General features: G+C 40.3%; 1 protein-coding gene across 8 annotated transcripts; it reads right to left on the bottom strand.

The window, feature by feature from the left end:
• Window positions 1-19144: 19144 nt before the first annotated feature.
• On the bottom strand, window positions 19145-38900 carry C9orf72 (C9orf72-SMCR8 complex subunit). Of its 8 annotated transcripts, XR_012621551.1 has the most exons (12): window positions 38035-38588; window positions 36869-37368; window positions 33588-33647; window positions 32569-32664; window positions 31859-31923; window positions 29722-29794; window positions 25961-26077; window positions 25003-25238; window positions 24684-24748; window positions 24438-24495; window positions 23829-23938; window positions 23682-23746 (listed from the first exon to the last, which is right to left on the bottom strand). XR_012621551.1 is itself a non-coding variant. In XM_074811934.1 (11 exons), exons 2-11 carry the CDS (start codon window positions 37310-37312, stop codon window positions 23560-23562), a joined length of 1446 nt encoding a protein of 481 aa, XP_074668035.1. In that variant the 5' UTR covers window positions 37313-37368; window positions 38614-38900; the 3' UTR covers window positions 19145-23559. The 8 variants fall into 8 exon arrangements, 6 of the variants coding, with proteins under 6 accessions (XP_074668035.1, XP_074668034.1, XP_074668037.1 ...); XM_074811934.1 differs by lacking the exons at window positions 24684-24748; window positions 38035-38588 and adding an exon at window positions 38614-38900 and having other exon boundaries at window positions 19145-23746; XM_074811933.1 differs by lacking the exon at window positions 24684-24748 and having other exon boundaries at window positions 19145-23746; window positions 38035-38586.
• Window positions 38901-60948: the final 22048 nt, after the last annotated feature.

Genomic DNA, 60948 nt, shown 5'->3' with positions numbered 1-60948 from the left:
TTGTTATATATACACTCAAGGATAGACAGTGTCTTTGAGGACAGCATTCTCTTCTCTATGATGCATAATCATTAAAGCATGTCAAGAACCTGCCAGCTTTGCCTAAGAAGAATTTATTTTTGGTAACAAACTAGAGCCCAGAAAGGACAAACTATGGACGTGATTCTTCTCCTGATCTTGAATCCATGACGCCTCTCTTCTTCTCTGACCATCACAAATTGCTCAAGGTGTTAGTGTACCCCAGCAAGAGTGAGATTTGAAAGGGACAAAGGGCTTAAAAGCACGTCAAGGACAGCTGACTTTCCGAACAAGACAATGCCTGCACCTCCCTTCTCTGTAGTCATGTTGTACACTGGATCATGACCATGTTCACCAGCACACTCGGTGGAAGTTGCTCCTTTGCTACTGGGAGAGAAGCCAGAGAGCAGAACTGTGAACCCCATCAGCCAATTCACTTCAGCAGAATTTAAGCAGGAATCGATTCAGTCATGTATGCCCTATTATTCTAAGCACATACAGCAAGGATGATGAAGTCAAGGGTCCTTCCTCTTCCTACCACACAAAATACACAGCTCAAGGAAAAAAAAAAAAAAAAACCACACACAACAAAACAGGTCTTCAGATTAATTATTGTTAGTATGAGTGAACTGAAATGCAGTTTAATTCAGCATCAAATGGTTGAGGACTGCTGAATATCTTCCACTGTTGGGACTCCAGAATGGAGAAGGACACAGATAGGGCAGATCACAGTGGTACGAACAATTTAAACTAGCAGGAACAACCTGTTGGGGTGTTACTCTGTTTGGTGCTAGATGTGCTCAGATGCTCTGAAAGAACCAAGATCTTGCAAGTGGAGCTTACATGGGTTATTTTCCTATGTCTCTTTTCTGTCTGTTTTTTGGTTTGGGTTTTTGTGCCTGGTATGACTAAATGCATGCTGCCTCCTCGGTAGATAACAAAGTTTGTGTACGTCTGTGTGACTACCCTGACACAAGTTTGCATAGGAGTTGCTGGAACATACCATCTTTGAGATCTGTATCCCTTAATCAGTTTTACAAAACTGGCTAGCAAAATCAAAATAGATCTGGGGACAGCGGGAAGAATAGAAACATGTATGTAACCAAGATGCTATCATAAACTCTATTTTCTTGGGAAAGCAGGATAAAATTAGAGCCTGCCTCATCCTCTTTCCTTCTTTCAAGTGGCTAGCTTATGGTTTTGATTTGAGTCTACAAGAAATTGTTGTGGCTTTGTTAAACCCAAATTAATTTAAACTTGGAGATAATTTTTACTCCACTCTGCATTGAAATTACTGATTTAGTTTTATGTCAAGACCCTGAATCAGCTTAAACCAAGCCAAAGGAGGCTGTTGCTAAATACTGGCTGGCTGAATCAGCTGGGGCATTTAAGAAGTTATTGTCCGCAGCAGCTTATTGCCTTCCATTTGTTGATGATTAACACCCCTGTTGTGGTTTAAACCGGACCAGCAGCCAAACACCAGCAGATGCTTGCTCACCCTCCCCCACCCTGGGGATGGGGAAGAGATGGAGGGGTAAAGGTAGGGAGACTCATACGTTCAGATAAAAACAATTCAATAACTGAAATAAAAAAAAAATGATAATATTATTACAATATAAAATACAAATGAGTAATGTACAATGTAGTTGCTCACCACCTGCTGACCAATGCCCAGCCCGTTCCCGACTAGCGATCCCAGAGAAGATCCCGAAACTGCAATCCCAGAAGCTAGAGAGATCGAGCTTCCTGGCCAACCCTCCTCTATACGCTGAGCATGATGTTACACGATATGGAATATTTCATTGGCCAATTTGGGTCCAGTGCACTGGCCGTGCTCCCCCCCCCAGCTTATTGTACACCTGCACATGGGCAGGACGTGGGGAGTTGAAAAGTCCTTGATTTCTTAGCAATTCCACGGAAAACATCAGTGTATTATCAATATTCTTCTCATACCAAATCCCATGCTAAATCCAAAACACAGCACTATTCTAGCTGTTAAGAAGAAAAATTCACTCTATCCCAGCTGAAACCAGGACAACCTACAAAGCAGTCTACTTTAGTAAGGAATAAAGCATCTTCCTTTAGCTCAGCCACTGTCAATAGCAGTTCAGACCAGCTGATTTTGCACTGAAGTAGGTTATAGTAGGCTCTCATGTCAGGGGCTGTAGGCATGTGAAGCTTCAAAACAGTATGACTAAAAAAACCTTGGAGCTATAAATTAAACAACTCAATCTGGTTTTGAAGTATGTATGTCTTTGTGTTTACCAGCACCCAATTCTGCGTCTACTAGGACTGGCCTTACTGCTGACTATAAGTTACAGACCTTTACTGAAACAACAGGACTATGCTGTGCTACACCCTCTGAGCATATAGCCAGTGACAAGTAACTAAGCTGCTATCAGAGGTATTGTGTTTGAAACTTCTCTTTCAAGTTAAAGAAAACCCACTTTTTTTAAAGTAATTTTTTCCAGCTATTAAAACTAATACTCAGGGTACAAAGGGTGCCTTGTGATGTAAGGAAGGAGGAGAGATCACAGCAAAATACCATAATAGAATATGCCTACCTTTTTACCATTTTTGTCTCAGTGACTTGTATGTATTTATGCAGCAGAATATCTTGAAAGAAGAGAATAATATGTACTCTTCATATCTGTAGAGGAGATCTTCCTCTATTGTCACCATTAAGAGTGCCTCTTTTTTAATCACCGGCATGACTTTGCTCCCCTGTGCCATCTATAGAAAAATTATATAGCAAAAAAAAATTGTAAACAAACAAAAAAAATCAACACATACAGAGAATCAATCAATGGAATTCTGAATAGGTTAAAGCCACAATGCATGCAAAATTAAATATACTTTCTTACAGGATTATATCTCCCTGTACTTCTTTCAGTTGGTAGCCCATAGGGTACTTCATGTCAATATCCATCATGACTGGCTCATGATTTTAACAGCTCTTCATTGTTCACAGTATAACTGTGCTCTACACAGTACCATTAAATTCTGACTTAACCCCAAATTACTGCACAGTAAAGGCCTGCTGCCATAAAGGCAAATTTAACTCAGTAATCTTTCACACCATAGTATCCACTTGGAATTCCTATGTATGGCACAGATCTAGCATAGTTTCTTCTCAAATAATTCTGGCACCATAAAGTGTATTCACCAACCTAGTCAAGACCACAACAGGCAGTAGGTTGGCCTGCAATGGCTTAGACTGCAAACAGCTATGGCTGCACTGCTGCAGTGTCTGTGCCCGTGCGGAAGGCAAGCTGATGCTAGTGCTGCCAAGGGAGAGTCTGAAATGCAGTGAGGCCAAAACTGCTCTCTCAGGAGCAGGGACCACCACTATATAGCTTGCACCTGCAGCTGCAAACAAATGCGTCTCTTCCACACATTCATCCCTAGCTTTATTTCTACTCCCTAGCCACCTGCTTTACATGGCCAGAACAGCTCAGACCCAAAAATGTGGTATCCATCCCCTCCCATGTGGGACAGATAGACAGTTTACCCTCCCCACCATACACATGTGCACCTGTGATTACAAATAGAAAGAGACTGTTTCTTTACCGTAAAAAACAAGATGTAGAATTTATTTTCTTTTTTTTTTTTTTTAATATGGCAATACATCTAATTTGCTTCCAGATCTTCTAAATATTCTTAATAGAAAATCTAAATATGCTGTTCCAAAGTCCTTAGACTCACGTGTGACTGGTTTCTTTTAAATATGGTGAACATACATTGAAGTTGTTGGCATTAAGCAGAAATACTGCAGCAGTAAATCTTCTCTCTGTTATATGTAGGAACTGTGCTACCAGAACTGATTTTTCACTTATTTCAAGGCATCACATCCTGGAAATCTCCCACTGATATACCTGATAAAAGAACATAGTTTGGCAGAGGAGATTTCAAAGTGTCCTTGTTATCATGAGTGGCCACAGAATCAGCTTTTTCATATATGCACTTATTTTCAATATTTGTATTTTTTTCTAACTTAAGAAGGCTTTCTACAATTTGGAGGTGTTCCAGCATATGCAGTATGGTGGCAAGCAGCAGCAGTGAATATAGTGATATAAAAAGCATTGTAAGTCTAGCTTTGCTATTCAGAGCATCCACAACCAGCTCCTGCATAATGGCTACTACTTGCAACAAGAGTTCTCCATTCCCAGACCTTCCAAGAGGAAGGACACAGGAAGGACAGGTACAAGAACTCTGAATAAAGCCATTGGACAGCTCCACAACAGCTTCATTAGGGCTGGAATCTTTTTTTGTTGATGTTGGCCAGAGATTATGATGATCCTGTCAAAAGCCTACTTTCTGGTTCAGTGATTCAGAAAGACAGCTGTTCCCTCTCTGATTGTCCTGATAATTAGAGTTGCCCATAGAACAATTCATCTCCAGCAGCTGAACAGCATCAGCAAGAACATTTGGTGGCCTCATTGTGGTGCCAGAGGCCTGAGCAAGTTGTGGTGCATATGTGCCATTGGTTGCCTGCCTCTACTCCAGCTCTGTCTTAACTGCCTCAAGAGCATGCTGTCTGGGCTGAAAATTTGGTGAGGGGGGAAAAGAAAATAACCTATATTTAACTGAGGTCTGACGCCAGCGATAGCCTGTGTGTAGGGTACTCAGATACAGTTATTGCTGTAAAAACCCATGGCACTGTCTTGCAGGTGTCCTGTTTTGTTTGGAGAGCCGCTGAACTGCAGCAGACTAAATTTGCTAATGGCTTCAGGACTGAAAGTGAAATACTACTGAGATCAAGAGATCTGCATGAATCATCTTGTTTGCCTCTGCTACCTGCCTGTTTCTGCTCACCTGTGGGGTATTCTCACAGGTTTCTGTGGCTGACAACTGATGGGGAGAGGCAGGGACTTGTGTATTTCTACAGTAACGCAATCTCTTTGGTGTTCACTAAGCAGTGAGAGTGATGCTAAAATTAATGAGGAAACACAGTACCCAGAAGGACAAGGCATCAAGTGACCACATTATTAGCCATGCTTTTGCATTAAGAAAAGTCTTCTAGAGTTCTCCAGTGCAAAATGTAACCCCTCTGCTGGCATTAGGTAATGCCTTACGGATTTTACCTTTAAGTACATGGAAAGAAGTTTTGCCCAATCTTAGGAGCATAAACCAAGAAAATCTTCCACTCTGAGCAATGAAGAGATTATGCATTTATATGAAGGTCACCAAGAGTGGAACTCAGTGTCCTTTGTTCCTTTGAGATTATTGTTTGCCATTCCTACCTAGCAAAAAGTAAACAGCAAAATCCAATTACTGTTTCCTCTAACTCAAACACTACTCAAGGTTCTCTCAAGCTGCTCTCTGAACTTAATTCTGCTCTTATAATTGTGACATGTCTTCAGGATTTATTTGCCAAAAATGCATGGATCAGAAAGTGCTATAATCTTACTGCATTATGACAAAACAGAAGTCCCCTTCTTTTATTTTTTTTTTTTTTTTTTTTGAATCCTTGCTTTCTCTCCCCTATAAACAGCAGAAAGAATGGTTTTCTGGAACCAGTCGCAAAATTGTATCTCCTTCTGGGAGTACTATAACATTAATATAATATGAAGGCACTCTGTCAGGTCCACAAAGCACACATTGGTCCAGTTTCTGGCTCCATTAAGAGCTATTTGATTGAGGATTTTGTTTTCAACCACTCAAGTCACATTACAGAAAAAGCATGGCCAAAACCAGTTTTCCCCCGTGATCTCATATAACTGAAGGATAGAACAGTGATCTCTCTGACAGGTGAAAAGCATTACAGCCTTCAGAGCACCAGACAGTATGGGTTGGATGCTGGTTAACCTGAGGACCACAGCTGAACTAATGACCCAAGCCCTGACAAGTGGAGCCCTCTCTTTCAGCCCTTGCTCGCAGTGTTTTGTGAGAGGACACAATGCACAGCAACCTTTTCAGGAGAGGAAGCAAGGAGATCTCCAGGTAACATCAACCATCAGACAAGCATATATTCCCATCTAGGCCCAACCTACCCACCAGCTTTTGCTACAATAGGAACTGAGAAAGAGAAATGTTCTGTTTACCATAAAACACACAGAGATGAAAGAAAAATATAGCTACAATGCTATGGAAAGAGGCAAGAGGAGCAGCACTCAGAATCCAACCTGACTCCATCCTGGTGTACAAGAGCTACTTAAAATACTCCCCCAAGCATGGCTACTACTAGACCTGTTTCCAAGTTTTCTCCCAATCTTTTTCCCTCCAATCTTGTAGGTTCCCCATGGAACTTCTCAGCTCCCATGTAAAGCTACCACGATCCCTCCTCTACTTGTGCTTAGAGCAGATCATCAAAGGACCATATGCAAAGTCTTGCAAACTTTGCCCTAGTTCCCAGTGATCACAGTATTTAACAGAGAAGTTATACTCCTTTTTGAACACACTGTGAATTATTTTTCATGCAAACTCAGTAAATACATCCTGTATTAGCTTGGTGTGCCATTATGGGGCAAATACCTAAGGAAAGAAAGAAAAAAAATGGAAATTGTGCAGAATCTCACTGCTCTCTAAATATTTTGACCACATTTTGAAGGGAGACACACCATGAACCACTGTCTGTCATGCTTTGTCACTAAACACTTGACAACATATATGGGGCACAGAAAAGCTCATGGTATCTCTTGGACACCATGTGTTATAAATAACACATCAGAACAGTTTGGGTATGAACATACACCGTAAAAGACCCCCATACACACAATGATAAATAGTTTTGCTTGGCACTTAATATTACCTGTTGAGTGTTGATATAGCACTTTTCAGAAAGTTGTATATGCAACAGGAAAAGCTGTGGATTCATGTTGTTTCAGATCCGGACTGGCCTATTCCCTGTCTAGCCCTAATTTCTCCTTCTATTTAATGACACCATTCAGATGCCAAGGCTAATTTGGAACATGGCAGCCCACTTATTAAGTGGGACTTTACGACAGGAGAGCATTACACTGCTGCTCAGACAGCTGCACTGGCTGCCTGGAAATCTCTAGGGAAAATTGAAAGCTTTCAAGGCTCTTAATTGTTTTGGATCTGGGTTATTTTATCAGCAGAAGAGGCACTCAACTTTGAGAAGCCTTGACATGAAAGAGATGTGGGTCACTTGGATAGTCAGGTCTGTCTCTCCCCAGATTAAACTCCCAGATGTGTTATTAAAGCCTATTTTCCAGTCTGACAACTGGGAGAGGGAACGTTAGGAGAAGCTCTTTACAACATATAATTAGTTTAGGTGCTGAGTGCAATAACATCAGCTGGTAGAATATCTAGGTGACAAAATTCTGTTATTTTGAACATTATTATAAATCAGAAAGACTGTTCAGTTCTTGGAAAGACACTTTGGGTGTTTATGTCTTGTAAAACATACCTAAATAAAATATACTCTTGGAAGTTATTCTCTGAGGACTCAACAAATCCAGAATATGAATTAGTTTAAATCAGAATTCAAACTATTATGACAAGACAGACCATGGAGTACACTGTCACGTGTTTTGCTTAAAAAAATGTACGTCACTATACCCTTAATTCACTCTCTTACCTATTGATAACACTAGTGTCTTCCATAGAGGGAAGGTTGCCTTACAGGCCAAAGCATGGACAAAGTGCCCATTCAGTGAAAGAGATACACTTACTTGAACAGCGGGCACCAAGATGAGTGGGCTGATGCTCCCAAGAGGTGCTTGGACCCATGCATACTGCAGTGGGAGCAGAAAATATTAAAGTTCATTCTTTACCTCTCACCTGGTTCTCTCACCCTGAAGGCTGCAGCCTCAGTGCATTTCTGCAGGGAAGTGTTGGCTAGTAGGGCAGAGTAATTATTTTCTGTCTGCACTCTGTTTCACTGAGTGGGTCTATACGAACATCCAGGAAAGCACAGTAACTCTTCATTGCACATACAGCAATATCACCTGGGTCTTACAAGTTTTGCAAAGTTATTCCTACCACAGCAGTTGAAGGAAAAACAAGGGCCCAGTACTACCTTCAAAAGTACACAAGATACTCCTTTGTAAACTAAAGGAATCGGGAAGTACAGCTTCAAACCACAGTTAAACCACAAGGCTTACATTTTCCAAGGTGACTGTCTCCTTCAACCAACATCAAGGACTCACTTGATAATAGAGGCAATATTCATAGTTTAAAATCTCATCTTAAAGCATTTCCTTTTTTTAAATTAAGTTACTAGCTTTAATAATAGTCCTATCTCTCAGAGCACCAATTTCATGACCATAGGTAAAATATGATGTACTTATTAAAGAGGAGGATACCTCTTTGTGTCCCTGAGATACGGAAATGTGGGCTAATCCATATCAAGATAAGACTGTGCATGCCAGCTGGTGAAAAGGACTAATGGAAAGGAGCAGGGAATGCATTTCAAAATACAGAGGTAGTCTAAGCCTGTGGATTATCTGCAGTGGTACGATTTGCCTAGGAAGTGTAATTCTTTAAGGAAAAGCAGATGGGTTTGAATAAATGAAATAAAATGTGCATACGAAAAAAATCAGTGTCAGCCCCCAACTCTCTTTATGTGTAAATTCCATATGCATTTTTAATCGCACATACTTGTATTGCCATTTTTTACTAAACTGATGCAAGATGTTCCTGTTCCTGTCATCATGGATTACAGTCTCACAGTTTTAGTTACTAGGAAGGCAGTATAGGACCACTGGTTTTGCTCACCAAGTTCCAACATTTTCAGATTCATGCGTGGTCCCCTGAGCCTCTCTGAATCTGCTGGGTCCAAAGAGATGTGTCTTTTAAATCCAGCCAAACCATGAATTCAGTGAGGTCTTTGTTGTCTGATGAAGATCTTGAGGTGTGCTAGCTCATGACAAAATATTCTTTATAGGTACCTCCAAAGTAAAGAGACAGAAGAGGTATCTGAAACACCACGTCCATTCATTCACAAACCAGGGTCCAGACTGTGAAATCCCAGTCCCACCTCCTACAGAGAATGAGGAACCAAAGGAAGAGCTGAGTCATAGTATGAAAATACTGGAATTCACTCATTACATCAGAGAGAAAGTTTTCTTGGTATATTTTTCCAGGTGTATGTCAGTCTGGAGTGTTTCTGATTTTATATTCACCAAATAACTTTCTTGAATTACTTGAAGTAAGAAATGGTTCCATCAGGACTGCTCCCATCCAACTAGTTCTGTGACTGTTGTATCTGAATGGGGTCCAAGGGTACAGTGAAGTGCAGGCAGAAACATGCAAGGATTCAGAATGCCTGAGATTAAACAGAGAAATTTCTGTTTGTCAGTTTGGCTCTTCAGTGAGACTGCCACTTCTACAGGCAATAATACTCTATGGAAAAAACAAATAACACAGTGTCAAAAATGTCCTTGCAAGCTTTGAAATAAAAGAGTAAAATGCTTAAGAGAAGTTACTTCCGTTACAACTTACACAGTTCAGCACTTGCTGTATAGACAATGAAGGGCAAGCAAAGTGACCTCAACTGAAACAGCTTTTATGAAGAATTGTTTTTCTGGTTTTATTAGGTTTAATAAGTATATTAGGCATATACAGACAACTGAATCACTCAAAAAATCAGAATTCTGTTGTATTTATTTTCTCTTTGTTCACATGCTGATTTTTTGGCTCATAATTGTTTTACAAAAACTGTTACAATTATTTGCATTTCTCATCTCACAGTTTCTAAGTGCCTTAATGAAAACTAGTTATATGACAGATTTCCTGGAAGGTAATTAACAAGAGCCTTGTTTACTTTCTCCTTTACCTTCTGCTTCCACTTCTGCTTCCATTTCCTCTTCCCTTCCCCCCAAAAACCACTACAACCAGAAAAGGGAGCAGAGAAGCTGGACCTCAGAAATATATATCACCTCACACCAGAAAAGTTCAAGAGTGAGCGTGTGAGCAATTTTGCTATGCAGCCAGCAAGGCTCTGTGCTTAACAGAGGGGCTTAACTCCAAGGAAGGACAGGAAAGGACTTAGGCGGGTCTTTTTTGCCCCCACTAACTGAATAAAGATCAGCGTTATGGGAATGCCACAGGGTTTCATTGCTGGGTTTGGGTGTCCAAATGAGCAATCCTGTCATTATCTGATCATTAATGACATGTTTGCATCATCAAGGCTATGAAATACTGTGCTGTAGATATGCCTTCTAGAGCAAAGGCTAGCTTTCTTACTGACAAACCATGACGTGGCTCAAAATGACTTTGGACATGTCTGCACTTGGGACGAAAACCAGCTGTTTTGTTAACTAAAATTTTCTACTTTCAAGAGGTTTTGTGCCACCCTTTAACCCAGAACACTATCAGAAGCAGTTATCATACACTCCCAAGAAAAGAGTAAACAAAATGTCTTCTTCAGAGAAATCACTTATTAAAGCAAACCGGTATTAAAACATAGCAGACCTTGAATAATTCCTGTTCTGGACTGTCTTTAGCTGGCTTCAAGTGGCTCACCACAATCACTTAACACTGATTGATGAAGTATAAACCTCATCACCTTTTATCTCTGCAGCTGCTTGCCTGTAGAGTCATTTGTACTCATCAGAGTAATCTCTTAACAAGAAAAGACTAACAACCCAGAGCATCAAAAAGCTGTCTAAACCCCATACTATCCAGATGAATGTACAGTCACCAGAGCTGTTTTTTCAGATACGCTTAGCACACCAAGCTGAAACCCTGAGATGCTGTCACACTGTGAGCAATGTCCTTCCAGCTTGTGGTGGATGGCAGATAGCTCTCTCCTGCCTCAGGAATCGTGCAAACATGTAGATCTTGCCCTTGGTTCTCTTTCTTCCCCATACCTACAGCCAAGCAGATTTCAAACATGAAACACTAAAAATATCGTGGTTGTGAACTCCATCCTTAAGTCAGCAAAGTTGGCACTGCCTAACCTTATAGACATGGTCTCAAACAGTGTAAGAACCAGATGGGTCTTGCTTTTGTTGGAAAAAAATAACAATGCTGGTTTTAATAATGGCTTTATTTTTCTCCAGCCATTGGCAAGATTTGAAATGCAGAATAGTCAGCATTCCACAAGTTCTGCCCACAAGCAAATGTGAGATGGCTCCACGATGTCTTGCTTCTCTGTACTGCAGGAGTTTTCTAATGAGAAGCCAAACTGCTGAAAACTGGAGATGCTGCAGCACAAAAAGCCCGTGGAGAGGAACCCTGTAAAACTAAGTGGAAGTGGAATTAAATCAGGCTGCATTGGAAATGCAGGAACCTACAGCAATGTTCATAGTGATCAGTTCCTTTCTGTAGACTGTTGCAAACAAATTGTGAAAAACTTAAACATACTAAGTTTTTCCATGACCTCATTCCATGGCTGATATCCATAGATGTTCTTCAGTCCACTTCAATAGCCTCTGATCCAGTCGTACATCTTTACAAGCATTTAGATATATTACAATAGTTTTAAAAATTCTTCTCATAATAAAGCTCATACAGAAATATTTGCTGAGGCATATTTCTGCCTGCCTTTTTTTGGTGCATGTTGCATGAATTTTCTGCTGGAAATAAAAATGTTGCCTGCATTCAGTGATCAGCTGGGAGGGAGGAGTAGGGAGGAAGGAATTGGATAAATGCATTTCAAAATCTTCTACCACTAGAAAGAAAAGTATAGTAATCCAAACCAGATGTGGGGAAAAAACTAGAGGCACATAAAGACAATCATTCTAATATCTGTTTGGTTTCTACCATTCCTATTCTTTTTAATGCTGAAAATTCAAATGCATTTATGGTAAAAACAGACCACTTTTCTAACCAGAGGCACAGATCTCAAAACAGATTAACTTCTGCCCCATGCCATGTTACCTATGAACATAAAGGTGTATTGGTATTCCTTTCTCCTCTTCTTTCAGAGTGTCATGGATAATTAACCCTTTCCTTTTCCCCTTTATCTTCTCCTATTTTCTCCTTTCTGTTATCCTTCTTCCCTTTTAGTTTCATTTGCACACTCATACCTGTTACTCTTGATCAGCTGCCTGGTCAGAGGGTACATCTGCAGCAGTGTTTCAGTTCATACCAGGAATGCTCTCCTAAAATCATTCACCTGATCATCCATCTTTCCTCACTGTGGTTTCACTAACCTTAATAGACATAAAATGGGTTGCATCCCATTAAGCTGAATGGGAAGAGGCACTCCAGCAGCTACTGAAGGTCAGGGTATGGGATGGAACTAAAGCTTTTCTAGAGTGAAACTGCTAAAACACAGTGTGGACTTCAGGTCTTCAGCACCAACTATTATGCTCTCTGAAACCACTTCCACAGCATTTCACCAAGTGCTAACCTGTTGTAACAAAACAGGCACACATTTGAGTAACCACACACCCACTAAAGCTGTTCTGTATCCTGTGAATGCATCCACTGATTTTCATCTCAGTGTTGTGGTTGTCACACACAGCTTTGACATTCTTAGCCTCCCTTGGCACCTCTTGACTACTGGGCTCCCCAGCACACCACTGATGATCTCTTGCTGCTCTGCCCTCCCCAGCATCCTTTCATTCTTCATCCTCCCCTTCCAAGAAGGCTTTGGTTCAGTTTCCCTGACCTCCATTTTTTTAACTTCCCACTTGGGAAGAATCTCATGTCTAACCACTCCAAGTCCTCCTCCTTGTACCCAAATCCTTTGTTTGCACTGGAGTAAATGCTGCCCTTTCAGCACAGCGATAACCACACAGTTTGCTTTTGCTGTGTCATTGTGCTGTTCTTCCCAGCTTTTTCCTCAAAATATTCTGTGAATTCTCTTTGCAAACAGAGAGCACTTGAAATCCCACTGGCAGCTCCTTCATTGGTTCGGTCACAGGCTCCACCGACTGCAGCAAAGCTGTTTGCAGCAGCTGCCCGCAGATAGACAGGAGGTCTCTGTGCACTGAGCAGGGCAGACGATGGCTTTGTGACCTCTGGCACCCAAGTTATCTAAAAGCCTCCTTTTCACAGCCTGAAGAATTGATCTTTCATTGCACAGCAGAATAACACTGGTTTGTGTTTCAAGAAAGAAGTAGCCCTGTTTGGGTTTAAAAGCAAAAATGTTTTCAGTCTCTGCACAATCGGGCTTTCTGGGGTTCAGATAAATGGCCTCAAGTGAAAAATACTTAATTCTTCCCCATTTAAATTGTTGCAAGGCCATGGGGAGATTTCCCCCTCCGTAGGAAAACCTGTCTGTCCCTCACTCTCCATAAAGCAGAATTCGAATAACGGGCTGATGGGAGGTGATCTGCGTTCCCAGCCTACTTCTCTTTCTCTGGTAAGCCACAGTCAGGCTGGGGCTCAGAGCACCAAACTGTTGCCTCTTGGACTCTTTCTTCAGCCTCCTACAAAATAACTTAATCTCTCTCCCTCTATGCCGGACTCCAGCATCTTTTTTTTTTTTTTTTTTTTAAGCTCATTTCGTAGTCTTACCTGGAACCAAGAGCAGGTGTAGGAAGCTCAGCAAACAGCTGAGCCCACCAGGAGCACCTGTCTCCTCGCACAAACAGGGACCGGCCTGCAGCTTTCAGAAATGCGGCTCAACCTCTGTTTCAAAACTATTGCTAACAGGTTTCTCTCTGATTGCAGCCTGTGGCTTCAGCATCATTCTGGTCATCCTGGCTGTCCAAGGCTTACCTCAAAATTGCTGCAACTTCCAAATATTAACCTTTGTGGAAGGGTCACGCTTAATCCATGTCTTTTGGCATCTATCCCAATGCACTGGTTTTGTAGTATGTGTCATTACTAAGCATCAGAAATTAACAAAAACAAGAGGACTAAAAAATGGAAGTTTTTAGCAAAATGAAAGGCACCTCTAGTATTCAGTTTGTGAATTTACACTCTCAAATAAAATTAAGAGCAGAGAAAGCATAGCAAAGCCACATAAAATGCTAGAACATTTAATGCAGCCCCCACCAACACAAACATCTGCTCAAACACTGCACAATTTTTTATGTGCGCACACTCTCGATTAACAAAACTCCATAATTAAAAAACTAGTTATACTCTGTCACTAATACATAAAGCTAGTCCTAGATTTGGCTACTTTTTTCTGTAATAAGCACATTTACAAGCTGGCACTTCTCTTGAACTAATTGAAGACATCATGTTGTCACCATATCCATAAGACCAGTCAAACAAACAGATACTTCTTTTCATATGTGTCAGACTGGTAGGTTTGTTCACAAATGGACAAAGAAATCTATTGAAATATATGAAGATGGGAATGAAATCTGGGTGATTAGTTTGAAAAGAGACATTTTGAAAGTTTAATAGAGTCTATTAGCTATGAATTTTTTTGATGTTCATTTTTTTTCTTAAATGCATTATCAGAAAGGTGGCTGGAATGCTTTATTATATTTTTGTCACATCTTCATAGTTTAGATTTTATATGTATGTGTTTTGTATCTATGTGAAAATTTTGCCTGAAGTACATTAGTTGTAAATACAGCTCAGCCAGATGCTAGTCATGTGGGCTGCAACTATCCTAAAAAACATTCAGAAATAGAGCTGCCCTTTTGCGTAGACCTGGCATGATGGTGAAAGGATCTAGAGTAGAATTCACATTTTACAGAGCCCCCATGGCAACTACCAGCTGGCATCAAAGAGCAACTTTATTTGATGAAGTCGCAGGAAATCAAACATCCATGAGTTCACTGCAGTCAAGACATGCTAGCATCATGGATCCCTGAATCATAACCACAAGCTTGTCTTATGAGGTGCTGTGCTGCTACCCTATGCTCCTGTACCCTATGCCTTGTTAGTGCCTCTCTGTTTCTCCATCCTGGAGGTCCTGGCACCAAAAGGTACCTCATGGCTTAATTCAGTCAGCCTCCTGCACATTCCAGAGCTCACAACCCCCCTGGCCTTGGCATACTGGAGGTCCCATGGGGCATGCAGCCTCACAGCAGACAGGTTCCTATGGGGAACCTGTGGTAGCCCACAGCAGAAGTGTGAAACACAAGTTACTTGGCTACCCTGGTATGCAAACGGTTGATGCATATGATAAGAACCTCCTTGTGCTTAATAGGAGCCAGGCAGGGGAATGGAGGCTAAAGTAAAGTAATTATGTCCAGGAATTGAGAAAGTCCAACAGTAGGGGAACTTTGGGGTACAAAGTCACTCATCCTGAGCTTTACTGTTGGTAAATCCACATATGCCCAATATTGCCTAAATGACAGTATCAGAAATACCAATGGAGAAAAGCAATCAGGTATGGGGTGCCGAGAGGAGCTTGGTGAGGGAAGGAAGATGCAAGGATAGGAAAAAGGCTTAAAATAAGAAAAAATAGGGAGTAAGGTATGAAATCAGGCAGAGGAAAAGAAAGGTGGATCCCCTCCAGCAGCAGGAGCACAAATGCCTGCAGACAGCAGCGATGCTGACCTGTGTGCCCCAGACCACTGGGATGCCAGCGGGACCTTCCTTGGACAACCCATCATCAGTTCTATGTCCGTCAGATTTGGTGTGGGAGGAAATCTATTTGCACCTCCACACTAAGAGAATTGTAATTTGATTGTGTTTATGTGTTTCACTGGGATTCAGACCTATAATTAACAGTTTCATAGTCAAGCCCAATACTCTGCATTGTTATTTAATTACAAGCTGCTATATGATTGCCTAGATCACTGAGAATTTTGTTGTCCTACCCATTTCATTCTAGTGTGATCATTAATCAACAAACATGTTAATGAGTTTGCATCAGCTACCTCTCAAGTCTCCAACCTGAAGAGGAAGTGTCAGACCTTGGCAGTAACAATGCTAAAAGCAGCCTGAACTGAAAACGTTCCTCAGCCTGCCAATGCCCAATTCTCTGCCAAAAACTGGTATGAATTTAATTAGTCATTACATATTTTCCAGGTCCTTTGCACTCTGTGTGTTTTGTCTGTGCAGCTGCCCTTGGCTACTAAAAAAACCCCTGAAATGCCAGAAGGTCCTTCCTCCAGAATCTAGGTTATCAGAAATCACTTCCAAATATTGCTATCACAGAGACAGGGCAGAGATTGCCAGCAGGAGACAAAGTGGTGCAGGATTAATTTCCAGCAAAGAGACAGCCTGAGACAGACAGAAATCTCAGCAAGGACAGACTGCTTTGCATCCCTATGGATGAATGAGGAAGGCTGAAACTGCAGTTTTGTCAGTCAGCTACACTACTGAACATTTTGGCAGAAATATTGAATTACTGTATGTATAGGCTGCAGTACTAACTTCCAGTATTCCCTGACCTGTAATTTCTTATGTTGCTGTTTCTACTGAAAACCAAAAGTCTAGCAACTGTTAGTCATATTTAACTGAAGCTGGAAAAGACACTCTGTTGAGACATAATGAGACATTTTTCTAAATGGAAGAGAAGCTGGCATTGAAAGTTTCACAAATTAGCTTTTGATTGTTGCACGTTTTCAAACATTTTGGCTTACTGTTAGATCCCTTCCAACCTAGATGATTCTGTGATTCTGTGATTCTGTAATACAGGTTGGGGACGAAGCTACAGATGTTTGCCTTTGTGATGTCACTGCTTCACAGCATCAAGATTTTAGTTTGACAGCCAAAAATATCTTAAGTGATTTTACCTAATTACCCTTGCTTATATGTCTACATTCCTCTCTTAAAAGTCTTTTTATTCCTTTCTACAGGTACATATTTCTACAAAAAGTCCTGATTAGCTCTCATGTTTCAAATAAAGGATATGCTGCTATTAACATATGTGCTAGACACTATATTCCTGATACCTAAACTTTTCTCTATGGGATTCATGTATTAGTGCATCCCCAGTTTCACCGGTGAATCCAGGGCCACCTTTAAGCTTTCACACACCTGTGCTCTCACAGTGGAATTTATTCAGCCCCTACTTTTATCTGTGCCATTGGAGATAATCAGAATGCTGAGATACTCAGAATACTCTGACAATGCCATGAGCAATGCTGATGGAAGTTGGCCTGGTCTGTGCAGGGAGTTGGACCCACTGCCCTCCACAGGTGACTGCCCACCTCGGCTGTTCTCTGGTTCTAAGCAGCAGTGACTGCAGTCCACCTACCAGACCGTTGCACTGCAGGACAGTTTGGGGCTGGCAGGGACCTTGGTAGGTCTCTAGTCTGACCCCTGCTCAGAGCAGGCTCAGCCATGGGGTCAGACCAGGTTGCTCAGGGCTTTATCCTGTGGGGGCTGGAAACCCTCCAAGGAGATGGCACCACCTCCCTGGGTCCAGGCCCTGTCCTCACAGGGAAAAAATGTCCATTATCTCCATCCCCTCTGGCTCTGCTCAGCTCACTGCCCAGCAGGATGGACCCAGGGCCTTCTCCCCAGAGCTGCTCCTGATCTCACCAGCACTGCTGCCAGGGCTCAGACTGCCTGGGGCAGGGCTGCCCTTTGCTTCTGCCCCAAATGCATGAGGGCCCTGTCTTTTCCTCCCACTAGTCCAGGTCCCTCTGGACAGCAGCCCTACCCTCGTGCATATCGACTGGTGCCCCCCAATTTGGCATCACCTCAAACCTGATGGTGTACTTGGTCACTTTCCCAAGTCACAGATAGAGATGTTAAACAGGACAGGCCCCATGGCAGACCTTGTGGGACCCTATGGGGCACCAGTCTACAAGCAGTCCAGTGACCACCACCTCTGAGCCCAACTGCCCAACCAGGTATTTACCCCTCTGGTGAGACACACACCCAGACCTCAACATTCAGCTTGGCTACAAGGATGTTGTGGGAAGAGTGCTGGAAACGTTGCTGAGGTCAATGTAAATGATATCCCCTGTTTTCCCCATGTCCACAAATCCAGTCATTTTATCACAGAAAGCAATGAGGTGTGTGAAGCATTATTCACTCTTGGTCAAGCCATGCTGTCAGTTCCCCATCACCATCTTCTCCCTCATGTGGCAAGACACGTGCTCCAAGAGGACACAGGCTGTGATTTTCCCAGGTACCTGAGTGAAACTGGGCAACCTGCAGTTCCCAATTGTCTTTTGGCCCTTTTCCAGTTGTCAGGGACCTCTGTCATGTATATGACAATAAGATAGGAACATCTAAAAGAAGGGAAAAGTTACCAGTTCCCATTCCATGCCGTTTAAGTAGGAAATTCTCTTTCCACTATCTTTTGCTTTGAAAATCTGCCCTTTGCTAATCAAAGGTCAAAAGTTCTTGCAGGGTAGCTCTATTATTTTAGTTAGAACTGAAGTCAGACTTACCTGGTAGTCATTGTCAGGATTGTGTCATTTTTTCTGAAATTTAATTGAAGTCTTCTGTGTTTGAAATCTCTGGACATGCATATGAACAGCATGGCTTTGAGAAGCAATATAATGACTTCCTTTAAACGAAGTATCACATGAACCACCTTGTAAATAAGGACATGCTGCTATGGAGTTCCCTTGGTGTTTTGCCCAAGTAGGAGGTGTAACAGTCAGGGCACAGCTCTATGCCAGGACAGAGGTAAACTTGAAGAGAGGACAAAGTGCATTCTTTGTAGGCTCTGATTAGACAACAGATGTGAGCAACATGCCTGTATGAGATAGCCCTCATATTTTGAACAACTTTGCTTTGTCTTCACAGATCTGAGAATAGGAAGAGAAATCTTTTCTAACACCTTTTCCCAGTGGAGAACGGAGAGTAGAAGTTCTGGCACTCTGTACTGGTGTGTCATACTGGTGGCTCAGGGATAAGAACATTACCAAAATACCCATGCTGGTATATAGGCTGGGAATATCCTCTGCAGTCATAACAAATAAGACATGGCAGCAATCAAGATCAGGGAAACTGTGCTACTAAAAATGCTCTGAAACACTACTCCCTGTTCAAATCCAACTGAAAGAAATAAACTTGCCCTGTTATTTTAACTGTAAGAAACTGAAATCCTGAAGAAAGGTATTCACTGACTGCTAGATATAAGTGAACTCCTTAAAACATTTAGGAATTCTCACATATGGGATTAAAACTTTTTAAAAATAGAAGCTAAATTCTTATTTGAGCATATCAGAGGCATAGCAAGTCACACCAGTCTCAGCTTGAAATGAGTAAGTCCTTAACAGAAATGGAACTAAGTAACATATGACTTTCTATCAATGACAGTCTGTGATTCACCATCTCAGCATTTTTAATTTAACAAGGAATAAGGTTTTTTCTTTATTTCAAAGGATAAAAGATAATGATTCTACCAGATACAGAACAGAAATCCTATGAAAAAAATCATCAGCAATTGAAGTCAAAAATTGTGCATGAATTTTATTAGAATACTTCATTTCCTGAGCAAGATTTACAACACAACATGCAGATGCATTTAATAATTTACTTCACTATATGTACTGCACTTGTGATAGTGCACTTGTGACAGTTGTGCAACAAAAGTAGCAACTGAGAAAGTTTCCAGCTTTTAGTAATTTCAGAAAGTGACATCTTCAGTAAACAAAAAGAGCTTTACTATTAGTAGTGTCAATGTTAAGTTTCCAATGCTTATCAAGCTGAAGTGATTAATTTCAGCAGCACATTTAAAGCTCTTTAGATTTTAACACTTCTACATTAGAAGTTTCAGTAGCATTTATTACATTTTTTTCACAATCTTAGACATGAGAGTAAAAGCTTAGTGCAATCAGGCTCTTTTCTAATGGATCAATTGAATAATAACAAAAGGAAATAATAATGCTAAGACGACAAACAGAATCTCAGCACAAGTAACATGTCTGGTAAAGTAACTCAAGCTGGTGAAAGGGCTTTAAAGTAAAGTTGTGGGGGGAGGGGAACCTCAATCCATCCCACTCCTACCAGTTTGATGCCAGTGCCAGTAGATGCCCAGAGCCTGGAGAGGGGTCACAGGTCAGCAGGAGAGCACCTGAAGAGCAGCACAAAGGAGTTTGCATACAGGCTCTTTAGGATCGACAGGCAGGGGAGATGGGGGGGGTGTGTGTGTTGCTTTCTGTGTCAGTGACCAGCTGGAGAGCATGGAGCTCTGCCTGGGGATGGATGAGGAGCCACTGAGTGCTTATGGGTCAGGATTAAAAGGAGGACAGGGACAGGTGACATTATAGTGGGGGTCTGCTACAGACCACCTGACCAGGAAGACCGAGCGGATGAGACCCTCGACAGACAGATAGGAGCAGCCTCACATTCACAAGCCCTGGCCCTCATGGGGGACTTCAATCACCCCAATATCTGTCAGTGGGACAACACTGCAGGGCATAAACAATCCAGGAGGTTCCAGGAATGCACTGATGATAACCTCCTTCTCCAAGTGATAGAGGAGCCAATGAGGAGAGGTGTTATGCTGGATCTTGTTCTCGCCAAGAAGGAGGGGCTGGTGGGGAATGTGAAGCTCAAGGGCAGCCTTGGCTGCAGTGATGATGAAATGGTGGCGTTCAAGATCCTTAGGGCAGCAAGGAGGGTGCACAACAAGCTCACTACCCCAGACTTCAGGAGAGCAGACTCTGGCGTCTTCAGGGATCTGCTTGGCAGAGTAGCATGGGATACTTCCCCTGGAGGGAAGAGGCGCTCAAGAAAGCTGGTTAAACTTCAAGGATCACCTCCTCCAAGCTCAGGAGCTATTCATCCTGACAGTCAGGTAAGACCGCCAGGAGCCCTGCATGGATGAACAAGGAGCTCCTGGACAAACACAAACACAAAAGGAAGCCTACAGAGGGTGGAAGCAAGGACAGGTAGCCTGGGAGGAATACAGAGAAACTGTCTGAGCAGCCAAAGATTAGGTTAGGAAGTGCAAACCCCTGACAGACTTAAATCTGGCCAGGGACATCAAAGACAATATGAAAAGCTTCTATAGGTACGTTGGTGATAAAAGGAAGACTAGGGAAATTGTGGGTCCTCTCTGGAAGGAAATGGGAGACCTGGTTATGCAGGATATGGAGAAGGCTGAGGTATTCAATGGCATTTTTGACTCAGTCTTCACTCCAGCCATACCACCCAAGATGCAGAAGGCAAAAGGCAGAGACTGGGAAAAGGAAGAACTGTCCACTGTAGGATATCGGGTTCAAGACCATCTAAGGAACCTGAAGGTGCACAAGTCCATGGGACCTGATGAGATGAATCCAGGGGTCCTGCGGGAACTGGTGGATGAAGTGGCTAAGCCACTATCCATCATATTTGAGAAGTCGTAGCAGTCCAGTGAAGTTCCCACTGACTGAAAAAGGGGAAACATACCCCCCCATTTTTAAAACCGGAAAAAAAGAAGAACTGGAGAACTACAGGCAAGTCAGTGGTCTGCCAGTACTTAAAGGGCGCTACAGGAAAGGTAGGGAGGGACTCTTTATCAAGGAGTGTAGTGATAGGATGGGGGGTAATGGTTTTAGACTGAAAGAGGGTAGATTTAGATTAGATGCAAGGAAGAAATTCTTTACTGTGAGAGTGGTGAGGTACTGGAACAGGCTGCCCAGAGAGGTTGTGGCTGCCCCCTCCCTGGAAGTGTTCAAGGCCAGGTTGGACAGGGCTTTGGGCAACCTGGTCTAGTGGAAGGTGTCCCTGCCTGTGGCAGATGATCTGTAAGGTCTGTTCCAACTCTAATCATTCTATGATCCTATGATGAAAGCATAATTCTGACAAGTTCTTTTAATGAAGCACTGAGCTCACTGCAAGAGTCCTACATACACATACAGCAAACAAAATGTAATTACTTATTCAACCAGGTAATGCTAATGATGTTCATTCACAAAAATGGTATGCAGCTGGAGCTTAATTCCACATCTTTCAGAAGCTCTGAATATTTGTGAATCGTTGTCTTTCAGGAAATGTAAGGGAATTCTGGGCATCTAAATAAAGAAAATTATTCCTTCTAAAATCTGAGTGGACATTTCAGGAAAAGCTGTGATCCTAACTTCTGTCAACCTTTATGTCTCGCTGCATGAAAGACATAATAAAAAGCTGTGTTGAAAATAGAAACCTGTTTGCCAAGGAGTGTTATAAACAAAATTTAATCAATAAAGCAGCCGTGGCTTCTCCAATCACAAGTGCAGCTTTTTCACAATGAATATTGAGTTATGTGGCTACGCTAAAACATGGCATAAATATATTCCTGTGTTTGTCCAAAAAGAGAAGACATACAACAACATGTAGTACAAATGTACCACTGTTAATGTAACACACCCAACCATGTGTCACAACTCAAAAAAATCGATCTGGATTAACGTGACATCACACCACTCCTACATGCTACTGAAAAAGAAAGGTTGAGGCATACAGATAGAAATCATGGTTTTATTTTCAAGCAAAGCAAAGTTGGAGATTTGCTAAGATGAACTCAAAAGATTGGCAAGATTATTGACTAGAATCCACTTAGTAAAATGCTAATCACATTGTTTACAGCTGTGCTCATCTCTGAATTAAGGATTATTAAATATATTCATGACAATGTAAAAAAAATACTATCTTATCTTTCAGTTTGGCTATCACTTGGATGTTCTTTGGTAAGGTCTAATACTTTAATCTGAACCTTATTCTAACTGACAATGGAAAAAACAGCAGCAGTTTACAGACAGAAAGACTGACAACCGCTGCTGAATGACACAGGTTTTCTGGTTTGTGTTTTGAGACAGCTCAGTTATGCTGGATCACTGAAGAGTTCACTGCAGGATGGCCCAACAGTATGTGGCAGAGTATCCTGGTTGGCACTTACATGCACAAAGTTGCTTAAATAATGACCCAGCTCACACGTGCAGAGTGCTGCTATTTAAGCTGCTAATAGTCAACAATTTGCACACAAAAATAGCACTTTGTAGTACATTAAAAATCCCAAACACCTTTAAATGTTCTAAATGAAGGAGCCAGTAGTGTTAAAAAGGGAGATGAGGGAAGATATATTTCAGATTTGCACCACATACATAAGAACAAAAACTTTTAAAAACTCTTCCAAACTCTTGGAAGGCTCCTCTTCCAAAACCTCCAAGATTACAGAGGATATATATCCTCTCTAATTAGACATAAGCAAGATTAGATGGAGTTACATCGAGTTATATTAGATTAGCTACACTGAGTTATGTATTAGATATAAGGAAGAAGTTCTTTACTGTGAGGGTGGTGACACACTGAACAGGTTGCCCAGGGGGACTGTGGCTGTCCCCCTCCCTGGAAGTGTTCAAAGCCAGGCTGAATGGGGCTTTGAGCAACCTGGTCTAGTGGAAGGTGTCCCTGCCTGTGGCAGTGGGGTTGGGACTGGATGATCTTTAATGTCCCTTTCAACCCAAGACATTCTATGATTCTGTGATATACTGTTTTCTGTGGAAACACTAAAAAATACTGATGCAGCAGAACAGAGAAAAACTGACACAGACCTGAAGGAAGTCCCTGTGGAAATAAAATACTTCCAATCATCGTACACTAAAACATGTTCAAATTTATCTCATAAGCCCATATGGCAAAGGAACTTCTGGCAACATTTACTGTTTAGAAAAGCACACAGAAGAGATGGATTCATTAAAATCATGCTCATCTAGCTAAGTTGATATTCCCCGCTAACAAGACTCCCTCCTGCTTTGAACAGACTGCAGTGTTACTGTGCTCTTAATGCTTCATCCTCAATCAAGTCAATGAGTGTCACAAGTGTGGTGGTCATACTGACAAATTTTTCTTCCTGCCATGCAAGACTGCAATATTACACATTAGCAGTGGAGAACTTTAAAACGTCATGAGCATGTCACGTTCTTGTACACTAGTGTAGAATGGCCTCCCAAAGATAAAGGAATGTAGACCTGGTTTAATCTTCTCAGCCAAAGCCATTATTATGTTAAGATCGCCCTCTGCTGTTAAGTCAAGATCTATTTTTAAGCTACGAAGAGACTTAAAAGGTTTTTTTCCTTTTTGCCTGCAAGAAAATAAAAAATGGTGTTGTAAAACAGAACAGAGAAACTTTCTCAAAGCCTTCTTTCTACTATCTGTTCACTTACGTGTCATCCTCTATGTATTTTATTAAAGTTAAGGCTTTTCTGTGAAGGACTAGCAGAAATTGTGCAAGGAAGGTACTCCTTAGAGACAAGCCAGGCTTCAGATGAAAGATCTGTTAAAAATTATACCAGAAAATTAAGTAGATGCTGAAATTCAAGAATAATTTTAGGAACATGAAATATAAAGAAACATTGCATACACATGTAACCTATCCTTAATTATAGCAAACCAGGCACATTAACAGCAGATTTGTAGATATAGTCAACATTCATTCATAAGTTTTCTAGCTCCACAGATTCAATAAATTAAGCTGTTTTACAGTTCTGTTTGATGTGAAATTAATTCCAGTCAGGTAGCTTTCTCAATACTGCAATTGTAGACACTGTTGCACAGAAATAGAAAATGTGCATTGTTTTTCATAAGTAGAGAAGAAGTTTCAGTATTATACTAATTCTACAAATAGCACAGGTATTTTTCTCTCTAGTTATTCAGAGAAGAATCACAGCACTAGTATGAGAAAGAGCTACTAAGCCAACAAATTATCTATTTATGTGAAATTATCTGTTACTAGGGCCTTTAGCTCTTGTTCTTTCTGAAAAAGCAACAATTACCTGATCCAGGAAGGCTTTTACTAGTGTATCTCGATGCAGGATATCTTGAAAGACATTTCTATGGAAAAGAAAATGAACAAAATTGTGAGGTAGTGCCATGAAAGGACACTAACTGTCCAGCAGTTGTGCACAGCACAACATTAATGTTTACGATCTGGCAGAAATTAAAAGTGAATTCAAAATTTTAGTGAATTATAAACTCACTATTTTTAAGGGTAATATAGAATTTTAAAGCAAAACTCTTACATGAAATGAATTAAACCCAGGAAAGTCATCGGGATCTGTCAAATACACTTAGTTCTGTAATACCCCTAATTAAAACAAGCAACAAAATCAACATAACATGGTCAGAAGTATCACTGAAAAGGAATTTCAGTAATATTTAACACAAGAGAACTGACGGAACTAGTAAATTCCTTCAAAATTAATGCAACTACCAGAGCTGAAGGAGCTTCTTAAAAGCAAAAAAACTCTTATGTACTTTATTAGAAAGTACACTTTGTACTACTTTACTCTTTTGTCCCAAATCAAATAACTTTGAGAGATGTGAGAGAAGAGTACATACAAATCAGGTGTGAAACTCTCATCTGTGTGGATAATACGATCTTGAGACATTTCTTCATCTGAATTAGCTCTCCAAAATGCTGTCAGCTCAGATCTCATATATCGTCGTTGGTTATAGATGTGTTCATGACAAGGGGGCATCTGCTTCACTGTATTGACATCTACATCTATATGTGTAGTAGGATATGGGGCATACATTACTTGACGGAAGGGCAACACAAAGCTTCCTGTTGCATCCTGTTTCAGTGAAAAAAATTATTCTTCTAGTTACTTTTTTTTTAAAAAAAACAAATCTATATTGGAACAAAACATATTAAAGCATCATGCCTAAATTTTATATCCCATTTGTTTAGATATGTTTTGTTTGAGAGAACTGGTGATTGTAGCCCAGTAAAAAGCCCTCCATACTGTATAATTCCCTTAAAATAACAGTGAAAACAGGTACTGAGGTAACCTCTGTATTACAGTATTGCAACATCTGGTTCATGAGCCCATTAACATTACACTATTATATTTATCTGGTAAGTTTAGACTGCTTGCTAGAGCAAGAAGCATTATTTTTCTATTCATCTTCACCCATTGCTACAGCCCTTTTAAAAGATCTGGAAACTGTCAGACTGATGGACTGCTCTTATTTTGGTTTTGGTACAACACAAAAACGCCTTTTGAGATTCTATGTCCAAGTAAGCAAAAGAGTATTATTATTGTATCTCAAAGTATAGGAACAATTCTGGACAATACTCAAGAAACAGATGTGTCAGAGAAAAGACAGGCTTGGCATTTTAACATGCAGATAGTTACAAGAAAGCTACAGCACCAGAAAGGAATAAAGGGAAGATGACATATTTCTTTGAACATGAACATGTGTATACGTGTGCACATCTTATGCACATGCATACACATACGTTGAAGAATGTTCTTGAACCTCAAAAAAATAGAACTTTATTAAGCATACTTACTTTGAGTAAGCCTTGAACAAAAAGTCCTGACTCGTATTTGAAAGAAGACTCATTTCTACAGAGTCTGGAACACTTCCGTTCTGATGGTGTAAGAAACAGACACAATGTTCTCACAATCTGCATTAAAAAGAACAGTTTTGAAAAACATGAAAAGGTAAGGAATGAACTGATCTTCAAATGCAATTTCTGACTAGAATGTATCAGGCATTTCAAATGATGAACAAAAAGTTCATCATGCATATTAGAAAAGCCAAAACGTTATCAAGGTCACAGAATAGTGACATGCTTAAATTATTAAACTGTAAGTCATATTACTCCAACTTCTTGTCAAATGAAGGAAAAATCCAACACTTTCTGGCAAAGTTTGTTTTTAAGCCAAGTATGTAGGACAAATCACTTTTGCCTTCTGCTTCCTCTTCCTCTTACATAAACATGAGTTACTGTGATTACTTTCCTACTCTTTTAAGCCTCTTATTTTATTCATTCCATATTGAAACAGCAGCTATTGTCTCCAATCAGACAATTTCCTAAATAAGTATCCATGTTTATTTCCTCTGTAATTTCCTCAAACTCTCCATTAAAAGCAACAAAGCTACTTCATTATCCGTTTTCAAACTTCTTTGCTGTTACAGCTACAAGTAATCATCTCCAAATACAAACAGGTATTCCATTGTGCTAACCTTTCAGTCTTAACCTGTGGTGTCCTACCTGTGTTTGTAAGGTGTTTGAGAAGGCTCTATCGTTGCACAATGTGTTTATGCAGTACCTAAAACAATGACAACATAGTTTCTGACTAATGCTTTTTGTCACTTCAGCAAGATGCAATACGTGTTTTTTTACTTTAAGGAAAGCTAAAGTATGCCATAAAGAAAGCAAGTACTTCAGAACAGTTGCACCATGACACAAAGAGCACACTGCTGATAAGAACTCGTGTAGAATTTATGGAATTTTACCCTCACATTCCTCTAGACTGTTTTTTTCCTATAGTGTCTAGCTTATCAATACATTTCACACGCTTATTACCATTTAGACCTTAAAGCCTTTTAATTAATTATTTTATGAACCATAAACGTTAAGCTTTTTACAATCACTTAAGCCTTTAACATTTCCTCTATTATGCTAACTTAATCATGTGCAAATCTTACACCCCCGAAACAATACATACTAACTGATTTCAGCTAAGAACTGAGAATTTCCTCTTCTCTGCATCCCCTGTTGGTTGTGACTGAGTATCAGAATTTACTGTTCATTTGATCAGAGGTGCATCACTGCCAATACACACAAATCCCCCAATTTTTATAAAGCATCATGAACTGCTTATTTCAAACCACAGGTTTGCTAAAGGTGCCTTGATTTTTTTAAAAAGAAGATTATTACATTTCACTGCAGCAAGGAGACATACATACCATAAAATATATAATATGTATAGTCTACAATTAACATATAATATATTCAGCAGGCCCACTGTTCTTAATTTTTATTTCACATTGAAGCAATAAACGCAGATACATTTATATGTATATCAAAAAGGGCATCAACTTTGAAAATTAAAATGAGTTTTTCCTCAAAGGAAGGTTTTAGTCTTACAAAATAAACCAGAGTTCAATAATCACAATTAAAAACATAATCAGACAGAAAAGCCCAATATACAAAAACATTCCCTATCAGAAAATGAAGTTATCTGAATATACTGCTTCTCCACATGCACCACTGTAGCAATTTTGTCATGGTCTCGAGACATGGGACTATTGTTATTGAATGGCCCAGAGGCCCCAGTGTAAATTGAAAAGTTATAATGCTACATAACTACACAGAGCCTTACCCTCACAGCAGGTATTGGTATACTCATTAAGTGCAGTGGCACCTAATACCTGAAGGCTCTAGGACTGCACAATTTTATGAAAACCTTATTTTCATTCCCAGTTGCAGGGATATTCTGAATCAAAGAGGTTTATTAAGAGATTCAGCCACGAATGTAGAGGCAATTGATTTAGTGAAATACATTTTCTCACAAAGAAAACACTTTCTTCACGATTTGTCTCTGAATATCCTAACAGAAAATTAACTTCAGTGTTTTTATTAGAAGGGATGGGGTAACAGCCTACTTAAATGCAAGTCAAAGGGAAATCTCTCTGAACAAAACACTGATGCACTGCACTATGCTAAAAAGAAACATGCTTTAAAAAATAATTTAATGGACAGTAAACACAAGTGTGTTTCTTCCAAGAACTGCTTTCAATTTATCTGAAACTAGCATTTTGGTATAATCAAAAAGCCTTATACAAAAAAAGTACCGGGAGAATTCTGAATAAGGAAAACATCTTCATTTGATTTTTCCTCCACATATTGAGTAAGCTTAAAATAAGCATCAGGAAAGTCTCCATTTATACTAAAATATTAGAGTAAAAGCAGTACAGGTGATAGCTTTATATTGGTTCAAATTAAGTATTTCAATAACAAGCTTACAAGAGAGTTAAAAATAACATGGGAAAAAATGTCTACCACAAAAATGTAATTATTTTCTTGTTCTGAAATGACAGCTAAGAGTGACTTTTTTTCCTCCCAAATAGACCATAATGATGCATATACTCTGCCCTGTGAAGAGGTACAGCTAATGCTGCTTACTGTCTCTGGACTTGAAAGCTCCTAAACATCATCCCTACTGATGTGCTCCAGCAAGTATGACACACTGAGTGTTTTGTTGTTACAGGCCTCAGTTTTAGGGGTTTGTATCTCTACTTTGCCTCTTTCTGGTTCTTCTGAAAAGCTGAGTCAAACCTAATTTAAGATCTACCAGTTAAACTGTGCACTTATTTACCAATCAAGTTTTAAATAGACTGAAGATGAAGTCAACACAAACACAGCTACAAAGAAAAAAATGCTGGAATTGCTGGAATGGTTTAAGGTCCCAGTAAACTTGCCTGCTTCAACGTGTGTTTGTGACTACAGACTCAATATCTTGGATGTTCCATGAAACACAAGCAGTTCATGATGCAGAAGTACATTTATTCCCAGCGTAAGAGTAATTATGCAGATTCAAATTACTTCAAGAGTACACAGATAATACTCACTGATATAGCTGAACTGGGCAAGCCAGTTCAGAAATCTTCAATTTATATACTTTTGCTAGCAAACGTAATTTTAAAAGCTCAGACTCATTTACTACTTGTTTATCTTAGAATCATAGAATGGTTTGGGTTGGAAGGGACCTTAAAGATCATCTAGTTCCAACCCCACTGCCGCAGGCAGGGACACCTTCCACTAGACCAGGTTGCTCAAAGCCCCGTTCAACCTGGCCTTGAACCATTCCAGGGAGGGGGCAGCCACAGCCTCTCTGGGCAACCTGTGACAGTGTCTCACCACCCTCACAGTGGAGAACTTCTTTATATCTAATCTAAGTCTACACTCTTCCAGTTTAAAACCGTTACCTCTTGGCCTATCACTACATGCCCTTGTAAAAAGTCCCTCTCTGGCTTTCTTGTAGGCCTCCCTTAGGGGGTCCTACAGTATCAATTAAATGATACAGTATCAATTACATTAAATCCATTGGTTTTCTTATAGTTGACAGAATACAACTGATAAGGCAATTTTCAGACAGAATTATCAACTGCTTGACCAACCAGCTGAAGTAAGATACCCAGATAAACAGTATTCCTTCCTTCTTCAACCTCAAGTACGTTTATAGATAAACCTTGTTTCAGATAACATCTAACACTCCTAATAATCAACATTTAAGTTTGGTTTATTAGAAAGTGCATTACCTTATTAACTTTTTCTGCGCTGCTTCCTACAACTACAGAACATCCACAGGTCTGTAGGTGTGAACTAATTGCACTGCAAATAAAAACAAACATAGGTTAATACATTTAATCAGACTTTTCAAATAAAACAATTATCATCTTCACAAGAAAAATGAAGTGCTCCTAGCATAAATATAGGCCCATACCTAAAGGACCTCACACAGCTGTGTGTAGGATACTGCTGATATCAAAAAGTTTGACAATATCTACATTTTCATTTTGATGAATAAAAAGACTGCCACTCAGAACCTCCAAACACCACTTACAGACCAAACAAAAATTGTCTACTGCTACTATCTAACTGTATTACAGAATCTGTATAAAATAATTTGTCTAAAGTAACAGAAGACATTAATAATGAAGGATTTGAAAGCATCTTGACAAAAGATCTATTTCATGGTCATCCTCCTTTTCTGAAACTGTGGATCAGAAGCCAGTTTTGGGAGACTTGGCAGGTAAACTATTCTATTTGAGTCCCTCAGAATACATACAGGCATGCTAGAACATGAGTGATCTTGTCTTCTGACTTGCCAGCAGCACAGATCTGATTTAGTTTGGAGGCTGCAGTAAATATATCTGGACTAACCTTCACAACTCTTAACTTGTCTTTAACAAACTTCCTCATCCTGCGCTTTCCCCCCGCACTTTCTCAAACCAACACTTGGCCCAAAGTTTCAAAAAGTCTAGATACCCTAGAAAGTCTAAACAGTATTAAAAAACTTTCTCCAATATCTGTGAATATACAAAAGTACATTTATGCTATCTTACTGAAAGATGCATTGTATGTGATTAACCAGTTCTAATAAACACCTCTAACTGGTAAGGATTATAATAGCTACACTCAGGCTCCGAAATCTACAGGTGGACTTTATATTGGACCTGCTACTATTTATCTTATCAAGTATATTCTAGGAGTTAAATTTAAGGCCATCTGAATTCTTATGAATTCTTCCTTTGGGGCAGAAATAGATGTTCAGTATAATTTAGAAGTTACTAAGAAAGCGTGACTGCTTATTTTAGAAGTTGGTTTTGTTGATATGGTAGTTTATTTAGTTTAATACAATTTTTATTCAATTACATGTATAAATCCATACAACACTATATTTAAGACTTGAAAGTGGAACCTAGCTGAGCTGATAAACTTTGCAGATAAGCTAAAAACCAGACATTTAGACCCTTTACACAAATGGCGAAGTTATTCTTTTCTTTTCAAGACAAAATTTCCAGGGAAAAGAAGCGTCAAGAGGAGATAACTGACATCCTACAGTCTACTACCTGCCCAATAAATCTGCATCTGGTATGTGAATAGCTCATCATTGTAGGATCAATGGCTCTAGTTGTTTACAATAAGCCATTCCATGACATTCACTTCATTATTTCCCAAATTCTTTACGGAACTAAATACTACATTATTGTGAAGAATTAGTTAAATTAACACAGGAATTTCTGTAGTACAGGAAGTGTATGTGATGCTGTATAAATAGATGGCACTAAGCACTACATAAATGAATGCAGTTACACCAGAGATGTTCTGAAAGTTAACAGAACATCAATTAAAATGTATGAAATATGCTTTCCCACAAGAAGAGACCAAGTTGCTCTCGAGTGTGACTACTTTCTCTTATACATTAAAAACAAAACAAAAAAACAACAAAGAGAAATACACAATTTAATAATAAGCGTTCTCTATGCCATACCATTAATGACTCTTATTCATGGCTTATGCAATAAACACAACCCCAGGTTTTTTTGGTATTTCATAAAAATGTAAGACTTTGACTTATAGCCTCATAAAATTGAACTTAAGTATCAAAGAAAAACTGTATTTGATAGGAATTCTATTATCAAGCAAATGACTCTGTGACAATGCAGTCTATAGAGATACAGCTATTAGCCCAGAGCCATTCTTCTAAGAAGATGGCAACTTCTACAGAATTTTTTAGACAAAAATCAAAAAAAGCCAAATACATGTCATTCTCCCCACTCCTACAAAGAAAGCTAATCTAATACATGTTCACATGCACATACTTTTATATATATATGCACACACAAGTTCAAAACATTTTACCACAGCATAAATCAAAACTGAAATTCATACTTGAGAAGAAAGCCTTCATGGCAACTATCCCCAATGTCATCATCATTTAGCACTGTGTCACTTATCTGAAATGCAAGTAAATATAAACAAAGGTTAGACAAGGATCTGCAACACCTTCCAAATTACTGATTTTTGGTTTTAATGACAGGTGGGAACTGTTTGGGAACTATTTAAGGTGTAAGGCTGCCCAAAAGCACAACCTTAAAAAGACCTTCTGACTTCAGCCAAACAATTCTGAAGATGAGTCACTTGATTATTAAATATTCTTCACCAGTCACAAGTCAGATTCATCCCAATGTTTTTTTCGATAATCTTGTCCAGAATAGTTTAAATTAGTGCATGTGAGATCACACCTACTTCTATGAGAACACTAAACCACACTGAAACAGGTATCATTAAAACCATTTACCTCCCCATTCCTTTCGTTTTGCATCAAATATTCCTTCCACTCCACTCTTAAAAACGGTATCATCCTATGCAGTCAATTTTGCTAAGTGCTGACCATAAAAACCACTACTAGTACTGTTATATTTTCCAAACTAAAAATTATATTAAACTATTCCCTTCACCACTTAGGAGAACTTGATTGAAACAACTGAAGTGTACAAGAATTTATGACTACTGTGGGATTTTTGTCTGCCAAACAGAGGACCAAACCAGAGTGCCAAAGCCACTTTTTTATTTAGAATGCAAGGAACACAAGGACTTACATCTATTTCTTCTGGAACACTGTGTGATTTCATAGATGAAAGGAGTTCCATTACAGGAATGACTTCTCCTGTCAGCATTGGAATGATGCTCTGACCCTGTGCAATAAATAAAATGCTTGAAGTAAAAGCACATTATGCAGTATTAGGAGTTACTACTAACATGAACTTGCAATATTACATGCAAAACATCTTTAACTTCCTACTGTTGGTAAGTGTTGTTTGCAGGTCTGGTATGAGCAGAAATTCACGCACAGACTTCTTGGGCTTTGCGCATCAATAATTATGAACTGAAAACAGATTTTGCTTCTCAACATCATGTCTAAAATGGATTTCCAGGGTCCTGTGCTAATTTTCACAATCAGTTTGACTGGCCTAAACAAGAAGTATTTAGATTGAGATAATCTGATCATACCATATTATTTGCAACTACTGTTAAGCGTTTTAAATCCAAGTCTGATGTTTTAACAACTACAGGAAACCAAAACAAGGCATATTAGTTATTAACATACAAAATTACTTATCTGTTTTACGTATCACAAGAAACTGAAGCCACAATTTCATATTTACAGTTTCAGATATCAAATTGTTTTCACAGTCTTATCCATTAGGTCTCCAACCACATGTCAACATGACAGACTCCGTACGTCTCTGTAACTTGAAAAGGTAATGACCTAGTGAAAAACCATCCTTGACAGGAGGCGAGCATGAATCTATGGAACCTACTACCTTTACAGAGCTTCAAGTTCAAGTAAATGACTTTCCTTTTCTGAAAGGTAATATTCTTCATAGATTTCCACTTTACCCATAAAGTGATGAAATACATTTTCCTTCAATTTGTTCACAGCTTCCATCGTCCTATCTTCAGAAACTTTGCCTCCTGTGCATGGCAGGTCAGCAGCCAGTCCAAAGTATCTTCCTGAATCCCAAAAATATGAAGCAGCACCAACTTCTACAGTCACCAGATGCAGTGAAATAGTTTTGTGATGGTGTGTCATACGCATCAACCAGGTGGCCCTTACCTGATCCTCCATTCTCTCCGTGCCTTCCAAGACAATCTTCTGGAAATGTTCTTGCCTCTCCTGAGCAAGAGAAGCAGTTAAACATAAACGCTCTGGTATTTGTTTATATATGTATGCACATAACAGTCAAATGGTACAGTTTCTTTCCTGTGGAGTCATGCTTCTTAGAGTCAAATTTTGATGTTCATGGGGTTTTTGTTTTTGTTTTTTTTTTTTGTTTTGCTTTTTTTGAGTTGACATTAGCAGGAAGTGATGTGATTTTAAACAGATCAATGCTCCTGCTTTGCCCCCCACCAAACCTCTCACATGTTCGGGCAGGAGTAGCAGCAAAGGGAGGGTGTGATGACAATGACAAAACATTTAAGTTTCTTCATTACAGATCAAGAAAATGCCAAATGATCAGATTATGGTGCAGAAATCCACTTTATGGATGGGTTTTTATTTTCAAATGCATAAGGTACAGATTGATGGTTCCTGATGCAGCAAGAGAAAAATCAGACCTCCAGAATGAGAAAAATTATTTGTTTGGGGAGGGTAGGAGAAACAGGACTTTTTTTTTTTTCCCCCACATCTTGAGACACTGACAAGTCTTCAAAACGTTGTTTTATAACCAAGTACAGGAGACATGAACCTAAAAATACATAAAACACAATGTACAAGAGACTGGACAAAGTTGTCAAAACAGACTCATCAGCAGCTGAGTAGCAAACTGCATTCAAAATACAACTTACAATGGAATCAAGTTATTTTTCACAAAGAGAATTTGGCATTAATCACTGGAACAATCAATACCATAAGCAAAAATGGAAGATGCTGTGAGAACTAATAATATCTTCTGCTAGAATCTGACAGGTTATTGAATTTACTGGTTATTCATTAGTTTCCTGTGACTGGACTAATCCAAGTTCATCAAGTGGAAAAGAGTTTACCTTTTTTTGAGCGGGTGAATAGGGAACAAGCTACAGTAACCTGCCCTAAAACAGTAATAAAACTTGTCTAACTATCTAAAAGAAACATCTGTGAAAAACTACTGGAATGTGGCAGATTTCTTCAGGGCACCCCTACCCTTGAGTTCAGTGTCAGTGAAGACATCCTTGAGAATGAGGATCCTTTGCTTTAAAAGAAGTCAGTCTTCATGAAGAGAAGGCTGAATAAATGGTGTAAGCCACTTCTTAGAAATTTAACTGCTCAAAATTATTAAACAACTGGAACATAAAATTGAAGTAGATAAAAGGGGTTTCTAATCCCACATAGATGACTTGCTTGGAGTTGCTTGTCTTTCTTTGCCAGTCTGAACACTGTTCCATGTTTCTGCTAGTCCTTGAGTTCAGAAGGTTTCTTCTGTTCTAAAGTCTAGCTGGAAATGTTGTCTGGCTCTACACAAAACTCATGAGAGCTCATAACCACAACCATCAGAAATTCCAGAACAGATGCATAGTTTGTTTCAGATAATGACTTCAACATTTTTCGTTCTGTTGTAGGCATAGCTGCTGAACTGCCTCAAAATGCAAACTACAAAATGAGCCTATTTTATTTCAATACTATCAAGCTACAACTCAAGTCTAAATTTTAATCTACATTTTCAAAGCAGTTTTCTCTCTTCTACGTAAGGCTGCAGAACTGCAGATATATGCAGTTCTAATGAAGTTTACTACATTACACAGTTGCTGAACGGAAGAGAACTTGCCTTCAACCTAGCAAGATTATTTTGTGGAGTGCCTCCTTGGTTCTGATCAAATCTGATCTGTCATCTATTTTGTACTTGGATCTTCCTCCAAAAGAAGAAAAGAAAAAAAAGAGAAAAGAGAAGAAAGAAAAGAGAGACAATAAATATCTATTTCAGACTGTGTCACTGTCGCAGCTAACCCAGTTGACTTATCTGCTTCAAGAACATCTGAAAAAGAATGAAGAACTTAATGACAACTTTCTGAGAAAACTAGTAGAAAACTTTTCTTTTGTAATTTTTAATGACACTTGAAGGCTATTTCAGCTATGGAAACATACTGATATGAATCAATGTCCAAAAAGAGGTAAGATGTACTATAGTTAAGAATGATGGACAATTCTATTTAACCACTCACATTAAAAGTCAGTACAGAGGACACTAAATGACAGAGAAGTAATGTGATCAAGAACATGAGATAGCATTCACTTATGTCAAAAACACTAACATCCAGCAACTTTTAGAAGACTAGATCAGGAATGAAAACATGTGTTTCTACTCTACTGAAAATGAACTTTATGTCCTAGCCTTCCTCTGAAAAATAAACCCCAGGAGTATCAAGAGACAATGTGACAGAAAACACTACTGGCCATCATCAGGCAATACAGCAGAAATCAATGGAGTTTGCTCGTGTAGCAGTAACAAAACACCACCACAAAAATTTACAACAGCTTATTATTTCTGGAATCTTAATAAACTCACATAAGAGCACTCAAAAAGAAAGTTTAAAGTATGTTGACTAGAGGTCCTAAAACAGAAGAGGAACAAAAACTTTATCAGACAAACATGCATCACCACACACAGTATATCTGACATGCAATCTACTGCTCCAAGACAACTTGTACTCCATGAAGACGACAGAGATATTAATTTTTATTATTAGAATGTTATTTATTTTAAACAAAAATACATAACAATTTTCACTTAATAAGAAAATACCCATAATGTACCAAAAAGGTAAGAGCTGCAATTCTTCAGAAAAATTTAGCATATTTTCCTTTTTGAATTTCAGAAGTAGAAATATTTGGACTAAAATAGATGTATTTTTGTGGTTCTTCCATTAGTTTTACACAATTTAACACCTGCCCAACTGTTTGTTGATACCCTTTTTTTTTGAAAAACAAAACCGTTAACAACAATGACAATATTAATTGTATCAGTTCCCTTTTCTGGACCTCAACAGTGAAAACAACGATTTGAAACACAGTAAATTTACAATCCTACCTAGTTTAAATACACTAATTAACATAATTAAAAGTAACAATTTAGATCAAATTCAGAGGATGAAAAACCTGTGCAGGATACCTATTTCAGCTAGATAGCCTGGTATGGGTTATGGTAGTATTACCAGGATATGTCATGTGGCTAAAAACCCCAGCCTTGAATTTGCTGACATATTTGTAACTTTTAACCTTCAAAACTGTACACTTGTAGAGAGGTCAGCTTCCTCTGAGTTTTTGTGTCTGGATTGCTACACAGTGGGTGTTCCAGAATTTTATTCTTGCTTTTGCTCAAGACAACTTGGACAACTGGTTTTAGTAATGGACAATAAACCTACCTTATGCATCCATATTCTTCCTTTCCTTATAATATGTGTTAACCTATCCACGCACACTCTGTGAAGCGGCAGGTAGAAGCCAAGTTCACTTTGTGGAAGTATAATTGATAGTCCATATGTGCTTCTGTCTCCATTCCAATTTCCATCAAAGATTAATGACACAATGATTACCCTTTTTTCTGCCAAGACGAAGAACTTCACATCTATTGCACCGCTTTCTGCATTCCGAAGTATTTCTCCATTCAGGGTGTGGTTAGCAAGAAAAGTTATTTCACCATCAGTGAGAAGTACCTGTTCTGTCTTTGGGGCCCAGATGTGCCGCACTCGGGGGCCAAGAATATTGTCCCAGTAAGCAAAAGTGGCAGCTAATAAAGGTGACTCGCCATTCAAAGAGATCTCTGTTTTAGCAACTGCAGGGGACGGTGGTGGACAAAGAGCTGACATGCCCGCTTCCTCTCTCTTTTAAAACTGAAATGCTTACATTACCTAAAAAAATTTTCCTAGAAAAAAACAAAATTAGAGATGCACTCATTATTATCTCATTTTCTTTTGTTTCCAAATAAGACTTCAAGAGACAACCTGACTTCTACCCCATAGTAGACTTCATTCAAGAAAGAAGTGTATATGCATACATTCCACATAATGAAGTGGTATGCTTTACAAAAGTCAGACCTCAAATACCCTTTACTCATTACAGAAGTATGCACAGTATTCAACTTGTGCAAGAAAACTGACAGACGATAAATACATCTTTTACATCATGGTGACATGCAGGGTGTTGTGATACAAGACAAATGCTCAGCACTTTATAGAACGTACTGATGGAAAATTCATCTTGCGTAGATACAAATCTTTAAACATTTTCCCTAGCAGCTTCCAAGAGCTCTACAGCTTCCCCATTTTGATGGGAAGCTGCAGAATATAAGAGGAAGTTTCATCTTCCCTAAGAGTTATGCGAGTCACAGGAACACATTAAATAAAAAAGTTTCACGAGCAAATCCAACACAGGATGGAAAGCCATAACAGCTAAAATGCATTTATCTCGATGAAATGTCGCATGACCCAGGACTCGGCTTTCCTTTCCTCTCAGCCTGCAGCACTGCACATGACAGCAGAGGAGACCCCGCCCCGCGCCGCTCCCCAAGGAGCAGGAACACCCGTCTCACCGGCACAGCTGTAACCCGCCAGACTTCTGGCACCGTTTCGTTTCACGTATCTGAACTTTTTTCTTTCCTGGCGAGCGTCCCTAGTAAGATCGCCCGGGTGCACTCCCTCACCTGGGCAGATCAATAAAAGCACCGCCGCTCGGCCGAGCCCTGCCCGCGGTGACCAGCCCAGACGGCAGCGGCGAAGCCAAGGCCGTCCGGCGCTCTCTACGTGACTTCACGGTTTTCAGGGAAGACGAACGGCAGCACCAGTCACCCCTGCCTCCTGACGCTCACGGCCTGACGAGAGGCTTCCTCTCACCACAGCCTCCTCAGAAAAGCCTCCCACCCCCCACCACGGCAGCTGCCGCACACGGCGACGGTCTGGAGGCCGAACCACCGCGCTCCCAGCCTGGATCAGGCCCGTTTCGCACCCTCCAGGTCTGGTCTGAACTTCGGAAAAGACCCATCTCCAGGGAAGGCGAGCTACGAGAAGGCCCGGCTCCTTCCCTCCGCAAACAGGAGGGGACGGCAGCAGCCCCCGAGGGGGAAAGTGCAACCTCCCCCCCCCCCGTCGCCCCGGCCCCGCGCCCCCCTCACCTGCGCACCAGCCGCCGCACCGCGCATGCGCCGCTCCCCTCCCGCCTGCCCACAAGGCGGCAGGCCTCAGCGGCGCTACCGCGCAGGCGCAGCGCCGGCGGCCGCGGTGGTCGGTGCTACCGGGGAACTGCCGGGATGGGGGCCCCGGCGGGTGCTGAGCTGAGCTGAGCTGAGCTGAGCTGCCCGCGCGCCTGGCAGGGCCGTCTTGGTTAACGGCAGCAGCGGCAGCAGGGAGGCGGTGTTACCTCACGGGCGGCGGAGGAAAAATGGCGGCCGGCGGCGCGGCCGGCCCAGGAACGCGTCGGTGCTGTGAGGACTGCCTCCGCGCGGCGGCGGGGAGAGCGGTGCTGGTGCGCCCTGGGAGGAGTAGCGAGCCTAAGGCAGGGCACTCTGTGGGAGTGAGCAACCCCAAACCGGCCCCAGGGCCGGCCCGAAAACCAAATGCAGCTTGTGAAGGAAGCGAGGAGCTGCCGCAGCTGCAGGGTAGCTGGGGAAACTCCCTTCTGCCGGGTGCGTCATTTGAGGGACGGGCTTTTAAGCTTAAAGTAGGAAGTTAGTAAGGACAGAATTAGGTTAGTATACAAACATACTGTAGGCAAAACAGTGAAGGTGCCCTTGTTGGAGCTTCATTTAGTTTTACAGGTATACAGTAAGTACCTTTATATCCTATTGTGCAATCCAGTCTGGATGAAAATTACAGAATCTTATAATGGTTTGGGTTGGAAAGGACACTAAAGATCATATAGTTCCAGCCCCCATCTTCCACTTCATCAGGTTGCTCAAAGCCCCATCCAGCTTGGCCTTGAACATTTCCATAATCACCATAGTCACTTAGGTGTGAGAGGCATTTATTTATTTACAGCCTAAAAATGAAAAAGACCCCGCTGATGTAACAACACATCTCTAGTCCGGCAGGCTCCCTCCCCTCAGCTGTACCCTGAAGAGTGGTGTCAAGCAGTTTTAACAGGCACATGGACAAGGCACAACAGACCTGATGTCTCGGTTTTTTTGAGTGATATCCTTCCAGTTTAACCACAAAAATCACCTTCCTCACAATGCCTTGAATGTTAGGCAGTTGAATAGCTTCACATCGAAAAATGTCTTCAGCCAGCTAAAATGTGCTTTTTTGATTACTTTTATTAATGAGACAGACACTGAACATAAAATGACTTAGGTCTGTGTATTGGACTCCAGTTTTAGCTTCTGTAAAGCAGAGCTCCAGTAACAATAAATGACCACACAAAATTTATGTAATGATTATACAAGAGCTGGGAGGAGCAGCAGAATTAAACTCTAGTTTTAAAAGTTGCTGATATTTAATTTGCTGAATTCAGAGGTTTGGCATCAAACTCTGGAATTTCACTACTTTTATCTAAATGTAAATCTATGCAGTTTATAAAAAAAAACCCAGGTTTTGTGCATTTAGTGTGCATTTAGTTTGCATTTGAACAGTGAAGATAAATGAATGTAAACTGCTTTTCATGTAGTTGTGGACACTCTTCCATACAAAAAGTGCATTGATATTACATAAGTAATGGTGTAAGAAAATTGAGCTTCAGGGATGGGGAAGTAGCTTTTATTTTGTCACAGAATTGTCATGGAGCCTTGCATAAGACACTTGGTATTGCTGCATCAATTTTCCCATTAGAAACTGCTTTGAGAATTCTATGTTTAAAAGCAAATCACCATGTTATATGCAAAGAATTACAAATCCTTACTTTTTTTCTTAAAATAATAGATTAATCTCTTAATTGCTGCAGCTATATTATTGGCAGAATGAAATTTCTGCCTATTGTAGCAATATTGGTCATTGTCTTTATTTTTTTTCCTTCAGTTTTTCATACTTTCTTCATGCAGAAGAAAGAGTAACAATCCCATTGGATATGATTTGAAGAGACTAACTATTTTTGCAGGTGCCTTTTGTGGACACATCAGAGAAGTGACAGGCTGCAGCATAAGCAGATTTCTTTTTTCCCCTGAGAGAGAATACATCTGGCTATGAAGCCTAATGCTGCACGTCTGCAAAGAAATTAATTGGAGAGAGTGTAACAGAGAAGGTGAGAATGAGCTCAGGCTCTGAGCTCAAGCAAAAACACATTTCAATTTTATTTATTTATGTTTTTAGTATGGCATCCTGAATCATCACCATAACTGATGTCATGCTTTAAAATAAGGGAGTACATAGGCAAACAGGGAAAGGGATGAAACAAAATGTAGTGGAATTCAGCTGCTCAGCCTGGTGAAGAATGGCAATGGAAACACAAGGTATTACCTAGCAACCCTGCTGCACTGAAACTATGCATGCACTCAGGCCAATACAAGTTTGCACCACTGCAAAAATCTGATCTTGAAGAGAGCTAATTTGACAGTAATATACTTAATGTTTTCCAGCCAGATCAGATTGCTGCAAAATTAATACACAGGGTAAATGAGATCAAATGGGAAAGGTTGATTGAGGTTGCAAGAAGTAGGAATGCTTGGTGGTGGTGGTGCAGAAATTGGTGCTAAGGTTATGCTTTATGTACATACAAGCAACATAAAGCCAGAATTAGCTCTTAAAAACAAAGCTTGCACTCTTCTATCCCCAGCTATTCATTCCTCCAAGAGGGGAAAGGTGGGGCTTTCCGCAGTATCTCTGGTTGATGGTTTAAGGCTGTAGTTTCACATCTGTGTTAAAACCAGTGAAGTATACTTGCACGGTCATATTTATGGAGTCTCTTGTTACTAGTTTTAACTTGATCTTAGAAACACTGGCTTTAGTGAGTGCTAGGGCCCATGCAAATTTGAGCTTGACCTGTGAATATAAATTAATTCCACACAACTTCTAATATGGATTCAGACTGCACCCAAGCAGTTGTTTGTATCTGAGTGGTGCTATCCCAGGCTGCTGTCTTTGTCATGTTAATACTTCACAGATCACTAAATGCACAAACATGGCAGTGTAGCGACCCATCAATTACTGTGACAGAAAGCAGCCTGCAATTCTAGAGCCACTCAGTGGACATTAACAATTTGTAAATGGAAGTTAAGGATCCAGAATTTTTGAGCACTGAGGTATTATCCTAAGAGGACTCGCATGACTTTTTTCATGATCCTTTTACACATGGAAAAGGTGATTTGATGTCTTAAAGAAAAGTAGTATATCTCTTCAAGCTCATCTGACAATGGTAAAATTACAACGGAAGATCTATGTAAATGGATAGTGGGGGGCAGAATATACATGGCTAAAGAGCTTTCAGACAGTAGCTGCTGTAGAGCTTGGGGAACACGGCTTCATCTGTCTGGACCGATGCCCCTAGGTTTTACACAATAGCAGTTCAGCTTTGTACAAGTTGGAAGACAGACTGGATTTAGGCAGTAAAGATAGTTAACTCTTGCTTGGCTGCTGAAATCACACTGTCAGTTCCTCTTAAGCTGCCACAAATTTAAAAAATGGAACCCCAAATTTAGTGCCTTTAAAGATGCCTAGCATTGATTAGAAATACTTATAATAAAAAATTGTAAAGGTGATACTGTTTTGTTTATGATGAAGCAGTTGTCATGTGAGCTCTGAGGTTTTTCGTTGATTCCAGAGTTGTTTTCCAAACACAGCAAGACAGGATCTGCTATAATAAGCACCAGAGTAGTTCTGACTTGGCAAAAGGGTAGGAGTATGGAACCAACACCACTGCTGCAGCATCAATTAGAAATAAATAAATGACAAAACTCAAGGGAAATCCACCACTGAGGTATACCCAGCTTTGTTGTTTTATTCTAATGCTACTGAAGAAGGATACTGTCTTGATAAGATAATAAATGACGTGAAAACAAACATATGATAATTCATGTAGGGCTTAGCTGGGGTGTGGAGATAGACATGTCACTTTGAATAAATAACAGATAATGTCCTGTGATTTGTATATCTTTCAGATGTGCTTTTTAAAACTAAGTTTCTCATAGCAGTAAGAGTTTAGCTAAGGCTAGTTTCCATAATCCCAGTGACTACACTAGATGTATTTGTCTGATGTCTTCCTAAGACTCAAAGGCATTGTTCTGGTGCAGTTACACAGCTGACTTAAGTCAAATCTAAATTCACACGGATGTTGAAAACAGCTGATCTGGTCTGGTGTCTCTTAACCCCAGGTGAGTGTTCCCACTTTCCTTTTTCTGCTTGTATTAATGTTTGTGTAATCACACAAATCAGACTCATCTGAAAACAAAATTTCTCTTTTGTTTGGGTAGGTATGCAAGTAAACCTAACTTTGGGAATAATGTTATACAGAAGCAAGCATGTACCATCATGTCATGTTAAGCTTTATAACAGTAAACCAAAATTGGTCATAACCCAAGACCATATTTTAAAATAGATGTATATGTTGGAAAGTTTTCAACGCTGAAAGATACTGGAAAACCAGCTTCAACAAAAAGCTTTTTTCAGTGCATGTTACAAATGAAAAAGGCAGGAGAAACTATAGCAGCACTTCTTGTTAGGACCATTACATAAACCACTTCTTCCTCAGTTTCACTTCTGTTGAGTTTTACTTCTCTTATTGCGAAAGACTCAGCTATATTGATGAAAATCTGTGGCAACATGCTGTTTTTAAAAGCTGTAGATAGCCCCTGCATTGTGCCATGGCCATGCCTGCTGCTGGCAATCAAGACATCTTAAAGGAGTTTCAAGCGGAGGAAATCTTGTCCTTTCCTCCAAGGCTTATGAAAATGGCCCAGTACTATTCTGTTAAGACAGCAGATTTGGGAAATGTTTTAAAATCTGTATGAGTGCATTAGCCTTTATCTACGAATGGGCAGAGGTGTGTAAAGTCCTCTCATGGACCTTCAAGCTGCCATGAAGGGCACTCTTGGACTTTGGGTAGCAAAACAGATCAGGTACCTGCCATCACTGAGCAGACTGTGCTAAGGAATTGCATTCCTTTTGCAGTCAGGCATGGCTGAACAGGATTAGTCAGGAAGTGTGATGTTTACTGGATACTTCTGTACCCTACTGTTTGTTCACATGCTAGAACTTTTATTCATTGGAGGAGGGACATGAGGAAAGCAAGCAAAGACAATTTATAATCCTTTTACTTTTTTTTTTCTGAAGTTCAAAGCTTTTCATACTGAGACTGAAAATGGCGACTTTATTTTTGTCAAGTTTTGAATCAACAACATCACATATTTTGCAGTACCATGTCCAGCTGTTTTTATGGATACACAGCATTTTCATGAGCCCTGACATAAAAACTTTTAAGACACTGTATTTCTGAACTTGAAGATCTTTCTTCTTCCACTTTTAACAGAATATTAAAGTACAGACTTTAAAAAACCATTGATTTTCTACTTCATTATTTCCAATCTAATTTCATCTTGAAAAAAGATCACCAATTTTAAAGGCATCTGCCTCGTTGCTGTCAGAAGTGTTACTATACCATGCTAGATGTAGGGAGTGCTTATTGTTTCTGAAGGAAGTATGCAACTTCCTATAAAATTACTGTCATGTTCTCTCAATATGCTTTAATGTACACTCTTAAGTAACATGGCAACATCCAGTTTCTATTTTAGCTTTGGACTGGGTCAGAGACTTGCTAGAGAGTCAGCAGAAGCTGGTTAGGAGGTGGGTAACAAGCCCAAGATGGGTAAAAAGTTTTTTCATGTAGTTTCTGAAGGTCAGTGCTCATAGGTTTGGTGCAAGCTTGTCCAGGGGAAAAGGTTGGGGCTTTCTGAAGTCAAGGGCTGCATGAAGGGAAAGCAGCAGGCTTATTCTGGTATCACTGCTGTTTTGGTCCAGCCTTACCATGTCTACTTAGTGTCACCAGAGGACATTGCTCCATAAGGAGAAGCAGTTTCCGTAAGACTGCATGTGAACTAAAGCTCACTGGGGACAAGCAAGTTTCCTCAGGAGTCATCCAAGGTCAGACCCAAACTCAAAAGCAGCCAGTGGTTCCTCCTGGTATTGTCCAATTTAAGACCTAGTGCAACAAGGTTGCAACTGTCACCAAAAGCAGACATCATAAGTCTTCCTGCTGAATTCTCCATATGTGATTTTTTGTAGTCAGTCAGTTTGATTGAATCGCTGACTGTTATGCATCTGCTTTTCAGTGTTTTTCCAGTAAGAAGCCATTTGCTTTTCACTTGTTACCTTGGCTACATCTATATATTCTTATTACCGCAACACGTTAAAGCGATGTACAAAGCTGGTGTGACAACCTTTGGTAGCATGATACGTGCCTCACGGAAGATAACTGCACTCATGAAATAATGAACCCTTGGAACATAGCAAATAAGGCTGCAGGTAAGAGGCAGGATCAGCTACATCACAACTGCTCTTGACAGATTTTTCACCAACCCGTTCAGCCATGAAAATCTGGTTTAGGTTCCATGTTCATCATTACAAAGAAGGATTACAGCGAGGAACTACAGGGGCTTTGGAGGGCTTGGGAACATGGCAGAAGGCAGAAGTCTACCTGAAAGTTGTGAAAACTACTAACACAAGTCTCATCTTTACTACAAGAATAATTTTCATGTTTCAAGTATTTCACAATGCTCCCTTAAGCATAGGTTGCTGGACTTGTTTTGTAATTATCCACAGCTCTAGAACTGTAGAAATGTTCAAATCCCCATTGTCAAATTAGGATCTGAGTGTTCCACCATATTTAGTGACAGGAAATTAATTGGCAATCAGTGAACTATGCATTCAGGATCAATGCCAGCAATATAATAGATGAACTGATAGTAAATGTTTGCAAAACACTAATAGCCACTTACAAACTTTCATACGCCCATCTATAATCCCCAAAAGTTGTAATGACAGGCATGTATGCTGCCCCCACAGTCAAATGGATGATGGGGTTTGTAGGTCACAAGATGATGTCCCTTCTCCCCAGTGCTGCTGTGTGTGACAAGGTGCTCCAGCTGTACCTACACCTGTGCCACAACTGCCACCCAGAGCCACATGCCACTGAGGAAGCCCCCTGCAAGGTCCCATAGGCACATGCCAACAGGGGTTCCCTCCTCTGTGCCCTTCACAGCGATGGGGTGCAGGTGCCCTGCAGCAAGGATGCTCTGTCTGCCCCAGCACCAGCACCAGCACCTTTATGGGTGTCCTGGGGCTGCCCTGGCTCCGCTGCATTCTTCCCTGCTTCCCCACTGCTGCAGAAGTTTCTGCTGCTTTTATACTGCTTTTCAGGCTGACTTCTTTTTTTCCAAAGTCTCTCTTAATTGCCTGATTACTGTTTAATCCATATGATAGTCATCTTTAGCATTATCAGTGCCCCTGAGACAATTTTGGGTGTCCCACTCACATTCACCACTAACTGATGCCCCTCTTGTTACCTGGCTGTTTGAAAAATAAGAGGAGCCTCACAGGCATCCCAACAATCACTCTCATACTCAAGCTACCAGAAATCCAAGCAGGCAATTAACCATAGAAAGGTGGTTTTGTGGCTGAAAGGAAAGGATGAGGAGCTGGAAGACACAAATTCAGTTCTCTCTGCTTGCATATTTGTAACATGCCATACATTTAAATATAAATGTACAAGCCATTATAAGAGTAAAAACCAAAGCATGGAACTGTAGAACCAGGACAGTTAAATACTTTGGATAAAACACACTGTCACTTTGATTTCCAGGTGGAAAACACTTCCACACATACTTACGGTGCTGATGTCTCCACTCTTCTAGGTGCGTGACATAGCATTCTGTGTTATCTAATTGGGGATAACTTTACTGTTACCCATACTCCATGGCCAAGTCAGGTTGGCTCTCACTGCTTTAAGAGCTCCTAATTCTAGAGGAAGACACACTGTAACCAGAACTTCTTGTTCAAAAGGGTTAGAGAGCAATTCCCACAAGCTAAATAATGTCTTTTTGGCACTCTGATGGTGTTTTGAACTTGTAGTCATTCAGTTAAAATACCTGAAAAGAGTCTGAGTGACACTGGTGTGTTCTGTGTGTGAAATGGCACCAGCTGAAGGGTGATGACAAGTTTATGGGGCTATGAATGTTTAGCTAGTCTACCAAGTTAGTTGGCTTTGTTGGCTCACAGCCAGCTGATTTGAATCCCTGCAATACAGTTCTTTTGCCATTATTAATGCATTTACAGGTGTTAAAGAATCTGATTTTTTTCTTCCAACATGAATAATGTGATACCCCAAATTCATGTGTTGTTAGAGCAGCATGTTTACCTCTCTGCTCCTTTTCCATCTGTGTGTGATGGAAGACACATCAGCTGGATTTTATGCAGAGCATTCTTACGAATTCTTAGGTGCATAAACTTCTTTGTTCCTCTTCTTAAGCTAAACAAAATTACTACAGCTATTTTCCTACAGCTCCAAGGCCAAAGAAATATATTCCACCCCACTTAGCCAGACTAGAAGTGCATATCCAAGTCTTCCCAGAGCCTCAACACACAGCACCTACCTCCAAGCAGAGGCCCTGGGAATAATCTGCAAGTAGAAAATGGCAGTAGTTCTTCATTGAGGGATAGCTGGATATTCAGCTAGACAGCAAGGCAGTGAAGAATTGTCACCTTTGGCATTCTCTGCCAGCTTGCTTGCTGTTGTAGTTAGACACTTGATTATCCAGTAACCCTGTTCTCCTGTCACCTTGCTGCCATCACTGGCTGTAGCTCCAGTACAAATACTGCACTTGAACTTCCCAGAGTTGTATGTGACTCAGGAGCCTGTCCTACAAACAATTGCACCAGGCAGCGAAGAAAAATGATTGTTTCATAGGATCGCAGGAGTTGCCAAGTCTCATGTTGTTTCCATATGGGAAGGTACTTAAAATCCGGATACAGCTCAGCACTTTATCATCAGCTGGAAGGAGCCACATATAAGAGTGTGCCTTTCAGTATGGGTAGGTGCACGCCAAGTATGTAACTACATGATGAAGTGACTGCTGGCTGCATAGATTTTAGGACTGTTGAAGGTGACTAGGTTTCTTCCAGCAACACACAGCTGGCTAGCAGTCATTTCAAATGCATTTAGCAAGTCGTCTGAGCTACATGTAAAGAATTTTGATCAGTATATGTTGTCAGTTTAGAAATACAAATGATTACAGATACTCATTCATCTCTTACAGTTAAGCCAAACACTGGCATGTTACACAAGCAAACCTTGAGTATCAGTGAGGTCTGTGTTGAAGATGTCCTTATTTTGCTGTGTCTTTTTGCTTTCTCTGCGTTTGGTTTTAATTCCACTGGGGTCAATGACAAAGGTTTCCTTTAGATTTCCAGGAGAGGAGAACCTAGCCTTGAGGCAGTGCAGGATATTATTTACTGCACCTGTCAACAACAGCTTTATCTTAGAACAACAATGTAGGCACAGTTCAACACTGCCTCATAATGAGAATGATTATTTCCACTGGAGAAAAGATTTGGTGTCTTTCTACACCTCCTTCATGTGATCCTGCTCTGAAGTTTTGCATACAAAACTTGGTAACACTTCACATCTGTGGCATTGTGTCTTGACTTCAATATTTATTTTTTCTGTCCTTATCTTTCAAGCTTGATTATCTTGTTTGGTATGTTCAAATACAGAGAGTCTTTCTGAGTAATACTGAAAAAAGTGTGTTGTGATTCATCAAATATTTGTTTTGGTGGTTTGACTGGCTAAATTTGCAGTGGTTTATGGTAGGTTTATGTCTTACAGAAGCTTCTGTCTACATAACCTAGTAATGCATTTTTATTAGACATTTTTTTTCTATTTTATTTTCACGTCTTACTGTGATGAGCATGACACAGAAAACATAGTGTGTTTGGATACTGGGGCTTTAAGAACTGGTAGTGTTGGCACTGTTATGCTTCTTGATAATTTCACACACACACTCTCACACTCATTCTCAAAGTGACATTCACTCAGTCTTGAGTTCCTTCTCATTGGGGAGGTTGCAGCTGGTCCTGGAGAGTTGGGTAGAAAGTGTTGATTTTGTGCTTTTCTGGTGCTTGCAGTTACTGATCTTGGGTGTCAGTGGCCAAGTCCCCAAGCATCCCTGGTCTTTTTTAGGTGCATTTCCAAGGAACTTCCCCCATTTCCAGGGACTTTTACAATTTTACAAACCTGCTTTTCTCCATCTAAATATGTCTGTAGAAACATGTGATCTGCCTCTTAATTGAGGGTTTTGTCTCATATTATGGCATGAGTCTTTTTATTTATTGGAGGATTTGGTGTATATCACTTCTGTTTAGTCCAGGTGTTACTACATTTTACAACAAGCCTGTACAGGTTGTAGCTAGCAAATAGCAGATCTGTGCTTGAGAATTCAGAAGCTTCATTTTGGGCATTCACCCCCTAACCCCTACAGTTATCTCCTCCCTGTTGATGTTATCAATCTAAAGTATTTCTTGTCTATATACATTTACTCATATCAATGTTTAAAAGGTCTAAAGAACACAAACTATTCTATGGTCTGCTTTCAATTTTTCTTGTCTTGTCACTGAAGAATCTTATCCTCACTTTCTTGTCCATTTTTCTTGTAACATGCTATTAATTTTCCACTTGTGATTAAAATCCTACTAGGAATTTTAAAGGTACTCTGCTGTGTGACTTGATGCAAGGGGGATAGCCTACTGTCACCTCATGTGTCATTGACTTATTGCAAAAAGCAGTTGTACTTTTAGATGATGCAGAAAATAATCAGCAGTTTCAGACAAAGTTCTGAATTTCTAAGGATTGATTATAGCAGAGAGGTACCACATCCAGTATAACAAATGCTTATATTCAGGAAATACAAGAAAATATTCAGATAGATAGAAACCACAAAGAGCATATACTATTCTGTTTCTTCTTCACAAGCAAAGAGAAACACGACTCAAAAAGAGGCCATCTCTTCATTCTTTCTGCTTTGGCAGAACAGTGGAACTTCAAGAGGGAGTTTTGCCTAAGTTGTGTGGATTAATATCTAAAAATAGTAGTGCAGGCAGGGAGCAGTAAAATTGGTGGCTTAGAAATAAGCATCTAAAAGCAGTTGCCTTTGCCAGTTTGTGACAAGAATTTATTATTTCTGCAACATGTAACTTCACAGGAATTTGTCCAATAAATCTCTGAAGTTTTCAAACAAAGTGTAAGCCCTGTACACCCTCATTGATGAGGTTAATAATAGTTTCTTTCCAAAATGCAGGGCAAAGTAGCTGTTATCCTGAGCAGATATGAGTAATAGAAATATGAGATACTAGAGCATGAGAAATTAAAGTTTAGGTGAGGATGAATAAACTCATTCCAGAGAAGTAATGAATGAACAAGGAGTAATTTGTATTGTCATAACACCTAAAAATATTAAAAGAAGCATTGAATTTGATGAGGAAAAGGCAACACATTTTTTTCCCCACTACTGGTTCATTTTTTTTCAGAATTTATTAATGGCAGAGGCAGTAAACTGATGTTGGAAGCAAGGATTAGAAGGCTGTCATTGCCATTTGTTATTCAGTATCGGTCAGCATGTAAGACTGAAATTCTGCTTTCTAAAAAAAAAAAAATAAAATAGAGACCTTGAAAGTTATTTTCCTCTTCACAGACAGATGTAAGTAATCCATCAGTCATCATGGCTACTGAAGCAGGACAGGAGAATTGCCCCATGTTTTTTGCCCTGTTCTAATATGGACTTTACAAGAAACTTAACACACTGCAAGGCTAAATCTGCAATCATCATGCTATCCAAATACTTGTGAAAGACACCTTTTCATATGTTTACTGTGTTCTATCAGAAAATGTAACAAAAGTGGCAAGGAACAAGCTCATCTCTTATTAAAATAAATATTTGAGATCAGAATCTGTAGCAGGAGTTAACAGTCTTTGCAAATAATTTGCCTCTCACTAATGAGTTCAAAGCAGTTCTACTGCTAGGAGATACATAAGGGGAATGGGTAAGTGACAGCTCTTCATGGCAGTTTGTATTGGGTTTGCCTGGCAAGGTTTTGGTAGCAGGGTAGCAGTGGTTTCTGTGAGAAGCTGCTAGAAGCTTCCTCCTGTGTCCAGTGGAGTCAATGCCAGCCGGCTCCAGGCTGGCCAAGGCCAAGCCCATCAGCAGTGGTGGTAGCACCTCTGTGATAACATATATAAGAAGAGGAAAAAGTTACTGTGCAACTGCAGCTGGGAGAGAGAAGCGATAATATGTGAGAGCAACAGCTCTGCAGACACCGAGGTCAGTGCAGAAGGAGGGGGAGGAGGTGCTCCAGGAGCAGAGATTCCCCCACAGCCCGTGGTGCAGCCCATGGTGAGGCAGCTGTGCCCTGCACCCATGGAGGTCCATGGTGGAGCAGATCTCCACCTGCAGCCCGGGGAGGAGCCCAGCCCGGAGCAGGGGGATGTGCCCGAAGGAGGCTGTGACCCCGCGGGAAGCCCGTGCTGGAGCAGGCTCCTGGCAGGACCTGTGGCCCCATGGAGAGAGGAGCCCACGCTGGAGCAGGTTTGCTGGCAGGACTTGTGACCCCGTGGGGGACCCAGGCTGGAGCAGTCTGTTCCTGAGGGACTGCACCCCGGGGAAGGGACCCACGCTGGGGCAGTTCATGAAGAACTGCAGCCTGTGGGAAGGACCCACCTTGGAGAAGTTGATGGAGGACTGTCTCCTGTGGGAGGGACCCCATGCTGGAGCAGGGGAAGAGTATGAGGAGTCCTCCCCCTGAGGAGGAAGGATCGGCAAAAACAATGGGTGACAAACTGATTGCACCTCCCATTCCCTATCCCTCTGTGTTGCTGAGAGGGAGTAGGAAGAGAAAAATCAGGAGTGAAGTTGAGCTCGGAAGAAGGGAGGGGTGGGAGGGACGGTGTTTTTAAGATTTAGTTTTATTTCATCATTATCCTACTCTGATTTGATTGGTAATAAATGAATTTTCCCTAAGTTGAGTCTGTTTTGCCCATGATGGTAACTGGTGAGTGATCTCTCCCTGTCCTTACCTCAACGCACCAGGTTTTTGTTATTTTCTCTCCCCTGTCCAGCTGAGGAGATGAGAGATAGAGCAGATTTGGTGGGCACCTTGCATCCAGCCAGGGTCAACCCACCACACAGTCAGTACCTGACACTCAAGAGCTTGTTTCAAGGCTTGGGGAATTTGAGTGGTCTCTTTTGTGCTGCAACACAGCTAAAGAAGCAGGAAACAGTATGTTTTGACCTGTTGGTTGCAGCATGCTTTTCACCTAGGGAAGAACAAAAACACGTTCTTTTGGATTCTTTTTTGCTAGCAAGCCCCACAGCACTTCCAGGACTCACATGTTTCCTAGCTGTTCAAATTCCCTTACAATAAGCAGACACTTTTTAATTGTAGTGCCTTTTCTGAATACACAGAAGTCAAGATACTTATCTGGTCAAAGGTATGTTCAGTAACATTGCCACTATCAGTTATTTAAATGTATGTTTATAATTACTGTGCTGATGCCGTGGGAGCTTATACACAGCAGAACAAATGACAGCAGAGAACTAGCAGCTCTGCCACAGAAGTTCAGATGTGAGCCAAATGCTTGGCATACACTGATGTCATTATATAAAGTGCAGTTGCACTTTAGCAGCTCTCATGTGCTTGAAATGTCTATGGCAAGAAGGTCATTTAGAAGAAACACAGTGGTTTCATTTGACATCCCCTTTACAGTGCAGGAGGCTGCTGCCAGGTTCTCTGAACTGTAATTTGATGTGCAGAGATTTCCAGTCTCTGGTGAAGCAGGTGGAGTCCTACTGAGCTTCAGGACTCAGCAAAAAGACCAGGAGCGTTCCGTTTGCTCTCATCTACTCCTTTGGTACTGTCTGTGAAGTGGTTTTGATGGCTTAGCATGTGGCCTAGCATGGTTTTCCAATGGCTAGGTGTCAAACACCAGCATCCACTGGATGCTGGAGAAACACCACCCACCACCTAGAAATGCATGACTGTGACCAAGTTACATGCTTCCACTCTGAGATGACATTTCAAAGAATGTTGAGACATGCTTATTGCTAAACCTCTTCTGAAGATAAAAGTTCAGTTTCCAGAGTTATTTCAGAATATATTTTCAAAATAAAGACCAAAAAAAGCCCCACTATATTACCTGCATATCTGACTCCTGCATATCTGACAGGGAATAGACAGAGTTATTTCCTTCAAAAATCTGAGAATTTCTGTGACGTAATAACATTTAGAAAGTAGTTGAATAAAGTGAGGTAGGTCCCTTGGCCTGTTTTCCAGTATGCTACAGCTGCAATCTATTAACAGCAGCTTTGGCGATGGTACAAACTCACCAGTTCTTTGATTACCATTTACAGCTTCAGATGTAGTTGGGTTTTGTGTGCTATAGATGTGATGATTGCTGTTTTTGATCTTGCATGGTGAGGTATATCTCATAATTAGTATCATTGACCATTGTGACTCTGATGACCATAGGTTCTGCAGCCATATTAATGAGAGGTTGTCCAGGTATTTTCATGTAAAGCATGCTGCCAGTCTTGATATGCACATCTGAGAGAACTGTCTTGTACAAACAGGACACATGTAAAAGCCAGTTAAGTTATTCTGTTGATAAAAGAAACAGTATGAAATTGTAAATAGTGCTAAAGGTGCAGAACACAAATGAGTAAGACAGGAAGCCACACCATGTTGTTATCTACATTTTGTAATTGTTATGCTCTCTCAAAGATTGTGGAGGAGGTCAGCCACACGAAGCCTAATGTCATCCTGCAGTGATTAATTATGGTCATGTCTAATCTCAGCCAAGAGCCAGTAACAAGCCACTTGCATTTTTCCATTCAAATATTTCTGTTGAGCATTTTGTCAGTGAGAAAATTATGTTAAATATTATGCTCAACAGATGAAGACACTTTACTCTGCAAAAGCAGCACCCTTAGTCCCCCAGGTGGAGAAATAACTTTTATGTGGCGTCAAGGAGGCAAAAAGTTGCATAAACAGACAGAGTGGATGTCTTGTGGTCCAGTCACAGAACGTTTCCATGCCCAAAGAAACTAATAAAGCTGGCTGCGAGCAGGAAGCTCTTCCATCAGGTTTTCTCTGATGCATGCAGCCCGAAACATAAGGAATCTATGCATGATCATGATGCAAACACATTCAATATCCGCTCTAACAACCTCCTGCTCCAACTCCACTTGCTTACTTCATTAAGAACATTTGTAAATGGTGCTGTGTTAGAAGTTATGATGCTACTTTGTCCTTCACTTCATGCTGGCTTGTTTTAAGAGTGATTTTAAATGAGCTATATAACAAGTAAAGCATTTCTTCTGTGGGTGAGTGGTGTGGTAAATCTGTACACTGAAAAAATGAACCATCTTAACAATGTGTATAAGCCCCAGAAATCATAGTAGGTAACAGGGCAGGCTGGTCTGAGACCTGCTGTCCCTGGGATCAGGGAAAGAAGTACCTCGCAGGGATTCCATTGGCTACCCTGGCATACAATGAAATGTGGAGGAGAATACGTGAATCCTCAGGGATTTAAATGAGTTACTGTTATTGCCTAGGCTTTCTCTTGTACGTTACGTTGGCCAGGAATGTAGAAAGGAGCAGAGGAAGCTTTAACAAGCCTGTAGGGAGGAATCCTAGTCAGCCCCCAACTCCCACTGGTACCGACGACCAGACAAAATGTCATGTGTCTCACAAGGTCATAAGCTTTAGATCCACAAACAACTACCAAGTCTCACAGAAATTATGATTAATGCATGCCCAGAGAAGTTAAGTGTGTTCCTAATGACATTACATATACTAATATGTATTTTAGGAATTGAAAATTGTCTGCACTATCAGTGAAGTCTGAAGTGGGACAACTAAGGCACTTTAGTCAGAGCAAGGGAGCAGTGTAATCAGCTTATAAACTCAAATGAACTCTCTTTTGCCTAGTATTGCATAACTGGTTCTAATCTTTACTTCACAGAAACCTAATTTGGGGATCTTTTATAATGTTGTTCTACTTCAGCCTACAAAGTCACAGGGGTACTTTCAATTGAAATTTGAGTGTATTATTAAATCTCTTAAGATATTGCCAACTTCCTAATACCTAGTGGAGTATAATTTTAATTTTTATATTTTTAAAATGAAAATGACAAAAAATATCAGTTGTATGCAGTGTTAGAGGCATGCTTGAGCAATGTTTCAGATAAACACAAAAAAATTGTAAACCCAGCACTCAGGCAGAGAAGTCTTTCAGTTACAGCATCAGCTGCAGAAATGTAATAATGGCATTTGATGCAGACTAGCAAGGTTATATCCAGATATCAAACTGGAGAAGGTGTGGCATCTGACTAAAGAATATGGAAATCAAATGCTTTGGGCAAATGGGCAGCACTAAGGATTAAACACAAGGTTGCTGTAATCAGTCATTACTATTTACATTTGAAGTTTATGAACAGAAAAAGTTGTCAGACAAATCACAGTGGAATGGGAAGAGGAGGTGAAATTCTAGTTGCATCTTTGTAAAGTGAAGGACAACAAGATGCACACATCTCCTGTGAAGCTATAACATTGCTAAAGAGTATGCTTTTGCAAAATTAGAGATGATTAAAAATGACGTAAAGCATGTGTTGACATCAGCAGAAAATTCCGTACTAGATACAGCAGTGACACCTTAAGAATGAGACAGACAGACAGAAGATTACGTGCTAAAGGTTTCAGCAAGTACGTTTTGCTAGCAAGTATTTGAGAGGTGATCAAATTGCAGAGCATTAGCTTTCATGGGTGGGACCCGTATCTCAGCTGGGTCTGATGGACTGCCATGGAGCTTGGACAATTTACAACAGAGAAGAACATGTCCTGCAAAACATATTTCAGCAGCCAGATTACACTGAAAAGTTATATCTTTACTTATCTGCACTAGTTATCACACAAGCATCAGTCAGCTTGGCACTTTCTGATCATTAAGATACTCACACTTCCATATGAATTGCCTCTATTTAACTCTTTGCACTGAGAAAGAAGCACATGTCCTGGTAGGATTCAGACACAGTACTCTCACAGCAAGGGTGAGTTAAACTTTATAATCAAGGACCCTGGCACCCACAAAAGATAATTGTTCACATTTTTACTTTGTGATCACAGCAGCTAAAGAGAGAGTAATCTTGCAACTAAATTTATATTTACATATAGGGAATTAGAGATCATTATGATTGAAGTTTTTAGCAGACTGATAAAGCAAGCCAATTTTAAACTCAAAAGCCTTTATTAAATTCATTCATTAACAACTCATTTTATGCTGATGGTTAGTGCTAACTCAATGTTAATAATTTTCACTAAATACGTAAACCAGTCCTTAACACTGATATCCTAAATCACCTCTGTGTATGTGGTACCACAAGGCTTATGCATGAAGTCAGGGCTGATGGCTGAGTCCTCGGTGGCCTTGGTCATGGAGGTGGAGTGATAAGGCTCGAGAGCTCTTCAGCAGGGGAAGTCTGATGATAAGTGGGCCTGTCCTCTTCCTTCTCTGTCTTTTCTCTCCCTGTGCAATGTTTATATGCTCTTTGACTGCCTTCTGAAAGAGGGATCTCATCTGCTTCACTTACTGCTTGCCTTGGTTCCGGTTTTATCAGTCATCCTTCATTTGTATGCTGCAGGATGTCCTGCCTGCTGTAGCCTTTTGTATTTATCTGTCCTTTGGCAACTTTTTCTTGGTTGGATGCTTCCCACGTGCAGCTATATGTATATGTGTGTATATATATATATACACACAGATATATATATATATATGTATATGCAGCTCAGACATTTATGTAAAATGCTTATGCATTTTGTGTGGCTTTGCTATGACAATGGCACAAAATACATGCTGCTGTTGGTTACACTTTTTAGTACACTTATATTGGGTTCAAGGCAAGCTAATGTTAGTTATACCCTTAGTAGTGCACTCTCAGTTTCTAGGTGGCACAAATCTCTGCTTTGGCTACAATGAGCTTAATCTTTCTCTAAGACAGGAGTAATGCCACATGCCCATCCATTGTGTAAGGAAAGTTAATTTGATCTCATGCTCCTGCTGGTCTTTACAGGAGGTAGCAGGGACTGAAGGTAATGTCCTTGAAATGGTATTCTGGAATCCAGGAGTTCTTGACTGCCTTGAGACCAGATCCTGGTTTTGTTCATGTTGAAAAGGAGTCCAGTTGTAGCAAGGTGGGGAGGAGGGCTAAAAATATGGCAGCCCTTGGTGTGATTGAAATACTTAAAAGATAGACATCTGAAAGAGCACGCAAAAGCAATACACACATGCAAAGGAGTGCCAGGTATGTTTCATCCAAGGTCAGATCAACAATCCCCCAAACAGTTAAGAGAATGAAAAAAAAAAAAAAACCCAACCAGAAATGTGGATGAAATTTTGTATTTTTTAAAAATTATTAGGATTTATTGCACCTCAGTCATCCTTAGATATTGTTTTAAAAACCTATTTTATGTGGACAAAAGGCCAGCTGAGATTACACTGTTATTATGCAGTTGCATCAGAGATGTGTTTAATTTAGGCAAGATCTGGATGCATGGCTTATTTATTTGTATATATATTGAGCAAAGGTGTGGCACTGAATACTAGTACCATTCAGTACCATTCCTATACGGCAGACTAATTTTGATTCTGACTTGTGTATAGCTATGAAATGCACATCCCTTCCTTTCAGAAAGCTCTGAAGGAGTATTCAGTACTTGTACATCTGGAAGTTTCCAGTCATAGAGACTGTGATTCACAGTTCAAATGATTCGGAATGACTTAGGCTTTAATTTTAGCTGGTTCTAAAAAATGAATGTTACTCTTCTGATGCCAGTTGAAAGAACTTTAAATGATAAGCCCTCCTGAGTATCTAATTGGGTATAAACACTCTGGATTAGGAACATCTGAAACTAAACATCACCTTAAATGAAATATATAACTTTAATCTTTTTATGTCTTAATATAACAGAGAAAAAACACATGAGCACTTTCCAGAGTGATGTGACTGAAGGCAGTATCACAGCCTGATGCAGAGAAATAACCAGTTCCTCAGGGTGGCAGTAAAAAAAATATATTTTGTTTTCTCAAAGAGTAAACAAAGGTGTTCTTAATAGATCTGACTAGATGTATAGAAAAAATACAGAAGCCGCTAGTATTATCCATCTCACAGGTACTGTAAGAGAAAGATATGAGTGTTATATATATTCTGTGGAAAATCCCTAGAGAAACAATAATGAAGGGAAACAACATCTCTGCTATGTCAGCAACCAAAATTAAAACAGGAGCCAAAGCACATCATTAAGGGATACATTTTCCAAGACAACAGTAGTTCAGTGCCCAAGTCACACCAGAAGTCTCCCTTTCAAAGGCTCTTGCAGATGTTGCAATAACTCCTGTCCTCCCCTCACTCAAACGGGGAAAAAGTCTGTAGGACAAGTCCCTTAGTAGTTGCACAGATAAACAGATGCAAATAAACCAGAGTTAATCTAAGCCATAGTTTTTAAAAAGCTGAGTTTTTGTGTCATAAACTAATACCTAATTTACTCAGGGGAAGAAAAATTCATGTTCCCCATATAAGGAAAAGCTACAGGAACACTAACATTAAAAAAAAAATCACAGTATTGTCTGATCTACAAAATATGCACCATCAGTAGTGAAACACGTACTCATGATACTGTCAGTTGGAGGCTTCAGGATGGAGCAGGCAATAATAACCCATGAGGAAAGTAGAGGGTTTTGGGGAGTCAGGGTAGTGTCTGGAGAGCCACATCATCATTGCCCAGAGAATTATCCCACTCAATCTATAGGCACCCAAGTCAACTGGTCAGTCTGTTTCTAAGTGATCAGCATTGGAGCACTTCTTTTATCTAGCTGCAGTTCAGGTGAATTCAAAACTTGTGCTTCCTCATAATCCTTATGCCTTAATTGCTTGCACATACAGGCTGTGGGTTAGGAGCTCCTTCAGTTATTTTCTCCCTGACCCATTTGGCCTTTTTCTTGAATTTGATGATTATGTGCCTAACCGTAAATGACAGCAACCCAGTCATGAAACACAAAGGAAAAACGACATCCCAAGATTCATTTCTGTATTTTTCATCCTACCATACGCACAATATCCACTCTACTTCCACAGATAGCCCACAGATTTCTTTTTTTTTTTTTCTGCAGGCCTTTTAAACATCTGACTTCTTTCTAGTTAAGACCATTATTTGTATTGATTATCTAAAGGTTAGACAATATGTGTGCCAAATCACCCTATGTAAGACAGGTCAATCACAGGTGAACTCCAAGTAGACTTGGTAGAGTCCTACTATAGTGGTGCATGTAATGGATACTCTATGGATATCAGGATGACACAGTGTTATGATTGCAATGGGAATGTACCAAGATGCAGGCATACCTACACACAGAGTGGAACATGTAGTTTTCATAGGATTCACACTTACTTCCAATTAAAGTTTCTTCCTGTGTTTTTTTCTGTAGGGTAATTATGGGTATGGTCCTATCATTTGGGAAGAAAGCTGATACTTGTAATGAAAAAAAATAGAGGGTAGAATGTTGGCCCCACTGAAAGGAGGTGTTTTGTCTGGGTAAGACTGTAGGAGGATTAAACCAATATTCAGAATTATATCAAGGTTATCTTGATAAGATGGGAAAAAACCCACCCAGCTGTCAAATGGGTATGTAAGGTCATCATAAATTCTTGAAAACAGTTAGCTCAGGAAAACAAGGATTGTGGAATAACTACAAGGAATCATGTTGCAATTCAAGCATTTGTAGGTTTCTTTAAGAAAAAAGTCTAACTCAAGACCTACTTTATTCATATTTGCGCTTTTCCCTTTTGGTTTCTTAATTCATATATGCCCTTCCTGTACTTACAACATCCATCAAATTGTGCAAGATACATAAGAGGATGTAATGAAACTGGAGTCATTGAAAAGAGAAGCTTAGAAAAAAATAAAGCTGGTGGCCTTTCTTTTGAAATCAAAGAGATCAGAGAACTGAGAAGAATTACTGCAGCAAAAAATAGTGATTTCTACAGGGAATCTGTCCCTTATCTCTCACAGTGGATCCATGCTGAATGGTCTTAAATTAAATCATGTATGTCAAAATGAGCACAGGACTGAAAGGGTAACAATGAAGGGGCTATATTAATTTTAAAAAAAGTCTATTCTGTGGAAGGATTTTAATGAAACTAGTAATTTGGCCTTGCACATACCTTTTTGACACAAGTTAAGGTTTCAATACTGTGTTGAAGGGGCAGGGTGCAGAGAAGGAAGAAAAATGTATGTGGTATAGCTGATCCTGCCCTTTTGTGCACTTTGTCTTCTGTGTTAGTCCTTTTTTTCAGCAGTATTTGTGAACTATAACAACAAATAGCAATTTTTAAAAAAATGAAAGCTCTTTAATACCTCTCCCCTCCTCTCTGTTGTGGTGCCTCTTGTTCCATGCAAGCATGGTGCTGTATTTCAGAGGCCTTGGTAGGCTGTGGTGGGGGAGAAAACAAGCCAGGAAGGGAGGTTATTGCTGATTGGGAAGCAGTGGAGAGAGCGTGAGTGTGAGCTGCTCTGCCTGCGTGTGTCTTCAGAGCTGGGAAGAGAATGGGGTTATGCTGCCATTACTCCTGTTTCCCAGGAAAGTGATCCTACTTCAGACACCCCATTAGTACCAAGTGAGCTCTAAGTGCAACCACTCTGGGAGCTTGAAGAGTCCTCTACAGAGTCACTTCATGATACTGATGTACCTTTTCACATCCTTTTTCTCCTTATTTGATTTAGTCCAATGGTTTCAAATGATGCTGTTGGAGGTGAACTCTCCAAGTGAGAATCAGCACTAGGACTTCAAACTTACAGACTCAGTCAATACCTTGAGGTTTAAAGATGCTCGAAACTTACGTTTTTGCACATGCTAGAGGACATTATATGCCCCCCTTAGAAGGCATTCTTGTCAAGGAACATGTACCAACTGTTAAACCTGTTTTTTCCCTGAAGTTTTAAGTTAGGTCTCCCTTTTACACAGTAATGAGCACTTAGGTTGGCAGTATCTTTTCTCATCCTATTTTTTTTAACCCAATGTCCTACACCTGATCTAGATGTGAAGGACATGTAATTTAATTAAAAAAGTGGATGTTGGATTAAGTGTTAATCATGGATACTCAGCCATGGCTATAGTGCTATGCAATCAGACAGACAAATGTGTCCAACCTGAGTTCTGGTTTTCGTGAAGGTTATGAGTACTCTTCTTTCACTAGCCATCACAGCCTAGACCTAAAGTTACAGATGAGTGAAAATGTCTAGAAGTTCACTGACCTGCACTTCACCTGTATGCTAACACTGAGCATAATCCATGTTCTTAATGTTGCTAAATATCAGCCAGCAAGCAGTGCGGATGCCTGTGCTTGGGGACAGCAGGGCTGACCCATGTCAGGAGGAGGTTGCTGCCACATGCCCCAGCCAGGGCCTTGGGCTCCCCTTTCCGACAGAGCTGCCAC

This window comes from Strix aluco, chromosome Z, assembly GCF_031877795.1.
Source record: "Strix aluco isolate bStrAlu1 chromosome Z, bStrAlu1.hap1, whole genome shotgun sequence".
Lineage (NCBI taxonomy): Eukaryota > Metazoa > Chordata > Aves > Strigiformes > Strigidae > Strix > Strix aluco.
Note: the sequence above shows the minus strand (reverse complement) of the source record. Positions and strands in the feature narration are given on the sequence as shown.

Coding starts and splice junctions, on each gene's coding strand:
- C9orf72 (XM_074811934.1), bottom strand. CDS start 37,312: ATGTCAGCTCTTTGTCCACCACCGTCCCCTGCAGTTGCTAAAACAGAG. Junction 29,795..31,858: donor CATGAAGGCTTTCTTCTCAA/GTATGAATTTCA, acceptor TTTTATTTGCAG/TGCAATTAGTTCACACCTAC. Junction 25,239..25,960: donor TTGTTCAAGGCTTACTCAAA/GTAAGTATGCTT, acceptor TCACTGAAACAG/GATGCAACAGGAAGCTTTGT.